Source organism: Diospyros lotus, chromosome 1 (assembly GCF_014633365.1).
Source record: "Diospyros lotus cultivar Yz01 chromosome 1, ASM1463336v1, whole genome shotgun sequence".
Lineage (NCBI taxonomy): Eukaryota > Viridiplantae > Streptophyta > Magnoliopsida > Ericales > Ebenaceae > Diospyros > Diospyros lotus.
This window is the reverse complement of record NC_068338.1, coordinates 14112070-14184158: the sequence shown is the minus strand read 5'-3', so window position 1 is coordinate 14184158 and position 72089 is coordinate 14112070. Positions and strand designations below refer to the sequence as shown.

General features: G+C 38.0%; 2 protein-coding genes across 5 annotated transcripts; both read right to left on the bottom strand.

Annotated features, from left to right (window-relative positions):
- Nucleotides 1-19444: 19444 nt before the first annotated feature.
- Nucleotides 19445-27041, bottom strand: LOC127810476 (probable CoA ligase CCL12). Of its 3 annotated transcripts, none has more exons than XM_052350006.1 (14): nucleotides 26658-27041; nucleotides 26412-26541; nucleotides 26076-26332; nucleotides 25267-25468; nucleotides 24486-24526; nucleotides 23665-23793; nucleotides 23419-23492; nucleotides 23114-23334; nucleotides 22477-22571; nucleotides 22132-22348; nucleotides 21681-21806; nucleotides 20927-20965; nucleotides 20430-20636; nucleotides 19445-19808 (listed from the first exon to the last, which is right to left on the bottom strand). In XM_052350006.1, the coding sequence occupies exons 1-14, from the start codon at nucleotides 26924-26926 to the stop codon at nucleotides 19695-19697; spliced, it is 2121 nt and encodes a 706-aa protein (XP_052205966.1). In that variant the 5' UTR covers nucleotides 26927-27041; the 3' UTR covers nucleotides 19445-19694. The 3 variants fall into 3 exon arrangements, with proteins under 3 accessions (XP_052205966.1, XP_052205959.1, XP_052205951.1); XM_052349999.1 differs by having other exon boundaries at nucleotides 20927-21025; nucleotides 26670-27041; XM_052349991.1 differs by having other exon boundaries at nucleotides 20927-21025; nucleotides 26658-27040.
- Nucleotides 27042-37587: 10546 nt separating this feature from the next.
- Nucleotides 37588-42153, bottom strand: LOC127793570 (constitutive photomorphogenesis protein 10). 2 transcript variants are annotated; one of them, XM_052324334.1, is made up of 4 exons: nucleotides 41785-42153; nucleotides 39955-40028; nucleotides 38577-38681; nucleotides 37588-38010 (listed from the first exon to the last, which is right to left on the bottom strand). In XM_052324334.1, the coding sequence occupies exons 1-4, from the start codon at nucleotides 41969-41971 to the stop codon at nucleotides 37945-37947; spliced, it is 432 nt and encodes a 143-aa protein (XP_052180294.1). In that variant the 5' UTR covers nucleotides 41972-42153; the 3' UTR covers nucleotides 37588-37944. The 2 variants fall into 2 exon arrangements, with proteins under 2 accessions (XP_052180294.1, XP_052180293.1); XM_052324333.1 differs by having other exon boundaries at nucleotides 38534-38681; nucleotides 41785-42151.
- Between the last annotated feature and the right edge of the window lie 29936 nt (nucleotides 42154-72089).

The window sequence follows — 72089 nt, the reverse complement described above, 5'->3', positions numbered from 1 at the left end:
TTCCTTTACCATTGATTGGATCGTAACCTTAGCTTATCAGACTTAGACATGTCCAATTTCTTTTACTAGACAACTACTCAAATTGATTTCACCTTGCTTGTGACGTGCCTTAGTTATCTTTTATCCTTTTCTCTTTATCCAAACTTAGAGCTTTCAGAGGATAAAAAATACTCAAAGTCCATGTTTTCTTAAAATGTATGTTGGCTCAGGCAATCGAATTTATTAGGGGGATCGCTGGCTAAGAACGATTTTGTTATGTCGACTCATAGATTAGGCGCTTCCAAAGTAGCGTTTTTGGAGCAATTAATATATTGTCTCGTGCAAAGTAGCTCTTATAGAAACTGTCTTTGTGTGACCTTTATCGAGAGCTATAGCTAGGTCGCAGTCTGCGATGGCACCAACAATCTGGTTCGGAGCTTGACATGCAGCAACATGGTTGCCAAAGCAAATAATTGCAAAAGGCCAAGATTCAACACTGACTGATACAATAACACCATAATGTTTCTCCATCTCTTCATGTTTTCCACACTAGAAGACTTTATTCCCTTTATTCTTGTGGCGCAAGAGTTCACGAATGGTTACAGCCAATGGAATTGACGACCCCTCATTATTGCTTCCATACTTTGCCTCAGAAGATCTCAATAGCTCTTGCTCCTCCAAAAAATCAAAAGTAACCCCAAGCTTTCCCAAATGGCAATAGAACTTGAATATCAAATGTCGTCTCCACGGCCTTATAGGTGATTTGTTGTGTTTGGGTCCATAATCAACTTTGTTATTATCACCAAATACCATAGAAAAATTCTTTTCAGCATAAACGAGAGTCTGCTCACAGAGTTAAATTACCTTTTCATACCTTTAAAGCATGAGAAAAGCCTTTCCCTTCAAAGGTCCTATATTAGGTCCTCTACAGTGCCTTGGTTACTGATGACCATACACCACAGGCTTTAAGTTGGCTTCTCACTCCTTCTTGGGGTTGTATCTTCGACATACCCCTTTTTTGGTTGATATTTTTCATGTCTACTCGTGTTTTTCAGCTATCTTATGTTTGACTGTATGCTCATAAGGAAGCTATGGGGATGATCCCCAGCCACGTTTCTTAATGCCATAGACCTCCTTTGGGTAATGAGGGTTCTGAGTGGGTGAACGTGACCTCCTTATCGATAATGCAGGTTGAATTTAATTGGCACTTATGCGTCCTGTTACGCCCTACATACATCACAAACTTTCCTTGGTCTTTTACATTTATCGAGCCAGACAGCTGGCGACACCTTAACCAAGACTCTGGTGTGTAAATGGCCACCTAAGGACCTCATTGTAGGGTTGTCAAGGGTGTATGGTAACCCATATGAAACTCCTGATGGCTTTGTTCTGGAGGACCTCACCAACGAGCAAGCCCCCCAGCCCTCCAGGAAGGGTGCGTTGGTTGTTGTTCTTCCTGGTATTTTTCAACTAATTTTTGGCACTTAGTAGACTTGACTGTCTTCACCGTTGATCTTAGCTTCTTGTCAGTTTCCCATAGACGACAACAAATTGTTGTTGCCAAAATACAACAATTGAAATTTGTAATGCGAGAATGCCAGAGCCGAGGCAGACAGCTGGCAGGAGTCTGCTGGTGGAGATAGGCGTTGGGTGGCTTCAGTTCTTGATATCTTGGTCGGGGTTGTAGACGGTCCTCTGAGGGCACTTTTGATAGTAAATTGCTCCATCAGATAGTGGCTTCCCAGACACTTGGGGAGTAACTGTGCTCACAAGAATAAGTTAGAAGGCATGCAAGGATTTCTCTCCCGCGTATGCCTTCCGATGCTTAAGTCAGTACGAGTAAGAAAGAAGTGCAATAAGTAAATAAGCAACACTATCATTGAACACGAGATAGCCATACCTTACCTGGCAAGGAGGGGTCAATCACTATACGATTGCTAGGTATCGGGGATGGACCTGCACATTAGTAGCACTCGAATGGGCTTGAGAGGAATCCCCCTTTGTGAGCCGGTCAACCTAGGGAGCCTTGGAGAGAAGGTGAGCCTCACGGCGAGCTGTCGAAGCAGGTTCTTGGCCTCTAGATGGCCTACCGAGCAAAGTTCCAAGTTGGCAAAGGGTGCCTTTAGACACTGTCCATTAGATCATAAACATGACTTGTAATGTTTAACATGCGCATTGTAAATCACTTGTGTATGAGAAAATGATTAGGCACAATGGAGAATAAGATAGCACATGGGGGTTCACTAGGAACTTGGTCAAACTAGTGGTAGGCATGGGCTTACCAAGGCTTATTAAGTGATGTTGTCCCTCTTGCCATAACGTAGACCCACATGTTATATATATATGTATATATTATATGTTAAATGCATAGGGATAACCAACTCGTGGAAAGGCGGAAATAGAGCTCGCGGATAGAAGCCTCTCAGCAAGAGGTCTCTTCGAGAGGCCTTGCCAAGAGGAAGACCACTGAGAGAGAGAGAACAACAGAGAGAGAGGGATTGCTGAGAGGGAAGGAACGCTACCGACAGAAGTTATAGTGGTGACCGGCATTCTGCAATTACCGAGAGGATATGAGTCTTTCGAGAGATCTTCAGCCTTTTCGAGAGAGGTTATCGCGGGAGCGTTCACTGCCGGGAGCTGCTACCCCTTTCCGAGAGGAGCCCATTTCTAGGAGAGCCATAACCGAGAGAGAGGTGATCCTCTCCGAGAGGGAAGAAGCCTCTCCGAGAGAGGAAAGTCTCTTTCAGAGAGGGAAAAAGGTAGGGAACTCTAGAAGTTGCTTCCACCTTAACCTTTCTCTTACTAGGCTATTTATATGGGAGAGCCTTGCCAATTCTCCCTTTGGTAACACTTAGTCGCTGGGTTTTTGCTGAGAAGATGAGAGAAGACCTTTCAGCCAGAGGTCTTCCTGAGGGACCTAGCCGAGAGAGTTGCTACCACAGCCAATAGGGATTGTCGAGAGAAAGAGATGGGTTTCTGCGAGAAGCTGCCACCGAAAGATACTCCCCACGGAGAAAAAGAAAATAGAGAAAGAAAATGATAGGAACCGCCAATCGTGCAGCCTTCGATGCTGCCCGATTTTAATCCATAGAGTCGCAAACACGATCTCTTCCGAGTCGGTACACACGATCAACCCTTCCACGGACGCCTCGAGAAGTGCTAGCAACCCTAGGCGCCTTTGCCTTTTGAGAGACCCGAAATTTGTTATCTTTTGCCAGCTTCTTAAGCAACATATAAATAGAGTTAAAAACCCTAATCGTGCCTTGGAAAAACCCTAAACACTTTAGGCCCAACCCTTAATCACATTGGGCCGAATCTTTCTTTTAAATTGTGGAATGGTCTCTACCTATGTGTGTGACCCCCTAGGTTCACCATTAGACTAGATATAGGGACAATTCTATTGGGCTATATTAAGGCCCAACTTATTAGATTAATTAAACTCATGAGCTTTTTAATTAACACATCTCATGGGTTTCTTAATTAAACTCTTTAATTAATAGTTTTAGAATTAATCAAATTAATTCTAAAACCCTACATATCATGGTTAATGTCTAGCAACATGCCATGAATGCCTAGCCAACGATGAAAAAACACGGATCTTTTCAATTGCAATTATCGTGCAGTCTTTTATCAATCTATGTCCCGATTGAATTTAGGATATGGTATTATAACGAAACCCTAATCATTCAATAACTATGTATCTATTCCAGATTTATGACTTGATAGGTGAAATCAAAACACCTTTTGATTTCTACCTCACATTGGCCAAGGATTTCCTCAATCATGAAATCATCGGAATACATAGGACATCATCTCATCTTGACGATAAGTGATGAATCCTATTTCAACATTCACAAGCCTTCATATGTGATAAGGTCACGCCCAGTGATAGTTTGTGAATGACTCCATTAGAATCCAAAAAGCACCAAAGTGTAACCAGTTAAATATAAGACTACCATGATGTCTCAAGTTTAAGGATCAATCTGCACTATTACAACATAGGAATTCCAATTCGATATTAAATAATAACCATTAGGAATTTTGTAGCGGGTCAGTTCAGTGTACTTATTCTTATAATAAGCACCCACATATATGCACTAATGTCCTCACACCAATGTCCATGAAACAAGACATTCTTCTGATTGAGCATGGATCATATATGCTAGTTTATCCAAGTTATTAGTATCCAATCCTAATAACTCTATGACTAGAAACATTTAAGATCAAGACTTGTAAGGAATATGTTTCATGATTGTCATCTCTATACACGACCATATTCTATGAGCTTATTTGATCTATGGACTTTGTTAAGTATGGATTGTAATAAATAATGACGACAACCATCAATGACAAATAAAAAACATAATGCCTTACAATAATAATTGATTGAAAATAAAGAATCCCAATGTAAAGTATGATCAATTACATAAAACATAATTAGCTTGTGAGGCATAACTCTAACAGAAAGATCCCCCCATGGACAACTTTACCCTCTCAATCCATGAGTATTTACCTCAACGCCACCCTTGCCACTATAAACCTTATTCAATATCCCTTGATGGACAAACTTACTCTCCAAGGAAATATATGGCCTAACAACGCAAAACCTCGATGTCTAGCATGGAAAGAGGTGACCAGAATGGTACCTTACTACATACTAGGTGTGGATTGACTAAGATCACCACCTCTTAAGGTGAATTTAGTCTCAATACAAAAACTATTTATATACTCCTTCCCTTCATCGTATAACAAGTAAGTATTTATTTGTATTCATTTGATGAATATGCATGTTGATTAAATACCCAAGCTATGTATGACGTGTATATTATATTCTATTGTGTGTATCTGATACATGGTAAAAATTTTATTTTTGCTGGTACCACCATATTATTGATTCCTTTCATACTTAAGATATCTCTTGAGATCCTAGAGCAACGTACTAACATATCAAACATATTGACAAATAAGAAACAAGATTAAACACAAATATATTAAGATCATTAGCACAACCTTAACATGAAGGACAATTTAAATTCTACAAATCAAAACTCAAGTACCATCACTTGAGTATATGACTATTTACTCAAAAATCTTGATATCTAACACTTAACATCAGATATGCATTATAGAATGCATTAGTCTTAAACTTTGAGTAATGCTGCCACATATATCACTTAACATATCATGAGTTTCCTCAAATACTCATGCATTATCTTTAGGATGACCCTAAAGAAAAGAATAACAATAAAGCATGTGGCTAAAATAAGTTTAACACATATGAGATTATTAATAGATAAATTATATCAAAAGATAAACCTATCAAGGTTCTTTGACCTTATATATTCTTGAGGCAACCTCAATATATAATCTATCAAAATAGGCTTACCATATCCTTAACCAATATACTAACACAAAACATATTAATATGCCTATGAGAACATAACATAAGAGAATATTAAAGTTTTTAACATAAAACAGTCATCATCAAAACATTCATAACATAAAACTCAACAGAACCTATTAAGGCTCCTCGATTATCATGCACTATAGTCATTCCACCGACTAACATTCCAATCGAGTTAGAGGCATGGACTGATTAAACTCACAGGACTCGGTAGTTGTGTCTGATCTATTAAGGTGTGATCGAGGTAGCGTGTCGGATCCAATCTGACATTGGAACTCTTTCCAATCTCATTTTTACCTTGGCCAGGGGATTTCCAATCACCACCAACATAGATAACACAAGACGTATACCTCCATCCAATGGAGGTTAATGGATCCCACCAGCAAACATTCATCTCCATACACCACTAGAAGGAGACCACACAAAGAGCATCCCCACCTCTGACACTAGATGGTTCCGCTTAATGAAAAATCCCTGACATCAGTGCATAAGACACTATGCCGCCTCTAGTCTAAGGACCAAATACACAATCGAGAGCCAGCAACATATCATTAATCTTCAACCCATGTAATTTGTCACAGGCATCACATTCAATGGATGTTTTACCAATACCCACCCATATGTCTATTATATGCATCCCATGCAATGTGGTGTGTGACTCACCACCCCATTCCCATTAGCATCCCATGCTAACAATGGTAGTAGCCCATATGTCGATCCACTGATTGATGAATCATATTTCCCTTCTGATAAATTTAAGGATCGGGAATACCTTTAAGAAATCTTAAACTAGAGATTCACGTCACACAGTTTCAACACCTTGAGAGTCGGAACTCTACTAGGAAATCTAGAGACTCGTTCATAAAGGCGAGATGGAGAGAAATGAATAAAGATACGACCTTTATTAATATCATGAATACATCAACAATGTCATTCACTTACATCTCATGAAGTGTAAATCTAGCATTTAGGGCACTATCACTAACACATGATTGGGTAAAGTGCACTCCACTCGATCATAACCTAGTGGAGTGCATGCCACTCGGTCATGGTCCTCTTGTGTTTGCTTTGGTGGCTTCTGGTTTGGAAAAATCTTCTTCAAAGATGAGTTTATTGGGCATTTGAGCAAATAGGGCCATGAATGATGGGGTAGAGTGCACTCTACTTGGTTATGACAAAGTGGAGTGCATGACAATTTCAAAGAGAGAAACTGTTCTTCACAATTTTCTAAAACCCTTCACAGACTACATATACACAGAAATTTATATCTATACATGGTAAACCTAGCTAATTATGGACAATATAATATACAATTAAGATCCCTCAATATTAGGAGAGATATTCTCTTAATTAGCTATAAATCAGGGTTGACTGAATAAGTCTTGTCCTTGATTGCTGCCAGGATCTTCTCCTTCTGATATCCCCGCTCAAATTGATGATAGTTGTCAACTAGCATCAATTTGCTCACAAGATATGAATGGCGTGCATAAGACATAGGCTTGGTAAAAAGATCAGCAATTTGCCCATGAGATGAAATATGGACAAGACTAAGAATTTTATCCTGAACTAGTTCTTTGATATAATGGAAATCAACCTTGATGTGTTTAGTTCGTTCATGATGGATCGGGTTTGTGGCAATACTAATAGCACTAGTATTATCTCCAAAAAGAGTAATTGGTTGAGTGTAGGGAACACCAAGTTCCATGAGAAGTCGTTGGAGGCATACAACAGAGGATATAGAGCGATACTCAACCTCTATGGATCATTTAGATACCCGTTCCTACTTCTTACATTTCCAAGAGATGGGAGAAGCACCCAAGAAGACACACCACCCTATGGTAGAGCACCAAGTATCAACACACCTAGCATAATCCACATCAACAAATGTTGTGACATTAAGAGATGTATTAGAAGGAAAGTATAGCCCACGATCACAAGTACCTTTCAGATAGCGAAGAACATGATGAAGAGCTTAGAGATGATGCCGCCTAGGATCATAAACAAATTGACTTACAACTTGGACAATAAAGGAGATATCAGGACGCATAATAATGAGATAAATGAGACTGCCCACCAAGCGTTTGTATAAAGTAGCATCTGAGATAGGTGCACCAGCATCTCGTTGTAACTTCAGATTTTGCTCCATTGGAGTAGAAAAAAATTTATTATCAGTTAGATTGGCCAGCTTGAGTAAGTCCTCAATGTACTTACGCTGAGTGAGAAGTATACCATTAGAAGAGTAGGATACTTCTAATCCAAGAAAATAAGTAAGAGTACCAAGATCTTTCATACGAAATGAGTCTGTAAGGAATTGCTTGAATGTTATAATTCCTTCGTGATCGTTACCTGTAATGATCATATCATCCGTATAAAGAACAAAAATAACAATGCCACCATGAGAAGAATGAATGAAAAGTGAGTGATCATTAGAACTCTGTTGAAATCCCACTGAACAAACGGTAGATTGAAAATTTTCAAACCATGCTTGAGGTGCCTGTTTAAGGCCATAAAGGGATCTGCGAAGTTTACAAACCATATTATGATTAGTAAGTGAATAACTAGGTGGGCACTCCATATAAACTGTTTCCTTCAAGTTTCCATGAAGGAAAGCATTTTTCACATCTAATTGATATAAGGGCCATTGCTTGCATGATGCTATAGCAATAAGGGTACGAATAGTGGTCATCTTGGCAACTGGAGCAAATGTTTCATTGTAATCAATCCCATATTCTTACTTATATCCTTGTGCGACCAAGCAGGCTTTATAGCGATCTAAAGTACCATCAGGTTTAACCTTAATAGTATAGACCCATTTACTCCCTATCACAAAAGTATCAGGTGGTCGGGGAACTAAATCCCAAGTATGATTCTCCTTCAATGCATCAAGTTCATCATCCATGGGTTTTCGCCAACATGCTTGTTCCATTGCTTGGTTATAGGTAGAAGGAATCTTGATAGAGTTAAGATTAGTAAAGAGGGAATACTGAATAGGGGGTTTTCCAAAGTTAATGCGGGTGGATCAATTTAATGGTGGCGGATTTGGTGTCGGCGCATCAATCAAAGGGGTGGAGACATGGCCTTCAAGACCGTGACCAAAAGGAGACATGGGAGATGTTGCAGCATTAGCTTTGATTTGAGAATCAAAAAAATCATCCAAAAAGGAAATGGAGGAACTACATATTGTTGAATTAGGAGATGAGATATAATAATACACATTCTCAAAGAAAGTGACATGACGAGACACACGTAATCTTTATGTTGTGGATCATAACAAACATAGCCTTTTGTTTATCGCTATAACCAACAAAAACACATTTGGCAGCCTTTGTAGTTAATTTGTTTTGTTCATGTGGAGGGAGCAAGATGAAACAAACACATCCAAAAACATGAACATGAACGTAATTTGGTGACTTGTTATAAAGATAATAATATGGGGATTTATCACCAAGTACTAGAGTAGGTTGCCGATTAATAAGATAGACAGCCATATGAACTGCTTCTACCCAAAATTGAGGGGGAACACGAGATTCGAGTAGAAGAGTTCGACCAATTTCCAAAACATGTTAATTTTTTCGTTCGACTACCCCATTCTGTTCTGGAGTGTGGGGACATGATTGTTGAGCTAAAATTCCTTTTTCATGGAAGAATTGTATGAGATTTGAAGCACAAAATTCTCCTCCGGAATCTGAACAAAAAATTTTGATTGTTGTTCCAAATTGTGTCTCAATCATAGTAATAAACATTTTTGCTATGTTTGCTAGTTCAGACTTAACTCGTAAGAAATATATCCATGTAAAACGTGTAAATTGATCAATGAACAAAGAAAAATATTTATAACCAAGTCTAGACAAAACAGGCTAGGGGCCCCACATATCACAATGTATTAGATGAAAAGGAGCAGCAACTGTTGTAGTAGTGGAAGTGAAAGGCAACTTAGTAGATTTTCCAAGAGCACAACTTTGACAATTTTTACGAAAAACAAACTTAACATTAAGTTTATCTGGAAGACAATTAGACTTAAACATGTATTCTAACCTACTAGCATGTGGGTGACCTAGATGACGATGCCATAGATCCCATGTATTATTAGCATGCAGATCGGATGAAGATGGAGAAACAGTAAAACACAGTGGATATTTCTTTTCATGATCCAAATCAAGATGAAACAAACGCCCATGTTTATGCCCCTTCATGATCACTCGCCCCGTTTGAAGGTCCTGTACATCACAACCAAGAGATTTATCAGTTAAGCATACAGTACTTGTACTATCCCAAAAATTTTGGACACGATAATAATTATTAAATTTTGGTATTTGGGATCCGTAATGAATATTTGAGGATTTAAGCTAATCAAATAATAATAAAAATAATGCTAATAAAAGAGATAATAATAATAATAATAATAATAATAATAATAATAATAATAATAATAATAATAATAATAATAATAATAATAATAAATGTGTAACTTATGTTAACTTAACTTAACTTAATGCATTAATATATAAATACATATATATAGATATATTGCTAATGGTAATAGAGATAATAATAATTATTATAATAATAATAATAAAAGAATAAACCAAATTAATTTAAGTCAAATTAAAATAATTAAAATGTTTAAATTTGTGTGGCTGTACGCGGGTGCTTGGAGGCCAAGTTTGGCACAGTGGCCTTATTTCTTTGAAGCTAAAATAGATGAGAGAGAGAGTGAGAGCTGGTGAGAGAGTTGGGAAAAATGGGAGGGGGCTTGGCCGAGTGAAGAGAGAAGTTGTGGGAGAGAGAGGAAGGGAAAGGGAGAGAGATGGAGAGATCGAGAGAGTGAGAGAGACGAGATGCCACGACTGCCATGGAAGTTGGCCAAGTGAAGCTCGGCCATGGTAGCCGAGCGAAGCCGTGCGGTGGCGGTTGTAGGAGGTGGAGTAGCAGCGACATAAGAATGGCTTGGGAGCTGTTAGTGGCGGTGCGTGCGATGCTAAGGTCGATGGTAGCCAGAAGCAAGCAAAGCCGCGGCCATGGCCTCGAGCTTGCAGTTGAGCGAGGAAAGCCAGCAGCTACTGCCGTGTGCTGGAGTTGGTGCGGGCGGCCATGGCCAACGCTGGTGTAGGGCGGAGCATGCGGCAAGAGGCGGCGACGGCTAGCAGAGCGAGGCGGCGACGGCTAACGGAGCGAGGCGGCGGTGGCTGGGCGCTAGTGCGCGCGCTATGGAGAAGAAGCAGGAACAGTGGGCGCGGGAAAGAAGAAGAGAAGAAAGGAAGGAGAAGGAAAGAAAGAAAAGAAAAGAAAGAAAAAGAAAATAAGAAAAAAAAAAAGAAGAAGGAAAAAGATAGGAAAAATAAAGGAATTTTGGGATTTTCGGCATGGAAAGTGATCAGGTACGTGGGTAAAAACTAGTAGAAGCATTGTATGATTAAATTAGTAGAAGCGTTATATGATTGAATTATAAATTTTATGCGATCAAATTTAATTAATTTAAGCTATGGTCCTATTAAACGCAGCAAAACGTTTTATTTTGCATCAAGAGCTCAAGAGAGGCTGAAAGCAATCGTTTACAGGCAAGCTCCTAACCCTCTCATCGCGTTATTTATTTCCCGTGAAAGTTTTTGAGGTATTTTGTATTTTAAGACCTCCCTCACCGTGACTCGGTTCCACGCATTAATAATAATAATCGACGTGGTAACCATCCTATGACTTTTATTTTATTAATGAGTTTATTGTTAATGGAACGAGCTTTATGGTGTCTTGATATCTTTCTTTCCGACCGTTACGGAGCTTTGTATCGCTCCGCTTCCCTTGAAAATGATGCCGGACCCACTAGGGTTAGGTTCTTAGAAGAGTCAGTATGATTTATGGGGATATGTTAAAGAGTTTAATTGGAAAAGTAAATAGTTCATTTTCATGTTTATAAGAGATGAGAAAGAGAACGGTATTATGATGTTCATGAGATTATGTACATTAAGAGTTATGGAGAAATGTTGTGTAATGTTAAGTTTAGAAAATATAAAGCTAATAGTGCCAGTAAGTGTGTCTAAGGGTATGGGGCACAAAGCCACTGACTGTCAACCGTGGGTCGTGGCAGTTGATGGCTGGATGTATGGGCGCCAGTCATCGGTTGTTACGATAAGCGCTAGACAGCCAGAAGAGCTGGTACTCCAGATTCCCGCCTTGGTTTGTGCATATCATGATGTGTGTGCCACAAGGGGTTGGGTTGCATTCACGTGGGGACATGCTTTGTGTGTGATGAGATATGTGAACATTTGCATGACCCGGTTGGTCTAAGAGCCAACTTGGGTATCCTATGTGAGCATATGCATTTAGAGCATGCTGCATGTGTGTATTCCTATGTGGGCGTAACAGGGCCTGATGCTTGGTTTATGGGGGCCTTGTTATCACGTTTATGCTACAAAAGCCATTGCATTTCTTATGTGTTGCACTGTATGGTTCTATTGTTACTATTTTCTGGGCGGGAGTACCGTGCCAGGTGTTGGGAGTACCGACTCGGGTGAGCTTCGGCTCGACTTAGATATTAGCTCGGGATTGGCTCGAGGGAAGACCAAGATCACGGAAGTATATGATTATGTGATATATGACAGGAAGAACATATGAGGGTATGATGGGTATCAAGAAGAGCATGTAACAAGTATCAGAAAAAGCTAAATGTTGAATGTCAGGAAAAGCCGACCATGTCAGGAAAAGGTGGGTCCAAGAGAATGATGAAATGGTAGTCTATGTTAGGCTGCAACAGGTTTGTATGCGGGACTTGGGTCCCAATGTGTGGCTTATGTAGGCCCCTAGTTGCTTATGTGCAGTTAACTTTATGTTATGCATGTAGAAGTAAGGCACGTATGGATCATGACATGGTGTGGTTGCTTGGCATGAATTGCATGGAGTGTCATGGAAAGAGTCCTACCTTAAACCTATAGCCTTCCTTTCATGAGCTTGCTGAGTCTCGCGACTCGTGTTTGCTTTCCATCATTCCAGGTAAGAGAAACGCCTGTGATAGCAGGTACATTCAGCGGGGTTTGGGTCCAAGCCATCAAGTCATGGTAGCAAGTGCAGAGCTCTCTCGAAACTAGATCTTAGGTGTCATTGCGCTTGTGTTAAGGTTAATGTTTTATGTTTGAGATATATGTGTATTATGAAAGCCAAATAGGTTCACGGTGATCAGCTATGTATGAACGATTATGAGATGTTATAATAATAATAAAAAAAAGAGATTATGATTTAATAAGGGTTGTGTGTGAGGAGTAATTGTGTTATTGTTCGATATCATTTTAGTAATAACCTTCTCATGGATCCTCTTTGTGCACGAGTAGGCTTCAGGAGGCAGGCCGTTACAGTACCAATTCTCTCAATAGGTAATTTCCTTCCATTGGCAATAGTAATTGATTGATTCAAAGAGCAAGGCTGGAGTTTAGAAAAAGCATGCTATTGTCCAAACATGTGATTAAAAGCGGCAGAATCAAGGTACCAAGGAGTAGATTTAATTCCTTTATCTGATAACCCAATAGCAAAAAAAAAAAAAAAAGGAAATAACACCTGGTATAGTTGATTGCATTGATTCTTGAATCATCTTTTGAATTGCTTGCGATGTAAGAATTGTCTCTTTAGCACCTGTTTGTTCTTGGTCACAATCCATGGTAACAAAGGCTGATTGACTCTGTTTATTCTTCAAAATTCTGCAATCTAAAATAATGTGTCCTAACCTTTTGCAATAATTACATATATTGCGCTTTCGACAATGAGACAACATATGTCCAAGTTCGTTGCAATATCTGCACTGAATACTTTCTCGTCCTCCATGTTTATGTTTTGATTGAAATTTACCACGTGAAGTGATAAATACTGCGTCAACTAAATTGGATTTTGTGTCCAGCTGAGCTTGTGTATTTAACTGTGTTTCTTCACGAGCAAGTTCTCCAAGCACATATTCCATAGTCAAATTACCTCGATTGATTAATGTGGCCCTTGCATTCTCAAATTCAGGTCGAAGATTCATGAGAAATTGCATCACTCTTCCACAATCTCTTTCTTTCTTAACTTCTGCATATGCATCCTTTGAGATGGTACTCGGAGAGATCATATCTTGTCCTGTCCACATCTTCAATATTTCAACATAAAAATTGCGAATATCTCTTGTCACCTTGGCTGATGTTGGCAATTTCATATTCAAGTTCAAACTGCCTTGATTGATTCACTTGGGAATAAATTCCTCCAAGATGTTTCCACATCTCTGCTGCAGTTTTGAAAGATCCGAGGCTTAGCGCAATATCAGGCTCAATGGAATTCAATATCCATGTAACAATCTGAGCATTTTTTGTTCTCCATGTGCATTTATCCGCATCATTACCAGTTTCTTTCTAAGACCCATCAAGAATAGCAGAGAGTCCCTTTCTTTCAACGAAAATCTGAAAGTGAAATTCCCAAAGAGCAGGATTTCTTCCATTGAATTTCAGAAATATGGATTCATACTTGTTGATATCCATAGTATAGATTCAACACAAATAATACGAAAAGAAGAAGTTAAGAATAGCCTGCAACAGATCCTTTTCAAGATAAAAATATAAATTCTCAAAAGAATTTATCAAGATAGAAGCGAAAATCAAAAGTTTATGGCTCTGATACCATGACAATTTCAAAGAGAGAAACTATTCTTCACAATTTTCTAAAACCCTTCACAGACTACATATACACGGAAATTTATATCTATACATGGTAAACCTAGCTAATTATGGACAATATAATATATAATTAAGATCCCTTAATATTAAGAGAGATATTATCTTAATTAGCTATAAATCTGGGTTGACTGAATCAGTCTTGTCTTTGATTGCTGCCAGGATCTTCTCCTTCTGATACTGCATTCCACTCTATAATACTCAAGAAATTAGGATTATTTGAAAGTAAGCATTTTATTAGAAAAACGAAATTTCGGGAAAGATTAGTATCTAAATAGCCCGAAAAATTGACTAAATCGACTATAAGGAATGCCCTGGAACCGAGATGCCTAAGAAAAATGATATGGCTGTGATGAGTATTTCGAGGCATGATTTATGTCATCAAAAGAAATGAGATTGAGAACAGTTTTCGGTACAGCTAAAATGCAGTTGCCAATTAAGCTGCAATATCGAATTGTTATAGACGACTTCCGGGAAGTCAACAGAAACTTGAGGGGGCTTTGATTTTTCATAGGGAACAACCCTTCAGTAGTTTCAGGAAGAAAGGAAGAGGTTTAGGGCCAAAACGAAGATTCGGGCCTAAGTGCAATTTTTTGAAATTACGGAAATGAGGTTGAAATGACATTTTTTTAGAATCTTCGGGGATGCAATGGAAATTATAGAAGTTGTACGTCGCAATAGCACTATTGGGAAGCTCAGGGGCTTCAAGGAAAGGACCAAAAGTTCAAAATGAGAAGAAGTTGGGGTCAAAGTGCAACTTAAATTGCACAAAGAGCAATTTTTCCATGGCCGACCAAGCTTCCTCCACCTCCCATCACCGAATTCGATGGCGAAATACTCGAGAAAAGTAACCTAGGATGCTCTTGGGTCGAGCCTAGGCCAACAATCGGCCTTGTTGTTGGCAAAAATGGCCAAATTTTTAGCCGAAAGTGGCCGAAAAATTGGGCCACAAAAATTGGATTTTGAGGGCTGTCTTCAAGGATTTTGGATCGATATGGGGTAGGTAGAGTCCTCAGGGAGGTTGGATCGACCAACCATGGGCATTCGGAGGCTCGGGGTTGCCTATAAATAAAGATTTTTCGAATAGCCAAAGGAAGAGAAAAATTAAACTCTCAGATCCGAGAGTTTGGGAAAAAATTGAGAGCAGCAGATAAAAGGCTTTTGTTCCCCATATCCAGATGATCATTTATGTGAAATTTGAGCAATTTTCGTTGAGAGATGAAAGAGATATGGAGCTTCGACGGAAAAACGAGCTTCATCAAAAAATCTAGTTGAGCAGTTAAAAAATGACTCCAATCGACCGATTTTAAGCTATTATTCAGTAGAGGGCGAAAAGAGAAAGCCATAGATTCAAGCGAGAGGCAAATCGAAGCTCAAACGAATGAGATATGGCCAAAAAACCAGAACTGGTCGGAATCTCGTTGAAGAAGACGATCGGCGCGTGCAATGCACGCGCTAGCTGGGCCCCACGAGTGGGCGCGCGTGAGGGTGTGTGAGGGCTCCAAAAATTCTGAAAAAAAATTGCTAAATTCCTCTAAAATCAAGATCTAGAGGCCTGTGCAAAAATATTTAGATTTGGCATTCCCGGTGTCTTGATTTTTTCACCAAACAGCCTCATTTTGTGTGCAAATGAGTCATCGAGGTAAGTTCAGTAATTTTCCTTTGAAGTTCATAGGATATTGTGAATTTTTGTGGAAAAATATTTGAGTAAATAGTTAAATAGGTATTTATTTGGATTTTTAGAAAGAAAAATGGAAGAAAATAAAGGGAAAATGAAAGAAATTGGAATATTGAGATAATTAATGATTAAATATGATTTTATGATTTATGTGCTCGAGGAAAAGTGATTGGTGCAACTTTCGAGAGTTGGCACGAAAGTCGAGGCCGGGCACGCATATCGAGGCAATGCGCATTTTTTGAGGTAGTCCGACCTTCGTGCTAAGGTGAGTGGTTTTGTCCTGAGAACCTATATATGACATGTTTGCTTCGTTATGCATGATATTTATTGAACTTATGATCATTTTGTCATATTGCATGGAAAGTCATGATTGTTGCATGGCACGATATTATTGGCATATTGATACTCGTGCATGGGATTGGGATGTCACCCCAATAGTGTAGTCGAAATTTTCCAAAGGCAAATGATGGAACAACGTTAGGATTATCCTGAAAGTAGGTCAAGATTCTGCCTAGGGTTTCGTGTCGGGCTGGTGGGACAGGAAAGTTACACTAGGGTATATGATTGTTTATGTTATTGCATCATATATTCATGTATCATGTTTCTAAACCCTCACTAGAAGATTTATCTTCTAATTGAGTTATGCCTCTGAAAGATTCAAACGTTCCAGTTAGGATTTGTAGCTATGACAAGGAGATGATTGATGACATGGCCGATGGGTTCAGTGAGTTGTTCCGGTATATGCTCATTCATGTGGATTCAGGATACGTCTTTAGCCATGGTTAGAAGATTATACTATATTGAAGATCATGTATAATTATGTATTTAAGTATTTAATGATATTGTTATAAAGTGAATTAATTATGTACCATATCAGGTTTCGATTTTTAAGCTTCCGCATTTATGATAATTACCTGTCTTAATTTATTGATTCTTATTTAGTATGTTGAGAAGGTAAAACAGAATTGTCGGGAAATAGTTTATATTAAAGAAAAAAATATTCCCGAAATTCCTAAGTTATTTAATGCTCAGAAAAAGCGAGGCGTTACACACTCAATCATGGTCAAGTGGAGGTCTTTCCACTCAACCTTGTGGTTCTTTTGGCATTCTTTTCTCTTGTGCTTGCCTTGATAGTTTATTGCTTGGCGAAATCCTCTTCAAAATGAACTTTTTGGTCACTTTGAGTTGATAAGACCAATCATGATCGAGTGGCCTTGCCCCCACTCGATCATGATCAGGTGGACTTGCTTCTATTCAATCATGGTTAGGTTTTTGACTTACCTTTGTCTTCTTTTAGCTTGCTTAGCCCATTTGGCTAACTTACTGCTTGGTTTTGATGGTTTTGGCTTACAAGGCACTTGCTCATTTGCAGGCCACCTGATCATTTGTAACTTTGCTACTTGGATACTTGTTCATTTGCAACTATGCCACTCAGATTTTCATGGACCTTTCCTGATTACTAGGCATAATAGTATCAAAATCATTTAGACGGGTTTTATTCTTGAAAGGTACTCAAGAGACTAATCAACTAAGAGTTAATCTTAATAAAGTATTAAATCATTTTAGTTGAAGTATCATCTGTGTCAGTCAAGTATCTCTTCTTAACTATTTCTGTACTCAAAAAGTTAATCAACTAACAAATATTCTTAATCGAGTATTATTTTTTTTAGTCAAGGGACATGATCATTTAATCAAATAACATTTTTGGATTGACAGCTATTCAAAAAGGTTAATCAACTAAAAGTTGTTCTTAATCGAGTATTATTATTTTTAGTCGAGTAACTACTTGTGTATCTAAAAAGCTTAATAGAGTAAGATTACTCAGTAATCGAGTAATGTATTACTTAATCAACTAAATATTAAAATCACTCCAGAAATCTCTTATCTCGCTCAATAAACCCTAAATAGTCTCAGAAATTTAAAAAATATAGCTATTGGAACATAAATCAAGGTGTTGTAACTACTTTTAATGTCGTCTAAACAAATGTAAGACATCTTTCTCTTAAATATATGATTGATTTAATTGAGACTATACATTACTCAGCATATATGTATGTTGTACAAAAAGAATGTACTTTATATATATGTATATATGTGTGTGTGTGTGTGTAAAAAAAACTTATTTGACCATAAAGCTTTTTGAAAGAGCTGTGGGTGATTGTAGGGGCCTTCAAGATCAAATTTAAAATTCAAGCAACTATAAATACAAAAAAAGGGACGCACGAAATAAGAGTTACTGACCAATTTTGATGAAAAGGTTCTCTTACGGAGAATGAAAAGAAGAGAGAGAAAAAAAAGAAGCTGATCAAAGCCTTCATCTTTGTGATTTCTTTTACATTCAAGTTTTAATATTTAGAGATTGAAGAGCCTTTTCTAATTTTTATCATTCATACTCTCTTTGTATTCTTTAAATCCCTCTTGATCTTTCTTTCATATTTCTTTGTGAGTTGTTATCTTGTGAGATTCTGCCCTTAATTATCTTTTTCTTAAATTATTGTAAGGGTTAGCGCCTTATTCTTATAAAAGACTTGGAAAAGATTGTAGCTGAACCTAACAAAAACTATTATAATAGAGAATAGTGCTCACCTCTTTAAATAAGCACTGAATATTAGATTTTCAAAAAAATTTGGTGGGTAGCCAAGGTAGTGGAGTAGGTCATATTATGTTGAATCACTTTAAATTTTGTGTGCATTGTCTCTTTGTATTTCTTTTACATTTGATTTTCATACTTTGAACACTTTCAGTTTATATTTCTAGCATTGATTTCAAAGTCATAAAATGACTTAAAATAGTTTTTGTACAAAATCTATATTAAACAGTAAAAGTCTTGAAACACCCAAGTCACCCCCTCTTGTGTGTTCGCTCCTACATTTCTCAATAAAGCCCAATCTAAGAAGTAGATGAACATTGAAGCATACTCCAAGCAAGATAAAGATAAAGATCTATCAATTTAGCATTACAAGTACAATTTTATCATAAGAGAATTTCAAAGATTTATCAACTAAGCATTTAACTCGAGGCAATCCATAACATTTAGGGACTAGATAAATCTAATCTAGTATGAAGATTTAAGGGATTGGCATCCCAAGCCCCCTTGATGCATGTGTCTGTACCTCCATAATCCTAGGTCAAGTTAATCAATATCTATCTAACAATTTCAATTCAACTCAATCCCAAACTTGCAAAACATGGAGAAATCAGCTAATCCTCTACGATATGGGCATGACCAAATATCCTTATCACTATCCTCACTCAAATGATATAAAAAAAAAAAAAAAAATCTCAAGGGGTGAGCCAAAGGTAGAAAAAGTCATTGTGGTTCTCATAACTCTCATTTTTTTGTTGAATCTCCCACTGGGGTAAACATCAGAGTGGCAATATTCTAACCGAGCCCCTGAGCAATTTTCTTGTTTTCTCTACACAAGCAATTCAATTCCATCTCAACAATGCAAGTGATTAGCTCACATAAATTCAATTGGTGGTCGATTCTTGCGTCATGCAATTTGAACAATAATTAATTTAAAATAACATGTACCTGATAGCATGCAAATCATTGCAAGTTGTGGTGAAGTAAATTTGAACTACATTGCAGCATTATAAGCTGAATCCAGAGAAAGACAACCTATAAATCTATACATCTGCCAATAATTGTTTGATCTGCAAGGTACAATAAAAGAACTGTGCATATTATCTCACAGAAACTATGCAAGAAATGGATTAAGTAGTCATTTCATTAGTTGCATTGCTTGAGAAAGTAACTGTTCACTTACACTTCTCATAAAACCATTCCACATAAAATCACTATCAACTGATAAATAATACCATTTCACACTGAATTTGTCCTCAGAAGGAAATCTAATTACCATTTTGTTCTTATTCATCCATCTCAGAAACTAAATGCATGAGCTTTACATGTTCAAAATTTCCATACCAAGAACTACTGATGTTGCCATTAAATTTTACTTTGAACATGAAGCTCGCGCTTTAGTTGGTCCCTTAGAACTCTCCTGAGTAACTTATTCGAAGCAGTTCGAGGAAATTCAGGCACAATCTTTACAAGGCTCACCTGTGAACGAGTAAAGTAGATGGCAAGTCATAAATTTACGTTCAGATATGTATCAACAACAGGTTTGTATGCAGATAGACAAGTTCTCTGCCAGTAAGTACAAAATATTTTGGATTATAAGTCTTGTGACTCCTAGTGATTCACCATAAATGTTAGCCAAATGTATTACTCAAGAATTGGCCCAAATAACAATACATAAACCTTATTGCATTTATATTTGCATTTCCACATTTTTTTTACATATAAATTTTGAGTGGCCCAATATTGCATCAGATAAAAAAGAAAAAGGGTAAAGAAAGGAGAGGAGAAATATGCAGAACACATCTTAGGCTAAAATAAATTTCCTCTCGGATATGATTGAATCCTTGTCTAGATAGTCAAGCATTTCTACATTTCCAGAGCAAGACAAATTGAGAAGTTCTTTCACCTCTTCTAAATATTCTGAAGATGTATGTTCTTAAAATTTCACTTTGGAAAAGGAAATAAGGACTGAAGAGCAGCAGGCAAACAGTTACTGTTACTTCCCTTGCCCCAATTATATCCTGATTTCGGACACTGAAAGAAAATAAGAAAAGGCAACGCATAGGAAGTAGCACGTTCAGGAGATTAAGAGGCAGAAACCTTAAACAGCGGGTTCAGGTTGCTCTGAATAGCTTTTAAGAAAAGCATCTTTAGCCTGCCCAAATCAGTGTTAAATCCTTTCTTCAATACCACGAATATCGCTAGCTGCTCTGGACCACCACTTGCTGGTGCAGTGCTGACTGCAGCAGTTTCCAAGATGCTTTCATCAACTTGGTTACACACACGCTCAATTTCAACTGAGCTCGTCTGCAAATCAAGGAGACAGCCAGTTATTTCTTGGTTTCAGAAATCAATCCAATCAAAGAAAAACTGAGATCGCAATCAAGAATGAATTCAAGCCCATAAAAAGGTCATTAACATGCAAATTACTTATTTGCAGAAGATAGACTCCATGAAAACTCTGTTGACCAATGCCTTCAATTTCTTTGCATTGTTAATGGGAAAAATTCACAACAAATGAGCAGGCCATCTGCCTCTCACACAGCATCAGCATGATTCAGAACCATTCAAGAGAGGGAAAGATAGGTGAGCGGTACCTTTATGCCACCAAGATTCATGGTGTCATCAGCCCTTCCCTGTACAATGAAATAGCCTCCAGTCATTCTTTTGATGACATCACCATGCTTCCTTAGTTGCTGTGAGGTAGTACTCAAGTTAGAAAGACTACTAACATAGTCACTTTTTTTTCTCCGGATTATGGCATTTTATCAGCACCTAATTGTTCTCCACTGCTTACATATAGACAACAGTACAATGGTAATCAAAACAAACAATTACAATATATTGATTTTATCATAAGCCATTTCTAACTGGATTGTGATTTCTCGATGGGTTTAACTTGAAAAACAATACACCAAAGTAATAAGAAATGAATGAAAAAGGCGTCAACAGATCATGCAGCCGAGTTAAATGACAACATTAAAATGATTTTTCTAGATCTAGAAAAACAAAATCTCCTTCCAACAGAGAGCCCCTATCAGGCATCCAAAAATGTAACAGCCCCACCTATCCAGAGCCTGCAAGAATATCGTCAATCTGGTGATGGGTTATCTACTGAACCGTATATGCACCCCAATTTTGTAGTGGGATGTAGATTTTTTTTTGGATAAACTAGTGAGGCTGTAGATTTGGTCAATCCGATTGCGCATAAAAATTTTCTGCATGAATAATCTAATACCGTTTGAATATTAATTTGGGCATATTTATATGATTACAATGCCTGATGTGCATTCATCTTGACTCGTACTTTTAACTAAGAATACATGGCAAGGCACATCCACATCAACGTACCATTCCTTTGTATATGGGCATTCCTCGGAAGTAAACTTTTTCGTGATCAGCATTGAGCAATCTATCAGTAGCCCCCATGTATAGAGGAAACAAACCCACTTCACCCACACAAGCTTGATCATTCGGCTGTCCCAATTTTGAAGAAAGAAAAAAAGAAATAAATCAAACAATGCACATCTAAGAATCCCCAAATAGATAATAGGGTTTGATGTTGTCTTGATGGTTAAGATTTTATAAGTCATTCTATCCTAACAATGCAACTAGTAACTATCAAAATTTTCAGTCAGCAGGAAAAGCTGCTGGGATTTTCTATGAAAAGGCATAATGAGTTAAGTAGAAATCCTGACAGCAATCCTCCCGCTAATGATATGATTTAGTGACAGAATTCTGTTGGAAAAAATTGTGAAAAAGTAACAATTTAGTCAGAAAAAATGCAAGAAAACATTCTTACATAAGGAACTCCATGTTCATCAAGGATGACAAAACTTGTTGTCATTGATGGAGAGCTAAATGCCCCAAAAGCTTGTGGTTGCAGAAGACTTCCTTGGATGTAGGATGATGCAAGCTCAGTACCCCCACAACATTCGACAATCGGTTTGTAGAAAGCCCTCGAAGAAAGCCAAAGGTCATCATCTACATTAGAGGCTTCCCCAGTAGACGCAAATGCCCTGCACATACCCAAATTTTTTTTTTCTTTAGAAAATTTATATAACCATAATTATACAGATACCCAATTTTTTTTTTCTTTAGAAAATTGATATAACCATAACAATGTGTAATTTCAATGCGAAGATACCTAATATTTGTCCAGTTCAGGCCTTCCATACAGTTTGTAGTCTTCCAAGCCTTCACTAAGCTAGGGACTGTGCCCAAAATAGTAACACCTGCATCCTAAATATATTTAACAAAGAAAAAGGCGGCATTTGTGGAGCAAGTGTCAATTCCTTGAATGCAAAACAGACTGGAATTATAAAGTTTGGCGCCTAGGGAAAAGATAAATGAGCATAAAAAATTTCACCTAAAAAGGAAAACAGAATGCGGAAACATACTATGTTGCCTACTAAAAGAAGCATAAAACATGTGTTCCTTCTCATGTTCAGTTGTATGAACAAACAAAATTCTGAAGGCACTTGTTTTCTGTAACTATTATTCAACAACTGGAGGGAATAAAACATCCCAAGAAAAGACATTAGAGTGAAAAACTCGCAGCTTTAATTCAAAAGAGAAATCAGTCCCCTTCTCTTGCAGATGCATAGCTTCATGTGATGCCATGTCAAATGAATGAAATACAGGAGCTTCAACACATGCCAGGGGTTGGGGTTGATTATGATGTTCTCTCATATTGAGATGAGGCAACTGAATGGAGTAAAACAGTAAAGAGACTGTTACATTTATAGACGAGCACAAAAGAAAAATGCATGTCTAGGAATCACCTGAACAAATTTTCCAAAAGCATGGTCAAGTGGAGATCCATTATATAGAGCAAGCGTTGCCCCTGTCAGAAAGCAAGAATATAGCAAAATTGGCCCCATCACCCATCCTAAATTTGTGGGCCAGCAGACGACATCCCCATGTTGGACATCAACATGTGCCCAAGAATCAGCAGCACATCGAATCGGGGAGAGTTGTGTCCATGGAATGGCTTTTGGATCCCCTGATGAAGAAGAAATAGAATGACTGCTTAAAAAATGCCACAATTAAACTGCTAACAAACAAGTGGTCAGACCAATGAATTTACCAGTGGTTCCAGATGAGAATAGTATATTAGTTGTTGAGTCTATTGGTAGATAAACTGGATAATAGTAATTTGGTCTGCAAAAATGGAAAATACTTTTAAAAAAATTTGTATGAACAAATTGCACAAGAAAGTACATGGTAAACACAAAGAAGATTGGTACTAGTGGCCATTGCATTGTAGACCCTTTTAAGTGTGAAAACAAAAAATATGAGTACATTTCTACCTCAGAACAAAAGCTCGCATTACCTAGAAAGATGAACAACACTGGAAAGGAAATCTTTCCACGATATGTCCTGATTCCTTAATTGAACATCCACGTCTGTTCGAGATGCAGGAACTACAATAGCTTTTACTGGAAGGGCTTCTATGATTCGACTGCCAGGGAAAAGATAAACCAGCCAAAATTATTCGACAAGGACAAGGGGATTGTCTTCTGGAATATAGTATGTATCAGGATTTCTCAAACTAATACACACATCTTCAGGATGCCATCAGGATATTATCAGATTTACTGCACTAAGTGATGCAAGGAAATCTCCCAGCAATAAAATTGCTGTTTTGCAGTTTAAAGGGAAAATGAGCATTCCATTCAAGTGAAATTTCAGCCTTAAAATAATGAGGAGAAACTTCTTCATTTTTTCCGGTTACCTATGAACCTATATCTGTTCAGTGAATGGAATTGGAGCTTTGAAGATGCACCAAGCACTCCTTTCACTCAAATTTCTTTTCTCAATATGTAAGAGACCAATTTGCATGTCCATCACAGACTTCACCTCAGTTTGGTCTGCATGGGATGGAAGGAGTTATGACAAAAGCCAACAGGCAATGGTTCTCAAAAATTTCCCCTCATCCCTGAGCTACTGGGAAGATCTTAATAACATTTAAGCAGCATTGTCTATGCTACACATCATGATAGTTATATTAAAGTTTACTCTTATGTCAGCATATGTAGCATGTGTCACTTGCATAGTTGGCATTTGAAATAAAAAAAGGCTTAAACATGGATATGAAATTAATGGTAGATATTGTGAGCATTTTTAAGCACATTGTTAAAGTAAAACTATTACCTATATAATTGATATTTTCGACCTCCTCGTGCTATAAAATCCTGAATTCACAAGGAAGAAAGAATTAGTGCCAAAATAAAGTATCACATTCAAAATTAAAGTCCATAGTTTCAAATTTCTATAAGCTATAATCATGGAATAAGCCCAATAGCAACGGTTAATTTTTTCTTTTGGGACTTGTACAAAATGATGAAATTCTGTGTAGATCTTTACCAGATGTATGTAAAAACAACAAACATATAATACACTCACGTTGAAGTTAGGATCTAATGAGATGATTCAAATAATGATCATTGCTTCAAATTTTTGCACCAAAATAATATGCATGGAAATTATACAAGCAAATATGGGAGAATCATGTTCTCTTTCCAGATGGTTAGCACAATAAGGAGACATCCATAGCAGAGGCAGAGTCTTCAAAGACTGTTGTATCGGAGTATTAATGTTATTATATTGGCAAGAGCAAATTGTGTACGGGGATTTTAAGTGTTTTAAGTTTTGAATTCCTATACGTGGTCCATTGACAACCATGTATTTCAAATATTAACAAGAAAGCAATAGAGATACTACATCAATTTATGCAACTTTCTCACTTTGGAGCATATTGACTTGTTACTGGGTCAACGTTGAATACACAAAACATTAATGGGACGATGTGCCAGACAATCTAGTTACAACATAAGCAAGGGAAAATAAACCATTTAATGTGGCATGGGCCAAACTGCTAGCTTTCCTTTTGCAATACAGTGATTTTCACTATGGTTTTCTAAGATAAAATCACCTGAGTGAAGATAGCCTTTGCTCTTGATACACGCAAACGAGTAGCAATTTCCTTTGCAGCAAAGCTGTCAGCTATTGATACAACAACAAATCCTGCGAGTATAATTGCCAAATATATAACAACTGCAGTGATTGTCATTGGCATCACAATTGCAATTGCATCTCCCTTCGAGAATATGGAATCCAATGCATTTGCCACCAACCTGTAAGCCATTAAGCCATTTGTATGTAAATGCATAACAAAAAGGAGAAAGAAAACTAAAAAGATGTTGGCAGATGGATGATGTCGCTTAAAAGAGCCTGTCCTCTCTATATGTGCCGTGCCAGTACCATATCAGTTCTTGTTTGCCTTTGCCTTTAACACTATTATGTTACTGAAATAGTAAGAAGAGTGTCTATAGACAGAACCTGATGGCTCTAACAACAGAAACTGAAGACTGACACCAAGCGCAGAATAGCACAGCAGCTTAAACTCACATTTAAGGAGAACAGATGCTCTGCATATTACTATTCATTCTACAGCTAAAACCGCTAAATTTTCATCAACTAATGGAACATAATACTGAAGGATTTTGATGAAGACGTCAGTAGATATGCATATGCCACAGTACTCTCTCTGGAATTGCTCTAGTTATATGTAGTTCACACGAAAATTGTCACAGCCTTCATTAATTGATAAAACTACTAAACTTTTTGCTGCTTACTCAGATAATTGGTGACCAACAACAGCAATGGAGCAAGGTACTTCGTGGTGCAACAAAATTTGAAATGTTTAATGATGGAGACCGAAGTAGACAAATGAAACCATACATTACTTGCTCCCGGAGCTCTTGTAATGTGATCTGATTAACATGGGAATCGTTGTCTTCGTCTCTCCATACGATGGCTAAACCATCATCCGGCTTTCTTGGATAGGCGCTGGGCAGTATACAACACTCGGCAATATTCAAAACTGAACCAGGGAGCCATTCTCCCCCATGTTTCGATCTGTCACAAGTATCCAGAATGCATTTTGGGACTCGACGAAATTGAACTGAAAGCTCCTTTAGTACTAATGACCAGTAAACCTGAAACCAATTTAAATGAATAAGGAAGTAACCAACCATACAAATGCATTTGCAAATTAAGAGATAGCTCGATTTTTACGTCAGGATTCTGAACAGTGAAGTTGTGGAAGAGGGTAAAACTGGTAATGGGATCCTTGTATGCATCTCCCAAAAGCTTTGAAGCATGAGATTCCATGAGGCGCCCCAAGTTTGTGCGTTTGGCTTCATCCCTAACCATTTGCCCACAAATATATGACACGATTACCAACTGTACTTACATACATACATATATATGTATTCTTTCTAAGCTATGCTCGGAATGAGCATATTTTCAATGGATAGTTACAGTGAAGGGAACCAGTAGAGAGGGGGCCCATTGTAATGCTCGTAGACCGAGTAGTAGAGGAGCTGGTGGACGGAATGTGGGTGCGAGGGCTTGAGCAACCGCTGGCGAGCTGTGAGCTGCCGCCATAGCTCTGGCTGATTCAATCCACCACTACTGCCACCGGCCGCAGCAATTATTGCTTCCTTGAGTCCTTTCTCCACCGTCTTCGCCTCCTCCACATCTAGCCCAGCTTTCACCAACTCTTCGGCTCCAACTTCCTTAATTCCCATCTCTCTCTCTCTCTCTCTCTCTGCGTTTGTTTCCGCGTGAATACATAATATAGAAGGGACGATGAAGTTAGGTAGCAGAATTGAGGAAGAGAGATTGGAAACGTGACTGGACCATTAGCGACGCTCTTCTTACCTAATTCCTATGAATTCATCTGCTCTTAAATAAAATTTAATTATTTAAAAATTAAAGCAGATTAATTTTGATAATCTCGTATTTATAATTATAAATTTTTATGACAAATTTTCTCCTTATTTAGAACAATTTTTATTTAAGTTCAATTTATTTTTTCATTGGCATTTTTAAACTTTTGTTTTGTAAGAACCTAGAGATGTCAAAAGGGTCGGCCTGGCCCGGCCCGAGTCGGCCCACAGGCTTTTTAAAAGGGCCGGGCCGGGCCAGAGCCCTTTTGCCATTGATAGGGCCCGGCCCGGCCCACGGCCCCCCTACAAAGGGGCCGGGCCAGGCCAGCCCGTGGGCTAGAGGGCCGGGCCGGGCCCTTAGCCCATAGGGCTTAGTGGGCCGAGCCCGATGGGCCCGACCTTTTTCTTCTATTTTTAAAATAATTTTTTTTAAAAATAATACATATAATATATACATATATAAATATTAAAATAATACATATATAAAAATCATTTTTTTTCTTTTAAAAATATTTTTCATCTTAATTATTAAGTTTTAAATATTATTTCATCATTTTATATTTCAAAATTCTATAGCATTATAAATTTTTTTATGAATTGATATGAAAAATAATAAATTGATGGTTATTATTTATATATATTGTGAAATTAAATTTTTTAGTATCCAATATCAATAATTATTAAAGAATAACAAAATAAAAAAAATGAGTAAAGGCCTAAATGATTGGCCCATAAGGGCCTCATGGGCCCGGCCCAACGGGCCACGGGCGGGGTCGGGCCAGGCCCTTAGACGGGCCGGGCCGTGGGCCCAATTTCTTTGGCCCGGCCCGGCCCCTTTTGAACAGTAACGGGCCGGGCCAAAGCCGGACCCCCGGGCCGCCCAGCCCTTTTGACACCTCTATAAGAATCTATAGGCAACTTGCTATTAGAGTCAAAGGTAAATTAAGTTTTTTTTTAAGTAAAGAATAAAGGCAATACACTAAATAAATATATAAAATTTCGAGTTCTAAGAACTTGTTAGTGAGAGTGGGTAGTTTTACTCACATGAATTCTAGGTCAGAGCCCGATTACAAGGTGAAGTAGTGATGTAAATGATTTGTGGTGGTTTATCAAATTATTTAAAAAGTGTAATATTGTGTTGAATAATTTGAAAATATATAATATTTTTGAAAAATTTGCTCCTTTACTTAGTATCTTTTGTGTTGTCCAAAAACTCTTTCAAGAGAAAGTGAATTAGATTTTGGAAAATTTTAATTTTATTAATAAAAAAATCTTTTGGTGACAAAGGTGTTGAGATATTGTAAAAATAATGAACACACTGGTGAATTTAAAAATTTTGCTATGGAGAATCTTTATGCTAAAACTGTTACGGCTTTCTAAAGTTTTGAAATCTGATGAAGGTTGTTTGCCAGTATTAATCTCGATGAAAAGTTTGAGAATTTTTAAAAGAAAAACTTAATGCGAGTGAATGTGCAACACAGTTTTAACTTTTTAGACCTTTGAAAACAATTGTTGTGGGTATAGAAATAAATGTGAACCAAATATGACAATGTTAATGCAATCAACAACACAAGAAATTAAAACTTGTTGAATGAAAAAGTGTTGAAATGAAAGACGAAATGAAAAGTGTAGCACACAAATTTTTTTATAATAGTTCGGTTCAACCAATTTACTCCACTACTTTAACTTCTTACTAAGGATTTCAACTAACTCACTAGATAGTTTTTTAAATATGATCAACTATAACCACTATACAACTATTTTTCAAGACTCAATTGAAACCACTACTTTTTCAAAAACTAAGTATAACCACTGTCTTTTCAAAAATCAGGCGAAACCTCTTGCCTTTTAGGAATCAGGTAGAACCACAAGAATCTTAAAAGAAACAAAGATTAAGAGAACAAGAGAATTAAGTTTTATAGTAACAACTCACAATAGAAAAATAATACTTCTCTCAAACAATAGAGATTTAAGAATAAAAAGTTAATCTCTCTCTTTTGTTAGAATGTGTAAGTTATGGCACCACACACCCAATATGGGGGGTGAATTGGGTGTTTTTAAAAATTTGATTAAGCTTGCAAAAATTTTAGCCTATTAGTGAGGTTTTAGTGCAAAACAATGATAATTGTGAGTGATGTTTAAAAAGATCAATGAAACGAAAGATAAGTGAGAAAATGGCACATGCAATTTATAGTGGTTCAACTCAAACGGTTTAATCCACTATCTTAACTCCTCACTAAGTATTTTAAACGATCACTAAAATCTTCTACTTGATCCCAAGTAGGCCCTCTAGTATCACAATTAGGATTACAACCTTCTACTTAACAAAGTAGGCCCTTTAGCAACCTTACTAGATAATATATAATGAATTTTTACACAAGAGAAGATTTAAGAGATAAAATCTCCCAGTTATAATGTTTCTCAAAAAATTAAACACAAAGGCTTAAGCAAATGATACAATTGATATACAAAGCCTTTTTGAGAGAATTTAAAATCACTAGAGCACTTTAATAAGATTGTAAAACTTGAAGTTTGCAATGGTTTCTCTAACCTTTCAAATGCACCATCAGGCTGGTATTTATAGATTTCTCACGGCCTTTGAATTTAATAGCCGTTGGTCACAATAAATGATCTATAAAATTAGTCATTAAAGACATATGCAATGAAAACGGTCAGCAGGATTAAGAAACGGTCAACCGGTTAGAGCAAACCCTAAAAGAATGGTCGACAGACATAACAAAAATGGACGACTAGGTTGAAGATGGTTGACTGGATTTGATGCAATAGTAATCGACCGAGTTTGGCCGAGAGCATGCATTAGGGCGATCAACTGCCTAGGGCAACTGGTCAATAGTGTTGAAATAGTTAGCTTAAGAATGAGGTGAATTAAGCCTTTTTCACCTTTTTTAAAACTTTACAAAAAAATAGAAGTAAAGTAAAAATGTATTATAAATGATTTAGAGTGGTTCAGCTTTAAAGCCTAATTCACTACCTTGGTTTGTCACCAAGTATTTTGGCAAACACAATTTTTACCTTTGTACCTTTTAAGGAAGCTCAGCTACTTAACATTTACAAGATGGCTTTCAATACTTGGTTTAGCAACAACCAATGCCTTTTACAAGTTCAAACTTAACATTTACAAGTTTCACAAATAATGTGACAAGAATTTCTTAAGAGAAAAATACAAATGTTACAATAAAAACATAAATTTCTCTTGAAAGAGAGTTACAAAATATGGAATACAAATTACTCTCTCTTAGAAAAAAATCATAAGGATTTGATCGAGAATGCTTGCAAGAAGGTAAGCTCAGAGTGCTTGTGCATGTTTTGGTGGAAATTTTCTTCAGGCTCCTTCTCTTATGTATAGGTTGCCTGTCTTGAATGCCGCTGCTGACTTTGCATTAAACAAATGGAATGTTTGTTTGTGTCACAAATGCCACTCTTTGTCTCTACAAACCTTAAACAAATTGTTAAAAATTTATAAAGTATGCACAAATTGTTTGAACATCATTTAATGGACTGAAAAGTAGAGATTGGTTTCATTAAATGTAGTGTAATGGCTATATTTTTCAAAATCTGACAGGTATTACTTGAGTATAAACTAACATTACTCAACTAAATTTGATCTTTACTCGATTATATGTATTATGTAATCGATTACTTTTTATACTTACTCGAGTATGAAAATACCATTACTCAATTATTTTTAAGCCATAGAAAAATGTATTATATACTAGATTACAAAGTAAAGTTACTCGATTAAACGTGATCCTTACTTGAGTATGAAGGGAAACCCCAACTCTTGGTGTATCGATGCAAGGGTTTTATTGTTTTTAAAACTTTTTCAAAAATATAAATAAGAACGCAATGGAAATAAGTTCAAGACCACCTTGCAAGACTTGGTTTCCCATGACCATATGCAATACAAAATTAAACCATGCCATATATACCTTACTATGGTTTGTAGTCCGGTGTAAAGGTTGGAATCTTCTCCAAGATAGCAACAGTTGCACACCAACAGCTTCCAAACAGTTAACCGGTTAGACCGAATCATCTCTCGAAAGCATGAGGGGCCTAGTTAGTCCATACTCTAAGTAAGGAATGAATCCTACAACTTAGTTTATGTGCTAGCCAAACTAAGTGTAGTAGATGAAAGATAAATAGATTCCAAAAACTAATAGACCTTCTATTAGGTTGGACTTGCTACACTAGTAATAATGGAATCAAGAGAAAAATTGGGAGTAATGGTTAAGAAAATTCCAACAAGAATGAGAAGTATAAGAGCTTATGGCCAAATGATTTCTCGTACATTCATTTCTCTCCATGATCACCTATTTATATAGGAGGAGATGGTCATATTATTTTCAATATAATATATTGCATATATTATATATAATGAAAGTGCATTTTTCTTTTGAATATAATATATCATATATATTATTTGAAGTGATCATTCCATTCCAATAATATATCATATATAATTTGAAATGCTCTTTCCATTTTTAATAAAATATATTATATATTATATAAAATGGAAGTGTATTTTTCTTTTCAATAATATATCATATATATTATTTCAAGTGCTCTTTCTATTTCAATAAAATATATTATATATTATATATAATGGAAGTGCATATTTCTTTTCAATAATATATCATATATATTATATATATATAATAAAAATGCTATTTTCCTTTTCCATATAATATATCATATATATTATATATTGGGAGTGCTCTTATTTTTCTATATAATATATCATATATATTACATAGAATGGAAATTCTCTTTTAATTTCCATATATTTAATTTAAATTAATTCTCTCAATATAATATAATATATGCATAACTATTATACATAAAATATTATATAAGAATTAATTATCCAATAAGAACCACTATCATTATTAATATCCCGGTAAAAATCATTAACCCTTAATGAATATTATAACTTTCATCACTTAATTAATCACTACACTTGGATATGCGTGTGATCTTCTAGATTCACCACTAAGTAGCAATCGAGACACGTCAAACTCTTTGACGCCAACCAACCACTTTAGTCTACAATGAGGATCTCTCCATTTTCCCGATGTAACTCGAAAGACCCTGAGTGACAACTAGCATTATGTCAGGGCGATCCTACCAGTAATGAAGTCATACTTCTTGAAAACCTATTTGGGCTTCCGATTCCTGTGTACTATAATCCTTCCATCAATTAACAACTTGATCGAGTAAGAGTCATGGATTGATCAAACTCACTAACTCGATAGCTATGCCAAGATCTAGTGTGGTGTGATTAGGATGACACATCGAAATACCTTTTGACATTAGAAACACCTTTTCAACCATGTGTACCCTGGCTAGGGATTTATATAACCATAACCACCATTGATCGCATAGGATGTTCACCTCACGCCGGAGGTCAACGGATCCCATTAGCAATCACCTATCTCCATACGCCACTGCACAGGAATCACGCAGTGCATCTCCCACCCGGTAACCGAATGGTATTTAGTAATGGCAAATTCCTGACATCAACATACAAGACAATTATGTTGCTTCTGGTTTAAGGACCAATAACACGATCGAAGCCTGTGATAGATCATAGATCCTCCAAGCCATGTGATCTATCACATGCGTCACATTTAGTAAACGTTCCACTAACACCTACCCACATGAATACTATATCCATCTCATGGATTATGACATGCAACTCACCATTCTTTATCATTAGTATCTCATACTAATCAAAGGTAGTATCTCATGTGTTAGTCCGTACTCGACTAATCATGGTTCTCATCTGAGAAGTCTAAGGACTGCGAATAACCATTAAGACATCCTTATTACAAAGGTCAATTGTCACATATTCTTAACACTTAAGAATAAGACATTCAACAGGAAATCTAAGGACTTATTCATATTAATGATTGGAGAGCTATGAATGAAGATATGACCTTAAATATGAAAATATATTTTATTATATATTACAAGTATTACATCATTAGTCCCATAAATATAAATGCCAGATGCCATCTAAATCTAGCATTAGGGCATTAACACTAACAGAGTACACATATTATTACTCAATTAAATGTTAAATCCAGAGATTTATCCTATTTTCAGCCTATGTTTACTCAATTATAAAAGATATCTACTTGAGTATAAAAAGAACATTACTCTATTACAAAATACTTCACTCGAGTAAAAAGATGCCTATCAATTTTAACTCAAGATTACTAGATTACAAAGCAGATTCACTCGAGTACAACTAATTATTACTCGATTAAAAAAATTCCTTACTTGATTAATTTGAAGATGATAGAAAATTGTATTACACACCCGAGTACAAGGGTTAGTTAGTCAAGTACTTTTCATCTTCACTCGATTATTCTTATATTTTTAATCAATTATTTTCAAAACACACTAAGGATTACTCGATTACGAAATTAACATACTCAATTATCTTATACTTGAAAGCTTTGTTGATCCCTCACATACTCGATTATTTTGAATATATTACTCAATTAAAATTTTGATAAACTCAAGAATTTTTCCATTTGTTTTAGTCATCATCATTGAACCAAATTTACCAAATTTATTTCTCATTGAATCAAAATAGAAATTTCTCAAAATATCAACATTTACCTACAAAGAATCACCTTTAGATCAACTTCTTTTACATATGATGTAAAACCTTTCCTATTTTTACTTAAACGACCCTTTTGCCCCAAAATATCAACAATTGACTATCTACTTTTATTTGTAGCCACTATCAAACCGAAGATCAAATTCTTCAAATTTTCATCTTTTCTGTTTTCCTTATGGTTGCAGATTTCTAGAAAAACATTAATAAAAAGGTTGGTTCTTATTAAAAAGCTCACAAATGTTGTCCCCCTCTCCATTCTCTCTAATATCTTGTTTTTGAATTAAGAGCTATAAATTTGTTGATCCTAATGATGACAAATATATCCCAAGAGGGGGGTGAATTGAGATTCGTATAAATTTTTCAATAATTAAAATAATGGTTGATGACAGAATGCTATGTTTTGAAATATAGGATATATGTTTCGAAATAAATATTTTTGTTAAGTAGGTTTCGAAATGTACTATATATATTTCGAAATATACCTCATTGTTTTGCTAGTTTCGAAATATAGATTGTAAATCTTTTGGTTTGTATTTCAAAATAATGATCTTTGACAAAGATAATTTACATAAGTAAGAGTATACCAAAGAAGTTTGAGATCAAATATATGTTTATGTTTAAGCTCAAGGAAACTTATTTTAGTCTTTGAAAATAATTCTTTTGAAAGCATGACCAATAGGCAATAATGATAAACAAAAACGAAAGAACAATTGCACACAAGATATATAGTGGTTCGGCACCCTGCCTAGTCCACTACTTTCAAGCTTACCTACTTGAAAGATTTTTCAATCTCAATCACTTTTACTAGTGATCAATCACAACAGGAGTTTTACTACGGTTCACCCTAAAACCTTATACAATGAGTTTTAGGCTAAACTCAAATCTTTCATCACAATGAGTTTTAGGCTAAACTCAAACCTTACAACATTAACAAGATAAATAAAAATTATCTTTACAACTCAATGAAATTTATAGCAATGAAATGCCTTACCAATGGCTGCACAAACCTCTTAGCTTGAGGTGAGGAGAGCTGAACAGATGAGACTCGTTGTTTGCACTTGCTTCTCCTTTCACACTTGCAATGCACAAGAATATGATTTGTAAAAGATCTTCTTTGAAAGCTTGAATAAACATTTTGATCTCCACTTGTGCTTGTGTATGTGTCTTTAGTGTGTGCTCTCTTATTAGAAACTTGTTCTTGTCTTCAAACACCTGCTATTTATATCAAGGGATAGAAATCTAGCCATTTTATAGCCGTTAGAGACAAGACAGAAAAGTAGATTTCGAAACATTGCATACAGGTTTCAAAACATCACAATTTTACACTTAAGTTTCGAAATATATTTCTCATTTTTTGAAACATACAACCTTTCCAGCTAAACTTGCACTTAGAGACAATATTGAGTGGGAGACAAAGTCTTATGCTTACTATGATTAATTAAAAACACTCACATTCAAATTCAAATTTGAATCTCATAGCATGGAGAATGCATTAATCAAATGATTGAAAAATATTTTGATAAAGATAAAAGTGCAGCACACAGACATCTCGGTTTTGAATGATCTGCTGTTAGAGGTTTCAAAACATGATATATAGGTTTCGAAACATAGTCCAAAACCTGAAACAAATGCATTACATGGATGTTTCGAAATAACATATACACTTTAGAAAACATGAAAATCTTTTCAAAGCGATTTCAAAACATGCATAGAAACATGAAAGAGTTTCAAAAGGATTTGCTTGACAGTACAATCCATAGTATGTATACATCACAACTTATTTATATTTTATTTATATTTTACCTTCCATTTATTTTAATATATAAATGTAAATAAGAAAGTACTCCCTATTTGGATTCAATAAAAATATCCAAAAAATCAAAATTCATAATAATAAGAAAATAGAATTTTTGTTTTATTACAAACTCAGGATTTTGCGATTTTACCACCTCCAAAATATATACTTTCTATTTCTTGAAAAATTCGTTAAAAATCATTTTAACACCAATAGATATTAGCTATCGAAATACTGGGAGATAGTTTTCTAAAAAGAAAACATTTTTTTATAAATCTCCCTTATAAGGTGCTAACCTTTAAGACTTAGAAAAAATAAGGTTTTGCAAACCTCGATACTTGGAATTCATTTTCGCAAAGTAATACTTGATATTGAAATTGATATATGTTGAAAACAACAACCTTGACTCATGACTTAGGGATTAAGCTAATAGATATTTTTTATCATCAAAACTAATATACAAAAAGGTGTAACATCAAAATTAACTGATTTGTAACTATTGTTACCAAAATACAACAATAGATTTATAAGGTGGGAAAAAAATAATCTTGACGTTCTTCAACAAGGATAATCAGGAGGTCCAAAATAATCAGAAGACCCAAAATAATCTGGTGGCGTTGAGGGATGATGCCTTGTTGATGTTGGTGAACGGTTGCTTGCTGATGATTGGGAGGTCTCAAATAACCAAGAGATCTCAAAGAATCGAGAGACCTCAAAGAACCAAAAGGCCTCTAAAAATCGAGTGACCTTCAAGAACTAAGTGCCCCTAAGAACCGAGTGTTTTTCTTGAACCAATTGCCCTTCTTGAACAAACCAACTGCCCTTCTTGAACCAACTACCCTCTCTAGAACCTCCTTGAACTGAGTGCCCTCCAAGAACCGAGTGCCCTAGAGAACCTAGAGATCTGTCAAGACCAACAAATGGTGAGGGGCGCGAGAGACTCTTTCTGCGCAAACCCTCCAATGTTTAAGTCGGTCTTTGAGTGCTTGAGCGCAAAAGTAAAATTCCAATATCAAAGTAAGCATACTTAAATGAGGAGGCATGTCTCCTATGTATAGAAAAGTTTAGAGTAATTCTAATTAATTTGAAATTAAGATTATTTATAAATAACATTTATCTTGATTATTTCTAATCTAGTTAGGACTAGAATTGTTATGCATGACGTCTATCGCTTATGGATGACGCTTATTATGAAATTTCTCATAAAGAGTGTTTATCTCAATTATTTTTAAATCGTTGTAAAATTAGATTTCTTTTACCGACAATCAACTATTTTCCCAAAATACTCGACTCGAAACAATCCTTTTAGCACTTGCCTTTACTTGTGTGCTTACACTGCGGCTGCTTGCATTTCAGTTAATTAATTGGTCTCTACAACTTCAATTGTCAATTGATCTCCAAGCTCTGCAAGTTCAATTATTTAATTGTTTAATTACTGCTCCTCCAATTGTTCAATTGCCAAGCGTCAAGTTCCTTACATTATTTAAATTGATTTAATCTTCAAGTGCAAGCTTCATATTTTAATGTCGTTGGCCGAGTGGCCACTCGATTATGGCCGAGTGGTGGCCACTCGGCTTAAGTTAACGCGCTGCGGCGTGCGTCTTCTGCTTCCTCCAATTCCTCCCCCTTAATTCCAATTCTTCACTTGCTGCTTCCCATCTTCTCCCATTCAATCTGTGTAGTTATAATATTATATTATATATGTGCAAGGCTTCACTTCCATTGCCCAGCTTCTTATTTTAATTTCTTGCTTGGCCGAGTGGCCACTCGGTTATGGCCTGGGAATATTTAATCTCCAACTTCATATTGTTTAATTGCTGTGCGGCTTCTTCGTTCTTCATCTTATTACAACATTTCTTCATTTTATTAAAATAATTCTCCAATAGTTCCTTGTAGCTTTCCCAATTAATTTAGTTTTTTTGCTCTTGGTCCGTGTACTTCAGCCCATCTAGACATGCATTCGATTCAGATGTCGGCTCATAAATTTTAAATCGAATCTGTCACTTGGGTTCACTCTATATTCGAACTGTCTGTTGATTGCAGAACATATTAATAAAACCTAAAGAGACACAAAAATCTAGAAATACTTGCATGAATTATTTCAAGATAAAGAACGCGTGTTGTTTAAGTTGGAACATTGGTGCTGCCACCAAGAAGTACCAACTTCCTCCTTGAAGACGACAATGATACAACGACAGAGAAGCAGCAGCAGCATAACAAAAGGCCTACTGAGTATTTGCAAGTCGCAACATAGATGTCATTGATTGTACATGGTGATGGTGGGATCGCTAGGCAAAACAAGGGGATTGCTTTTACAGATGAGACTCCATTTAGCTTGCATAGTAGCATCGTGGTAGATAGATGGGTGAAATCCTAGAGCTGGATGCTGCTGTATCAAATTTTACCTTGCAAATCGCAGTGTCCACTCTGCGGTTATTTCATCATGTTTAGATCTATCTGCCAAGTACAAGTGGGCAATGCCAGCAACCGCTGGATTATCTGCAAGCATCACCACATCCATGGATGGATGTATGGTTATATAAGAAAATATAAATTTAAAAAATGAGATTATTGATAATAAAGTTGGAGTAGATGCAACAAAAATGGTTTGATCATGTAAGACAAATTCCTATTGAGGCTCCTATGAGAAAAATGGATGGAATGGAGCAAGTATTTAAAAAAGAGATAAATGAAAACCAAGAAAAACTTGGTGGAGACACTTAGGTATGATGAGTTATAGAAATGACTAGCAAGCTAGAATTCATATAGCCGACCGCACATAATGGGGTAAAAAAATGATGGGGTATTATTGTCGTAAATTGTCACATATGCCCTAGTCGTCCAGCGAGGAAAACCAAAAGTCCTCGTCTTAAGGAGTGAGCAACAAGAAAATCATACAAGCTTATAAATGAAAATGCATATAAGAACATAGATATTTACTTCTAATAGGCTCCAAAGTGAAAAATGCAAAATAAATAACAAGGTGAAAGGAAAACAGAACCACATTAAGAAGAACGCTTACAGGGGTCAGGGTTTGTGAAAATAGCTCTAATTGCTAGAAGCACCTTTGAGATTGTCAGAGCTGGGCTCCAACCTTCTTTGAAAATATCCAAACTAACATTGCCAGCTGAATCAACGTTGCAGTGATAGATACGAGTTTTGAATACCACCTGCAGCTCTAAACCTAGAATTAAAAAATAAAGAAAGGAACAAGAGATATAGAAAAGAATAACAGTTCCAGTTAATTGGTTATGTATACTACATGACAAATAAAGCCCACCATACTTGTTTCTTTCGGATAGACAAACAACACGAAATCACTAAAAAGTGGCCAAGCTCAATGCAAAAGAAAAGAAGAAAATGAGAACTACAAATATTCAACAACCAAAGATCAGAAAAGCTTTGGAGAAGAAACAAGAATCTCCAAAAACCAAGAAACCAGAGAATTGAGAGCATTTCCATTCACACTACAACCTTCCTTTGTTAGTGCCTAACGCCGCTGTGAGCTGACCCTATTTTGGCCCAATCCGACTTTTGCCCCTTCATGGTGGCAAAATTTAAATAACAAGAAGTTGCATGCAGAGCCTTTTGAGCAAGAGTTATCTTAGAAGAATCCCATAATTTCAAATTCAAGTAAATCATATTAAATCCTTAAAATAAACATATAAGTTGTGACAAAATTAACCAGAAATGATTATAGTTATCACCAAATTGAAATATTAGAAGGATTAGGTACTCATAGACACCATGTTTTGGAATAAACAGTGATTAGGTTTTCAATGATGGTCTTCTTCATGCTCCCCTATAACCGGGAACAGAGAGAAGACACTGTGGATAAAACCCTAGCAGCTCTTACCTTTTTTTTGCTATTCTGTGATCGTGGTATTGAGTCCCCCAGTTGTGAAATAGACATGAATGACTCTAGATAAATTTTCTTTGGGCAATTCTTTTTCTTTCTCTATAATCATTCTCTAATATGCATACCACATTATTTTGTGTCTTTTTTTCACCATGTTTGGATGGACAAACCCAAATCAAGTAATAATTTTGGGTCCTACATGTACCTATTACCTAACTTACCAGATTGCTGTGTTTTAAACCTAGAAATTTGGGGTGAGTTTAGGTGGATGTTGACTCAAATTGGGTCCAATAGCAATCCCTAGTTTAACTTTTAAATGATTTTACAATCTCCTGAGGAAGTAAAGCTATGTAATTCGTTAATAGGCAACTTAGAAAAGGCATATATTTCATCATAATGCCCTCAAAGTTCTCAACCTTAAAGAAAAGTCTGCTTTTGCTGGAACTACATATAACTTAAGGCTCTAAATGCAATGTCATACTAGTTCCAGAACTCTTAACTTAAAAATATCTAATCTTCAAGGATACAGAAGGAAACTGTGACGGTTGGTAATTTGCAGTGGCTTTTGATGCTCTTAAGCTTACCTTGGGAGGTTTGAATGGGTAATCATTCGGAAAAGTTATGTCAAGAAAGAATATGCCTCCTTCATATGGTGTTCCTATATAAAACAGATGGAACTATGTCAGATAGCAACATCATTAATGAGTAATTTAAGGGAACAAAATGAAAACATCTCAAGATATGTACTTAATTGAATTAAGGCCACAATAAAATTGAAAATACCATTTTAGGATATAAATATGTACAATCACATTAAGACGAGCGTAGCGGAGATAAGAATACTAAGATGGATGTGCGGTCATACAAGAAAAGATAAAATTAGAAATAAAGTTATTCGTAATAAGGTAGGAGTAGTGCTAATCGAGGAGAAGATGAGAGAGACTAGACTAAAATGGTTTGGTCATGTGAGAAGAAGACCAAGAGACGCTCCAGTGAGGAGAGTTGATGAAATGGAACAATTAGTCAAAAAAAAAGGTAGAGGCAGATCCAATAAGATTTTGAGAGAGATATTAAAGTTTGATATGAAGTGTATGGGCCTAAATAAAGATATGACAAAAGACAAAAATACATGAAAATCTATAATTCATGTAGCCGACCCCACATAGTGGGATAAAAACTGGATATGTCATAATCACATTAAGCATCCATTTAAGGACAATAGATTCCAACAATAAGAAGGGAAATGACAAAATCAAATAACTAAATAGAACTTCATCAGTGTCAAATCAAAGATTTCTCACTTTAGATCTTTGATGGTAATGTCTAAATCCAAAACTGATAGTTCATGGAGAATATGCAAAATTTAGAATTGAGGCAATAGGAGAGATGAAGATGACACAACCTTGTTGATGCAACTCACAAGAAGAAATGTGCTATGTGTTAACAAGTAGTCTCTCAAGATTTTTTCATTCTACGAAGGGGTATAAATATTACAGCATTCCCTCATTTCAAGAAGCTCCAGAGATTCACAAGTTTGAAGAAAAATATTATAACGCCCTCTCCCTTAGAAGCCCAATCACACAATGTGTAACACTTTCTCTGTTTCTACCTTGTTTCTCTTTCATCTCATGTCCTCTATTCCACACTCTCTTCTCCTCATTTTAACCAGGAAATCAGTATAATTTCGTGAGGGCCTCTTGATATCATAACTACCAATGTGGACAGTGGACAACTAGAGGAAATTTCCCTCATTTACCATCTTTCTCTGGATTCCTATTTTAGACTCTGATCCAATGACATAAAACCCTAAAAAATGTTTCAAACCCCTAAAAGCATGTGTTTGACAGGCAGACTTTATTTAATTTAAAAAATGTGACTCCCATATTATCCCAGTGATGGTTTTTTTTTATTGTAGATTAGGATTCTGCAGCAAAAAAATAAATCAAGAAACTGCAATTTGCACAATATAATCTAATTAATACTGATAGTTAACATAGAAAACAGATGCTATAAAATTTAAATTGAAAACACTGCCATAGAAAAAATGGATCAGAATCCATATAAAGTCCAACTTCTAGCCATTTTTATTTACTTAATAATACTTTTCAAGGTGCACATCGAAGAAGTGCAATAATTTTCCTCAACTGCCCAGACGAAAAACTCATTCACAAATACTTGGGTTTTCTCTTGTAGCTGCATAATAAGCATCAGTAAACAAAACCTACAATACGAAAATGAAAATTGAGTTCTCGGCCACTATAGGCATTGTAAAAGAAAAACCTCGTCTCCTAGAAGCATTTCAAAGTAGCCCCACGAAGTTCTCATAGAATTTTCAAAAATTTTGAGCAGAATCGAATCTAGCAAAGCACAATAGAGCAAACAAATATTAGAATTTACGGGAAACGGAATTTTACCAGGAGGGCCAATGATTGTGGCGATCCAGTGGAAAAGATTGTCGCCTTTGGGGCCAGCAGAACAATCGGAAGGTGGATGAGCGTGGAGGTCGGCCATCTCCTTTTGTATTCTCTTGACCGACGCCGACACCGACGTCGTCGAGGCCCATGATCTCCCTCCTCCACCCGACGTCCCTATGGAGTTCATCGTCACCAACCAACTGCAACTACCGGGATTTTTTGTCCGAGTCCGATATCAGCGGTTCAACTGGGTGAAATCTTAGATTCGGCTCTTGCAGTTACACAAAGATTCGAAATTAGATCATACGGTTGAAGGAGCCAAACGTGGATATGAATGCAAGAGCCAAATGTGGATTTCATCCCATTCTGTTCGTGATATTTAGTCTATTTTTTAATTAAAAATCATTATCTTAAGCTAAATTAAGTTTCCCAAGTTCTTTAAATTTTTTTTTTATAAAGATCACCCTTTTGACTTTTGAAAACTCATATTTTACCTTGTTTTGCTATAAATTACATGTTAATTATTTCAAAACGGTATATTGAATTCACATTTGCAATTTAGGTTATTTTTGCATAAAAACTCCTCTGTACTTTAAAATTGGCTTTCAAAGTTTTTATGATTTAAATCTTATGCACTTACGCCCCTTGTACGAACATAGTTTTAATTAAAACCAAATTAGTTTAAATTAACAACTAATTCTCCTAGTTTCCCTAGTTAATAAATTAAAAATAGAAAAAAAAAAAAAACAAAGAGTAGATTTTGTTATTTGGAAAGTGGCACCTCAAGGGTTGTCGCCTACAACCACTTAGACAGATAAAGAAATAGAAAGAAAAGAGATAAAAGAGAAGAGAAAACTCTCTTGAAAGGGTATAAGAGTGTTGTTGCTGTAATACAATAATAAAAATTTATTTCTTTCTGACAACCTTAGCAAAAGGTTGGTAGGGCCAGGCAAAACAACAAGGTCTGCTCAAAAGAGGTTATCCAAAGAGGGTCCTGCAGAAAGGTGGCTCCAGTAAGGTTTTCGAGTCTTTGATGTCGCGGAAAGGTTTTTTGAGGGAATTGTAGAAAAGTTTTCTGAAGGGGTTTTTGAGAGAGCTTCAAGTCTTTCGATCTATAAGGAAGAAGACAATCAAAAGACATATGGGGATCTCTCATACGCGAGTCCTCTAATATCTAAGTCAAATGCCATGATACTAAAAGGGTTATGAAGATGTAATGTGATACGGATAGTGCTTTCAGAAGTGTAAGGACTCTTCGGAAATGGTGTGCACAAAAGAGGCAAGGAAAGGTCTTTGGATTTCTCAAAAGGATCCTAAAGATGAAAGGTAGGGGGATATTTATACCCCTTGAAGAATTGGGACACATAACAGGCTAGGACACGTGGCACAGATGCATGAAGGCACGTGGCACAACCTTTCGAGTGAGGGAGTTCGGCTACCCTTGGGTTAGGCTTCGGGAATACCAAGCCTTAAGGAAAGCTAGTCCTTGAATGAATTCGGAAGCCTAGTTGGGCCTTCAGGGAAGTTAAGTCCCCGAAGAGTCTTTAGAAGACTACTTAAGCTAGCTACCCTTGGGTTAGGCTTCGAGAATACCAAGCGTTAAGGAAAGCTAGTCCTTGAATGAATTCGGAAGCCTAGTTGGGCCTTCAAGGAAGTTAAGTCCCCGAAGAGTCTTCAGAAGACTACTTAAGTTTTTGGGGAAACTAGTCCTCAAAGGGTCTTCAGAAGACTATCTTGGACTTTGTGGAAACTGGTACCTCAAGGGCCTTTAGAAGGCTGCTCAAGTCTTTGGGGAACAAGGCTCTCAAAGACCTTTCTAAGATAGGGAAATCTTCCGGGCCCAAACTGACTTCTCCAAGGGAACTCTTCTGAATGCCCTCCAGAGGAAACCTCACGAAAGGTATGTTACAACACAAAAAGACAACGTCAAAGACCTTTGTGAAGGAAGAAAATGATATTAGAGCAATAGCAATCGTATGGCATATCAATAGTGACAACAACTTTTGTGAGGGAAAACAAAATGATGGCAAAGCTTAGCATAAACCTAATCCTAACGCTAACCCTAATCTCAACTCATTGTATTCCCAAATTGAAGCCAAATTTGTCATCGCCAAAGAAGGGAAATGTATGCCATGATTCGTCCTTGCATGTCAACAACAAATCTTTTAATTTGAAGCCTGTGATTCATAGCAAACTTTGCCACCATTCTTCTCCATTGCCAAGGTCATTAATGTCATTGTTTTGCCATTGTTCACCTTCATCTATGTGTCTTTCTCTTGCATGCACATAGTGGTTTCCAACAAGAAGCCTTGAAATGTCACTTATAACTTCTTTAAAAAACAACACATGCATACACATTCAAGCATCTTAACATACTCGACAACAACATGCTTATACTCACCCACTAAGATTTTTAGCCACATCACATCATTTTCATGCATATAACTTCATTCGAATTGGAATATATATATATATATCTTGACTTCTTTTAACACCATATAATGAAAGAGAATTAGGTTTCGAAATGCACGGATTATATTTCAAAATCAAAGTTTTTGTTTGAGCAAGTTTTGAAATACACGGATTATGTTTTGAAATCAAAGTTTTTGTTTGAGCAAGTTTCGAAATGCACATATTATGTTTCAAAATCAAAGTTTTTGTTTTTAGCTATTTCAAAATTTTCAATTATTGCTCAATCGACTCCTCAGCTTGAATAGTCGACTAAACACACACGAAATTGAAAATCCATGAACGACAAACACCCAAAACACCCACAGATAAAACCTTAACCCCAAGTTGCCATTCCTTGAATAAAAGATGGGGAAAACAAACCCCATAAAGACCAAAACAAGACTCAATGACACATTTGAAGGAAATCCACAAGATTTGAGAAAAACACAAAATTAATACATTTAACTACAAGTTTTCAAAAACTACCATTGAAGAGATGATAACTATTAGAGTTATGCCCCGCAAGCCAATTATATTTTTATGTAATTGATCATACTTTACATTATGATTCTTTATCTTCAATCAATTATTATTGCAAGGCATTATGTTTTTATTTGTCATTGATGGTTGTTGTCATTATTTATTGCAATCCATACTTGACAAAGTCCATAGATCAAAAAGGCTCATGGAATATAGTCGTGCCTAGAGATGACGATCATGAAACATATTCCTTATAAGCCTTGATCTTAAATGTTCCTAGTCATAGAGTTATTAGGATTGTACACTGATAACTCGGATAGACTAGCACATATGATGCATGCTCAATCAGGAGAATGTCTTGTTTTATGGACATTGGTGTGAGGATATTAGTACATATATGTGGGTACTTATTATAAGAATAAGTACATTGAACTGACCTGCTACAGAATTCCTAATGGTTATTGTTTAATGTCGAATTGGAATTCTTGTGTTGCAATAGTGCAGATTGATCCTTAGACTTGAGATATCATGGTAGTCTTATATTTGACTGGTTACGCTTTGGTGCTTTTTTGGATTCTAATGGAGTCATTGACAAACTATCACTGAGCGTGGCCTTATCACATATGAAGGCTTGTGAATGTCAAAATAGGATTCATCACTTATTGTCAAGATGAGAAGATGTCTTATGTATTCCGATGATTTCATGACTGAGGAAATCCTTGGCCAAGGTGAGGTGGAAATCAAAAGGTGTTTTGATTTCACCTATTAAGTCATAAATCTGGAATGTATAAAATCATACCCTAAATTCAACCGGGACATAGATTGATGAAAGGATTTTACTGCACGGTAATTGCAATTGAAAAGGTTCACATTTTTTCATCGTTGGCTAGGTATTCATGGCATGTTGCTAAATGTTAACCATGATATGTAGGGTTTTAGAATTAATTTGATTAATTCTAAAACTATTAATTAAAGAGTTTAATTAAGAAGCCATGAGATGTGTTAATTACGGAGCCCATTAGTTTAATTAAAAAATTTAGTTAATCTAATAAGTTGGGCCTTGATATAGCCCAATAGAATTGGCCCTACATATAGTCTAATGGTGGATTTAAGGGGTCACATACTTAGATCGAGCCCATTCCATAATTAAAAAGGAGAGTCGGCCCAATATGATTAAGGGTTGGGCCTAAAATGTTTAGGGTTTTTTCTAGGGCGTGATTAGGGTTCTTAAACTCTATTTATATGCCGCTTAAGAAGCTAGAAAAAGATAGGAAAAATTTCGTGTCTCTCAAAAGGCGTCTAGGGTTGCTAGCACAACTGAGGCATTCGTGGAATGATCGATCGTGTGGACCGACTTGGAGGAGATCGCGCTTGTGTCTCTGCGGATTGAAATCGGGTAGAATCGAACCCTACATGGTTGTGGGTCCCTAACAATAACAAGAGCTTTGATTAAATATAAGGATATACTTTGCACTAAAAGATAGGAGAAAAGGAGAATGAAGCTTGTCTTTTGATGAAAAATCCAAAGAGAAGAAGAAGCATTCCAAGTGCTCAAAATCCACCCACCTTGAGAGCTTGGTTCCACCATAATTAATGGAAGAAGAAGGGAAGAAGAATATGATGAAGTATATGAAGAAAGGTTTCCAAGAGAGAAAGCAAGAAAATGGAGAGGAAGAGAAGAAGATTGAAAGAAATGAGAGGCATGGGGGAGAATGGGCTGCATCTCCATTCTCCAACCACCCCCACTCCCAAAAATTCCAATTTTGCCCCACACACATAACACACACACTTAACTTACTCATGCCTTTAATGGTCTTTTGCTTATATTTTCCTTTTCTTTTCTCTTTTCTATATTCATTCTATTTTGAAAATTCCTATTTTACCCTTAACTTTTCCCACACACACATAGCATATAAGCCCTCTCTGGACATTTTGCATTTTCATTGCCTTTACCAATTTTCATATTCATTCATTTTCCACAATATATATATATACATATATAAATACATACATCTCATTAAATAAAACCCATATTTATACATGGCCCAAGCCCATTTAAAAGTCCAATTCATATTAGGCCCATGGAATTATTTTAAACCCACCACTTCCATTGGGCTTTAAACCCTTGGCCCAAACCCACTTTATAACACAATTTATGCTTTAATATTACACATATACATTAATTTACTCACATGCAATGTCCTCAAACATATTATTCCCACTAACTTGCCTCTTAGACCCCATATAAAATATTTTTTACTAGTTAACCTCTTCAACAACCCATAAGTTATTTTCGGCATTCATCAAATAAGGTTCGCATGCAACACACTATATAAAAATATAATTAACATTTATAACCCACTCAATGGGTCATTATAGTTGCACCCCATAGTCCCAAGATGTTTCTCTACTTTCAGCATCCAAAACCTTTAGAATACGAATCCTTAACTCACATCCAACTTTCAAACATGACTCTAACTTTACCCAACATTCTTATGTGTACAGAGACTCATCTCATCCCAACATTGCTCTGATACCAAAACTGTAAGGGCCCATTCCTACAAATCCTACTAGCATAGAAATCCAAGAGAAGGTCCCCATAAAATTAGTACAGATAAAATTCAACATAATATATTACCTAGCTTGCTCACCAACAATAGGAGTCAAAATAAATAATTACATCATCCTTCATCTAAAAATCTCTTTAGGGCTTAATCGCCCATACATTCCCAAAACAAAGGGGAATAAAATTTTAAATACAAAATAAACTATTCTCATCTACCCTCAAAACAAACCCTTAAGGACCTTTTCCGTTGGGACATCTTTGTACACATACTACCTAAGGGTTCTAACTTCTAGCTCCACTGGACTCACCCTCGACTATTGTCTTTCCCTTACGTGGAATGACGTGAAAGCAAGAGTGAGCCACAAGGCTCAGTGATAGCATGCATATTTATGCTATATTTTGGCATTTCACCTCAGTCTTATTACGCCATTTGAAGTAATTTTTGCTAATCTTTCATGGTTTCTATTTTATTATACTTCAAATCGTCCTTACACTATTTTCTATCTTACTTCTATGGATCCAAGCTTGCTTAGCTTTAGGGAATATTGGATGGGCTAGAGAAGCAGCTGGAAAAGACTTGAAGTGGCTCATTTCGGACTTCATAAGGGTAGGCCGGCCTTGGGCAATTGTGGGACTCATCTAAAGGAGCTTGGGCTCACTTTCAAGGAGCAGATTTGGGCTGCTCGATTTTGCTGTTTTGGGCTCACTTATCTCTCTTCCGTTTCTTCTCTTTTTTGTTGGACTAGGCCCAACCCTAGCCTTCCTAGCTCTTCCTTTCTTAGCCATGTATTTAAGGCCTCTTAGCACTTATTTCCAGGGAGAGGGAGAGGAGAAAAAAAGAAGGAGATTCTGGCCGTTTTTCTTGTTGTTAGCATTTTTCTATTTTCTTCATTTTGTCTCCATTTTGTCTCCATTTTGTCTTCCTTGCTGTAATGAAAGGCTAGAGCTATTGTAATTGGTTGTGTATCTTGAACCCGTGTGGAATCTGAGTCCCAGATGAGCTGCAAAAACCTGGTTTGTTTGTTTTAATCTTATTCATTTCCATTTGGTTTAGTTTGAGAAGATTTTCGAATGCATGGAGTTCATGGCAGGTTTGTGTGAATTTGCATGGATTCATTTTCTGTTAAATGCTTAAGAGAACAGAGTGTTGTAGCCGGTTGGTATAACATCTCAGAAATGAATATAATGTGCTTGAATGGTTGTTCTTGCATAGCTCCGGATGGGTTGAATAGAGAGTGAATGGTTGCATTTTATTTATAAGAGATTTCTGTATTCATTTTGTTGTTCCAATCATTCTAATCCTTGGACGGTTGTTGGGGATGCTTTAAGTTTGATATCCGGAGATTAAAACATCTAACAAGCCAAGATTTATAGGTTGGATGAGGAAGATTTCACAGAGGGGACAAATACACAGCTGGTTGCATTTCATTTACTGATTTTCATCTATCCTTGTCTTTCTGTTTTGTTACTTAGTTTTCTGTCAAACCCCCCCCTAAACAAACTGTTGTTTATATTGGTTCTCCTTGTTGGTAGAAGAAAGTGAGGCTCCTTGTGAGAGACGACCTAGGGTGCACTTTGCTACAAACTAGAGAAGAGATACATAGATATCTAATCTGGAGTGGTTCGACAGCCGCCGGCCACTCAGCAAGTATAATATAAAGCAAGTGAAAAGCATTATAAATCAATAGCATGAATAATAGGAAATAAAGTAGAATAGATTACCCATAACAACTACATAAACCATTATCATGATTTGCTACCTCATCATGTCATATCACGACATTTTCCATATCACATTATATATTCAGCATTTTCCACATCATATTATCCATGCCATGCCATGCCTCTTAGAACCATAAAATTTATGTACTCATTCAATTATTCATACATGACCCTTAACCCACACATAACATATCAGATACCAATGCAATAGCAATATCATTTATCATTAACTTGTGAACCATTGTCCACCCATGTACTGGTTTTCCACCAGGCCAGCATTATGAGCCAAAGCTCTTCCTAGTGCTAGGCAAGTGCCTACTGAGTTTATTTTGGATATCTTTTTCCCCCACACGATACATAGCCACTGCGCAAAATAACAGATGAGTAAATATTTATCATGCTACACTTAGGCATTCCAAACATGATCACATACACACGTCTAAGTTCTTAAACAATTCCAACACATGCTCACCCATGGTTTATTAATAAATTCTCCTTATCAAATCTACATAGACAATTTCAATGAATTTCAATAACATCACGTAAAATTGCAAGTCTTGCCCATTTTATGCCCATGGATACATTACCATTCCCAAAGACTATTGAGCTAACTTGCACCATTTAACCTTTAATTGTGTTATGATGATTAACAAAAAGGATATTTTCCACTAAAACCATTTCTCTAGTAATAATAAATGCATAACAATTTTTCAACATCTAGATTAGAAAGTCCACTTTTGGCATGGAAAGTCGACTCTTGGCATGTAAAGTCGACTTTTACATAGCCTTAGTTGACTTGACCGAGAGCTCCGACCTAGTCGAGAGCCAATTTTTGGACAGTCAACTTCTACTTGGAGAAGTCGACTCCCAACATACTAAAGCCAACTCCTAAACTAGGAAAGTTGACTTTTTAAACCCAAAAACACGAGAAATGAAGACGAAATCGAAACAAATGCACACAAGATCAACAAATCTTGCATTGCTTTAATCCTAACCAAGAAAACTTATTCCTTTGAAAAATATAGGGTGGAACAAACCCTATTTGAAGTTCCAAAAGGTCTTAATAAGATCAACTAAGAATTACAATGCTTTCTACATAGACATCTTTCAATAACTCTTTTCTGAAATAGGGAGTTTTTCATGAATAAATCACTAAGATCTCATGACTCAAGGTTTTAGAACTAAGAGAGGAGTTAGAACTTTCCAAATGGAGAAAAGGAGATAGGAACTTTCATTTAAAATGGAGAAGAGGAAGAGAACTTTCTTGAGAGATTCTTGATGACCGAACCGAATAAGCAACCCTTTAAACTACGATCTCCCTTTTCTTAAAGCTATGAAGAATCAAGAAAAAGAAAAAGAAAGAAGAGAATGAGAGAGAGAGAGAGAGAGAGAGAGAGGATGAAAGAAGGCTGGAAGAAGAAGAAGAAGAGAATAATGAAGATGGAGAGGGAGGGGGAGTGGGTAGCACACCAAGCTCACCTGCTGCCTCATTCTTTTCTATTTTCCAAATTTTTCCCCCCACTTTATACACACACACACCCATATAACAATCCTATATATACATTTCTACATTTAATAAAACATGAATACATCTATATGTATATGCATACACACACAACCAATAGCCCAATTCCAATTCAAACCTAATTTTTTTTTTACTTTTCAACCATCTTAGTTTTTGGCTTTTCAACCTTCTTGGTTCTTAACTTTTCCACATAATCTCATTTACCAACTTTGACTTTTCAAACATAATGTTATCTTCATTATTTTTGCCTCTTCCATAACACATAAAATATTTTCAACACATTGCTCAAATAATGACACAATATAACACGTGAAAATATTAATAACACCCTAGAACCACTAATAAGTCGTTACACTGTTGCTCTATAAAGGAAAAAGACATAACTAGATTAGGATTTAAAATCATCCTTATCTGATTGGAAACTAGCATTGCAGTAACCCCCCTTACTACTAGCTCAATTTCTCCTCTATATACCATAAAGGCATCCTTAGTTCTTCTCAAATACTTAAGAATGGTTTTAGCTATCGTCTAGTCACCCTCTCCTAGATCAGCTTTGTAATACCCAAAAAATTCTATAGGACTCAAGAGTTATTTATCTTGGGGAAAAAAAAGAATTTTCAAATAAATGGAGGGTATAAGGGTAATTTATTACTATATGGATGACCGAATCGATTGTAGGGAGTACCTTGGAGCCGAGATGCCAAAGGAAAATGATGTGGCATTAACGAGTATCCCGAGATACGATTTATGGTATCAAAAGAAATTGGATCGGGAATAATTTTTGGTACAGCTAAAATGCAACTGCTATTTAGGCTACAAAATTGAATTATCGTAGGTAGCTTTCAGAAAGTCAATGGAAGCTTAAGGGGCTTTTGATTTTTCATAAGAAACAACCCTTCAGAGGTTTTAGGAAGAAACAAGAGGGTTTAAGGCCAAAATGAAGATTCGGGCCTAAGTGTAATTTTTTAAAATTGCTAAAGGGAGGCCGAAATGATGTTTTTTCGGAATCCTCGAGGGTCAAATGAAAGTTTTAGGACTTAAGGGTCTTAATTGCAATTATGAAAAGTTGAGGGGTTAAGTGAAAAGGGCCAAAAAGGTAAAGGCCAAAAGTTAAGAGGTTAAAGTGCAATAAACCAAAAGATTGGCCAATAGGAAACCGATCAACTACCTTTCCGATCGGCAATGGAAAAAATGGACCACGGGGTTGCACGAGGAATGGTCGAGGGAGCATCTTTTGTAAAGGCAAGAGCTGACAACGGCCACTGGGTTGGCCAAAAAAGCAAGAAAATTGATCGAAAGTTCGGTCAGGTTGTTGCCAGCCTGTAACTTACTTTTGTGGTTGGGTAAGGTCGATTTGAGGTCGATCCATGGTAGGTTTAAGCTCTAAGGCACATGGGTTGGTCGATCTTGGGTGTATGAAAGTTCGAAAATGCCTATAAATAGGGGTTTCGCGATGACTGAAAATAGGGAGAAATGAAGCTTCAAATCGAGGGCTTTATCGAACGAATTGAGAAATGGGAATAAAGGGCTTTTGTTACCCATGAGGTAAGGATTTTTTCTGTGCATTTTGAGGTATTTTGGTTAAGGTTTAATGGTGTTTCAAAGGTTGCCGGAAAGAGGGAGGCTGACCGTCGATCAGAGACTTCAAACTACCAGTTGATGGCCTCCGGTGCTTCGTTCAAGCTCTAAGATGTGCTAAAAGGATCGACTGGTTGAGGAGATCATTGCGGTGGAGTTAGCCTACATCGCTGGTGTGCCGTCGCTAGAGAAGACGACCAGCGCGTAGCAGGCATACGCTGGCCTTCACGCGCCGCTAGTCGCCCTAGAGCGTGGGGCCTTGGAAAAATCTGAAAAAAAATGTTAGAAAATTCAAAAATATAAGTTATGGGGGTTTGTACAAAAAGTTTTGGTATTTGCCATCCTGATGTCTCAATTTTCGCACCAAACAACCTCGTTTTGAGTGAAAATGCAACATTCGGGTAAGTTCAGTAATTTTCTTTTGAAGTTCATTTGGATATTATGAATTGTTGTGGAAAGAGATTTGAGAAAATAGTCTCGAGGGTATTTATTGGGATTTTTAGAAGGCAAAATGGAAGAAAATGAAGAAAAAATGAAAAAAAATGGAATATTTAGATATTTAGTGATTAAATATGCTTTTTATGATTTATGTGCTCGAGAAAAAGTGATTGGTGCAACTTTCGAGAGTTGGCACGAAAATCGAGGTTGGGCACACATTTAGAAATTCGAGTTTATCTCTAAATGTGAGTTGTCCTATCCTAAGTATGGTTTTGTGAGTGGTTTTGTCCCTATAACCCATATACGATATGATTACCTTTCTATGCATGATATTTACGCATGTTATGATCATTTTCGTTATATTGTTCATATACTGCTACATGAAAAGTCATGATGTATGCATGACACGATATTATTGTCATATTGAAACTCGTGCATGGGATTGGGATGTCACCCTAAGAGTGTAGCCGTAATTCCTCAAGGGCAATTGATAGAATAACGTTAGGATTATCTTGCCGGAGGTGCCAAGATTCTGCCTAGAATTTCGTGTCAGGCTTGTGGGCCAGGGAAGTTACACTAGGACAAATGTTTATTCATGTTATTGCATCATGCATCCATATATATGTTTTTGGACCCTCACTAGAAGTTTCATCTTCTAATGGGTTATGCCCCTGGAACATTCAAACGTTCCAGTTAGGATTTGCAGCTATGGAAAGAGGATGATTGATGACGTGGCCGATGGGTTCGGCGAGTTGTTCGGGTATATGCTACTTCGTGAGGATTCAAGACATGTTCTCGGTCATGGTTAGAGGATTGTGCTATATTGATGATCATGTATAATCGTTACGATTTAATGTATTTATGAGGAGTCGTCAATTGTATCTAAGGTGCTAAATTGTTATCTCTTGATGTTAAGTCTCCATGTATTTAAGTGTTTGATGATATGATGGTATAGATTCTTATGATATGATTAAGTGAATTCAATTATATACCATATCGGGTTTTGATTATTGCTTCCGCATTTATGATGATTACCAGCCTTAGTTTATTGATTCTTATTTTGGTATGCTGAGGAGGTAGAACGGGATTGTCGGGAAATGATTTTATGAAAAAAAAAAATATTCCCAAAATTCCTAAGCTATTTAACACTCGAAAAAGTAAGGCATTACAAGCTTGGTATCTGCTCGTAACACTTAAAGCATACGAGACATCTATCCTTGTATATACAGTAGATGCATAAGGAATCTTACTCATTCTATTTCTCTCTTGTTACATTTTAGGACTCGTGTCCTTAGAGAGATTAACACCATGAGACGCAGGCAAGAACCCCTTCTTTACCTTGGTTATACTAAACCTCTTTAGTATCTTATTTATGTACGTACTTTGATTTAGTCTGAGCAACCTTTTAGATCTATCCCTATAGACCTCTATGACAAGTATGTAGGTTACTTCATCAAAGTATTTCATTGAGAAATTTTTGGAGAGCCAATCCTTCACCTTTTGCAAGTTAGGAATGTCATTTCCTATCAAGAGTATATCATCCACATACAATACTAGGAAAACAACGATGCTCCCACTAATCCTCTTGTATACACATGGATCATCCTCACTTTCTAATAAATTAAACTCTTTGATTGTCTCATAAAACCTGATGTTCCAGCTTTTGGAGGCTTACTTAAGTACATAAATAAACTTTTGCAATTTGCATACCTTATTATTGTTTTCCTTGGAAACGAAACCATTTAGTTGTATCATATACACGTCCTCAATTAAGTTTCCATTAAGGAAAGTCATTTTGGCATCCAAATGTTGAATCTCATAGTCATGTTATGCAACAATGGCAAGTAGAATCCTAATGGATTTTAGCATCGCTACAGGTGAAAAGGTTTCATCATAATTGATACCATATCGTTGTTTAAAACCTTTTGCTACCAAATGAGATTTATGGACACTTATGTTTCCATCTTGTTGTAATGAGTAGAAGACTCAAACAAAGCAACACAGATATTCTCAGAATCCAATAAACACTTCCGATAGAAGGCAATCACACAACTTACGCAAATAATAAAAACGCAAGCATAAAGAAAAGAAAAGGAGACACAAACTTTTACCGTGGTTCACCTCGAAATAGGGCTACATCCACGTTGTGCTTCGACAAAAAGAGCTCATTGCACTATTTGGAGAAAATAGATACACCCTCAATACATATAACTCTCACACTCACTGTATATCAATGGTTCACTAACAAAACAACCTCTAAATCATAAAATATAAATTAGAAGCTTACCCTAAGAACCAGAGAATACATAAAAGGATGAATGAACAAGGAGAGTTGAGAAACCCTTGATCACCAAACCCACCTTCTGTCGATTGATCTATCCTCCTCTGTCTTCTTTCTTCTTTTTACATGCTTCCATAATCTCGGGGCACTATAGCAATATATAGTGATTTTGAGCAGCTAAGATTGGATCCAAGAAAGGTAGTATCGATAGCCATGAATTGATCGTAAAACACAATTAATAGAAAAAAGGCCAAAGGACAATCAAATAGCATCGGGCAGAGCAGAGGCCGCTGATGGTTGTTAAGTGGCCATCCATCAAGTGCCCAATTGGGCTATTGAGGTTGCCAACTTTACCCTCCATCAAATGACATCATTTGATGCTTCACCACACACAATAATCTCCACTTTGAAGCATCAAGTGAAGGGTGAACCCATTCCCCAGATATAATGCAACATGCTATAATTCCCATCATCATAGCTCATGTCGGTTGTTAGATCAACTAACTTCAACGTGTAGCAAGCCCAAGTAGTGCTTGAACTTGGTTACAGTTAGAGCCTTTGTCCTTATATCAACTGGATTATCCTCAGTTGATACCTTCTTGATATTTACAGTTTCAGTTATCACCAATTCTCGAACAAAGTGATACTTGACATCCACATGCTTAATCCTTTCATGATACACAAGATTTTTATAGAGGTGAATAGCACTTTGATTTTCTGAGAATACCACCACTTTTCTTTGGAGCAAATTGATTTCATTTAGGAGGCCTTGTTGCCATATGGCTTCTATAAAGGCATCTGTGATAGCCATGTACTCTATCTCAGTGGAAGACAATGCAACCAGAGGCTACAATTGTGATTTCCAATTAATGCAATTTCCTCCCAACGTAAAAAAGAAAGTTGTAGTGGATTTTTTGGAATCTCTATTGTTAGATATAAGCCCTTAAGACCAGTTCTAGTAACACAATAGGGGTTGATCTTATAATTCTTTAAACTCTATTTAATGACAAGTTTTATGTTTAATTTAAATTGCAATATGGTTTGAATTAAACATACAAATATCCTTTAGTATAATAAGGAGTGGATACCATTCTTAATTGTTAAGAATAATCGAGACGGATAATCCACAATAGGTTATACTATAAATATGTTACTGGCCATAGAGTTCCTAACCCGGATAATTAGCAACTCGTAAAGGCCGGCATATTGTCTTCCTCCTTGTTCGGTATAAGATACCGAAAGATAAGATTGGTGGGTCTCATACCACTCTGTATGAGATATAGAAGGAAAATGAGTGGGTGCTCGTTATAGGAACGAGTTCACTGAACGAGACTGTCAATATTGAATCACATGGGTTTTATCTCAGGGTCAATGATTCAATATTAACTACGGATTTGCATTAGTCCTTAGACCTGAGATGACATGGATATTTGCGTGTTGGTGGATTGGGATATCAACGATATTATATGGTTGTCCTAATCAGGGATAACCGTACGTATCTATGTGCCTAGTTCAGTGACACACGAGGTATGTATGCATCAAATATGGAATCCATCAGCTCGAGATATACGAGGAGGATATCTTATGCAATCCAGTGGTCACTTGACGATAAATCCTTGGCCAAGGTAATATGACAATGGAATTTAGATTCCATAGAGGTTGTGTCATATTAGTCAAGTGTGATTATTGGATTTGGTCATATGACGAGATCGAGAGATTTGACTTGCTGACCGTGATTTTATATCTCATTGGGATATATGATGATAGGGGGACTGTATTGTAGGGCACTGTAGTATAAAATTCACATTACTCGCTTTACATTAAATTGGGTAATTATGACATATTCCTAGATTCACTTATGATTTATGAGAATTAATAATTAACTAATTCTCGTTGCCAATTTAATTGTGAACCCAGAAAGTCTCACCCAATAGAAATCATTTTAAAAAGGAAAAAGGGCAAATTTAGTAATTATGGAATTACTAAATTATAACTGTAATTATTTATTAGATAAATAAGGATAATTAAATAATTAATATAATTATTTATTTAATTATCAAGTTGGATTGAGCTTTTTGCACCTAAAGCTTGGTACAATAGCACTTAGGGTTTTAGGGTTTTGTCTATAAATATGACATTAAACCCAGAATCCAAGAGATCAATTAATTGAATCAAAAACGAAAATTTTAGAGAAAATTTTCGTGTGTCTTTTTCTCTCAAGTCTCTTGAAGTCTTAGCCGTTTCTGGTGGATCGACTTGGCATCTCACGCGTGGAAGATATCAGGCAGGTTATCAACTATGAAATTAGATTTCGTTTCAAGGTAATTTTCGTTTTGTGTCTTCGATTTAATCGTAAGATTTAAAAAACGTGATACCAAATAAAATCAAATTTTGTTTCTATTGCGTATGATCCGATCATATTTTTTAACATCTATCCCTTGTAAAATCTGAATCTATAAATCCTACAAGATCAAGTGTATCATATCTTCTTTTATAACATAAGCCAATATTAACAGAACCATTAATGTACCTTGACAAGTATTTCAAGGCATCTCAATGTGGTTTCCCAAGGTTTGATATAAATCTACTTAGCAAGGATATTGAATAAGCAAGGTCAGGCTTGGTACTAATCATTGAATACATAATGGTTCCAATTCCATTTGCATATGGTATATTTTCCATTGTAATGATTTTAGAATTAGAAGTGGGGCATTGTGACTTTAATAAGAGAAAATATCAACCTAAGGGAACTGTTATAGGTTTACATTTATTCATACCAAATCTTTGTACTGCCTTTAACAAGTAATCATGTTGATGTATTTTTAAACTAAAATTGCTTCTATCCCTTTCTATTTTCATTCCTAAAATTTTCTTAGCATGCCCTAAGTCCTTCATGTCAAATTTCGTATTTAACATAGATTTTAATTCACTGATTTTTTACTTAGATTTGCTAATTAACAAGATATCATCTATATATAACAACAAATAAATAGGAATTTTTGAGAGTGTAAAATAGAAGCAGTTATCATATTGTCTCCTAACAAATCTAATTCATGTTACAAAATGGTCAAACTTTTTGTACCATTATCCAGGAGATTGTTTTAGGCTGTACAAAGATTTCTTTAATAAACAAACATGTTAAGGTTTAATTAAATCAATGTATCTAGCAGGTTGTACCATATATATTTGTTCATCTAGGTCACCATGAAGTAAGACAATTTTAACATCTAACTGTTCTAGATCAAAATGCATAGCAACAACAAGCATTAAACGAATAGTTTTAAACTTGACTACTGGTAAAAATATTTCATTATAATCTATACCCTCCCTTTGAGTGAAACCCTTAGCTACTAATCTTGCTTTGTATTTAATTGGGTCAGAGGAAGACATACCTTTCTTTAGCTTGTACAACCACTTACACTGAATTAATTTTTGATTCTTTGGTCTGGGAACCAATTCCCATGTTCCATTTACAGCAAGAGAGGCCATTTCCTCATCGATGGCTTGGCTTGCTGCCATCTGTTATTGTCTTGAGAGTTGACAGCCTCTTCATATGTAGAAAGCTCACTGTCCCTCAATTCATTTCGTGCAACTAATGCACAATACACTAAATCTAAATAAGCATACCTAGAGCGTGGTCTTACCACTCTTATGCTCCTATCCTGGGCTAGTTGATAGTCACTAAGATCTTGTTGGGGAGCATTAGCTTGTTCCTCCTCAATCTCAGGGTCATTTGTTTGTTCCTCATGATCAGAATTGTGATTAAAGGTATGATCCGCATGATATGTTTCACCTTCCAAATTGGGTTTAAGTGTAATACCCGGTATTACATGGTATTCAAAATAAATAATTTTTGGAGTATTTTGTCAGGACCTCGGGTGGTCCGGAAAGCCCAAGGGTCAATCTTGATAAATTAAGTTAATAAATGAAATTTGTCGAATTGGCAGCCGGGAGTGCCTCAAGACTTGGATGTCCAGGGAAGAGGACAAGAGATTGATGAGCGTCTTGAGATGAAGCTAATGACGCTGGTGGCGGTCCGATCGGGAATGATTTTCAGAATAAATTCTGTATAAGCCCAAGTGGGTGCCAATACCGAATAGTTAGAGGGGACCTCCTAGAAGCAGAGGGGACCCTAGGGGTGGTTCGATTTTCTGAGTAAGAAAACCCTTAAGTGTTTTCGGGTCAAATTAAGGTCCCGTGCAGGCGCAGGGACGAAATTTGCTTCTTTTTTTTTTTTAAGTAAAAGTCAATTATTAATTTTGGAGAATTAATGTTTTAGTGGCTTGTGGGAAATTAATTAAAATCTTGGGAGGGTCCAAGTGTAATTATAAAATTCCCCAAGTGCAATTATTAAATTCTTAAGTGGAATTAAGATGTTTATTGGGGGTTAATGTGTATATATATATAAGTGTATGTATAGGCGTGGGCACCAAGTTTGCTACAGTGCCCATTCTCTCAAATTGAAATCAAATTTGCAGAGACAGAGGAGAACGGGAGCAGAGGGGAGTGAGATTGAGATAGAATGAGAGAGGGAGCTCGAAGCCAAGCTTGAAAGAGATCGGGAGAGAGAAGCGAGACCGAGCGAAGGAGGAAGCTGGCCGCTCATAGGCGGCCTGAAGCAAGCAGCCTTCGGCCATGGCTGCTGCTTTAAGCAGCCACGATAGTGGCTATGGCCAAGTGAAGCGGCAGCAACGGCTACAGCCTGAAGCATCGGTGGATCAATGGTGGCACACGGCGGAGCTGTAGTGGCAGTAGCAGGAGGCGACGGTGGAAGCGATTGAAGCAGCTACGGTGGCTGGTTCCGCCATGGCAGTAGTGTCGAAGCAGCAATTAGCAACTGAGGTGGCTGAAGAGGCGGTCCAGCGAGCGGCGATGGCTTGCGGCGATGCATGGAGCGGCCAGTGGGTCGCGACTAGCAGCGGTAGGAGGCTGTTTGGTCGGCCATGATGGCTGGGCCGAGCTTCGGAAGACGGCAATGGCGGCCTCGACAGTTGCAGCGTGCGGGCGGGGGTTGTGATGGTGGCTGCGGTGGAGGCCGCCCTACGCAGCTGAGCTAGGGCGGTTGCTGGCTTCGTGACTAGCGGCTGGTGGAGCAAACGACAGTGGCAGGCGACTCGGGCAAGCACTGTGCGCGCGTGGGGGATGATGAAGAAGACAATGAACAGTAGCCGCGCGCGCAGGAGAGAAGTGGAGAAGAAGAGAGGGGAAAAGAAAAAAATAATAATAAAATAAAATAAAATCTGGAAATAAAGGAGAAAAATAAGGGAAAATCCCGAAAATTTCCAGAAAAATTGGGAAAAGTCTGGAAATTAGTTTGAGACACGAGGAGCGTGTCAGAAGCTTGAAATCGGGATTTTAGGTGCGAGGTGGTGGCTCAGGAGACATCATCGGAGTAGGCATTTTTGGATTTCTCCTCCAGAATAGTTAAGGTTCGACCAGGAAGGCGATAATCCTAGAAGAGCTCGGAGTTCGGGCTGGCGTTCTCGCCGAGGCAGGGATGAGGCTTCGAGCCAGGTAAGGGACGGCCCCATGTGGAGGTGGCCTTGCAAGTTGGTAGATATGCTTGATAATATTTTTATGTTGCACTGGCATGTAGTGGTTATATCTTGTGTGATGCAAGAACTAGTGGACCTATGGCCATATGGAGGACTAGTGTGGTAAGGGCTGATAGGTTGATGCCTCAAACCTTAGTGGGTTGTGAGGATAAGTGGGCCTAGCCTCATTTGCATGCATTTGGCATACATAAACATGATTATATTCATATTTACATGCATTGCACCCTTACTGAGTCTTTATGACTCATGAGGTTTTACCTCATGTGTAGATGATGCAAGTCTGGATGCAAGCAGGGATGGCGCCGGGAGGCCGTTGTGGTAACTAGCTGAGTTGCCCGAGTTATGTATTTTTAATATTGCTTGTATGTAGCCAGGGGGCGTGGTGTATGTATACCCTTGTGAGTAAATGTCTGTGTTATTGAGCTTAAATGTATTTAATTATGTAATCATCATAGTGTGATAAATGATTGTGAGATTGCTTGTTGAATGTGGCATAGTCGGTAAAGCCAAGCTTCGGACCGAGTCAAGATCAGCAAGGTATGTTCTCATAAATCCCCAATACTCAGCGAAGTGTTTGTATGCTAGCCTTGTGCCTGGGTCACCTCTGGCTTGCTATGGGGTGAGCTGAAGAGAGGTGAAGCTCACTCGGGTTTCGGGTCTTGGTCCGCTGGATTTTTCTTATTTGAGTTGGGACCGATTCCTGAGTGGAGCGAAGGGAAGGACGAAGCCTAGTTCCCACCTAGGGCGTTTCCTGTTGAAACATAGTCCAACCCTTCAGTTGTGGTTGTCGGGTGAGTAATCCGGTCGATTATTTACTGGTGGCGCCCGTAAGTGGGAGCGGGTCGTTACAGTTGGTATCAGAGCATGGCTAGCTATATAAGTGAGGAAGGCTAGCGTGCTTGGGTGTTAAGTATGGTCGGTTAAGTGATTGATGTGAGCGATTGCCAGAGTAGCGAGTCGATGATGTTTGGTATGAATTCGGATATAAGTTGAAATGTCGTAACTGCTGAGTTGGGGTCGAGAACAATTGATTTGAAATTTTGAGATTTCAATGTAAGGGTTGGTCTGATAACCTTGAAAGTTGGACATGTGGACCAAGGACCCTAAGGGATTGGGTCAAGTTATTGAGGTCTGCAATGGTATGTTTGGATATTCCTGTCCTAGGGATGAGAAAAGACCCTGGATTGAGATGATATACCTGTGAGAGGTATACGGGTTGAGCAAAGAAGAACCGAAAAACCAAGTGTGGGTGTTGGTGTCAAGAAACCCTGAATATTGGAATTCGGGTGTATGATGTAGTGTTTTAAGGATGGGAATTCCTTGAGATTGAAGTAGTGGGGCTTGTGTGGGGACATGAAGCCAAAGCATGACTAGTCCGGGAGGGGATTAGTAGAGCGTCCCTGTGTTAGGGATTTGCCGAGCATGTTTGAGGGAATAGTGTTGTCCTTTGGAAGTGGTGCAACAAGGCTTGTGCGCTTGAGATAGAGCGAGCTATAGTGGGAGTTAGCTTAAGACTCAAGGAAATGAGTCGTCAGCGAGCTATGTGGTAAGCCTCGGGAAGGGGATAAGGCTAATTGCAGTGAAACTCTGAGGGGAGTCGGGATGCTAGATGTATGATGCGATGTGATCGTATTGTTATGATGAACCCAGATGGGATGTGCTTAGGGTATAAGTGGACCCTAGTTGGTTTCATGATGAGACGAGGTCTACCCTTGGGAGTGATAGGCGTGTGGCAAGTGGATCCTAGTGGGTGTTTGCATGAGATGGAAATCCCAAGTGAGTCGAGCTGGAATCCAGGGGAATCCAGATCTGGGATTAAGGAGTTGGGCATGCGTTGATATGCGTGTGAGAGCCTTTGGGTTAGAAGTCCTAGTTGTGTAGGGCCAAGTGACCGTTCATGTGATTGATGGATGAGGGGCCAATCAAAACTCTCGTTATGACGCTTAGGGTCTGGTGGGACGCCTAAGGTCTGGAGATGAGAGGTGAATAGACCCTCATTGTGATGCTAGGGGTCGGGATGGCGCCTAAGGTCACGAGACCCTTGATGGGAGACGCAGAGGTCACCCAATGAAGGGTATGAGCGGTGTGTGGCCCGAGGGCGATGAGTTTGTGGCAACAGGACATCCATAGGCTATGCGCACAATGGAAATGCCAACTTCAGATGCCAAGTAGGCAGGGGCATGGCGAGTAAATTGGAGGCCCCAAATTTAAATTCCAAGTCATGGGAGCCTGAGAGAGGCCTGTTGGAAAGCCAAGTTGGGCATCGTGACTAAATGCACTGTGGGTGTGCAAGGAGAGACGAGAGGTCTCGATTTACCTGGAGGGTAATGGTAGGTGCTTTATGGTTATGGGTGCCGGAGATTGAGGTATGATCTCGTGGGGTAAGATCATGAGGCCTCAAGAGGAAAAGTGGTTTGAGAGTCTCTTAAACGATAAGAGATGTAGAGTCCTGAGGAGCGGGGCTCATGGTACGAGCTTGAGGTTGTTAAGGCAAGGATAACCAAGTGAGATGGCTTGGGCGAGATGGTGGCGGAACCATCGTAGCTTGGGGGGCTTTAAATAGCTTTGATGTTATGGGTGCAAGGCTCGGTGTGACGGATCTGATGCTATGGACCGTGTGACAGAGGACTAATGAGTTGGCTCGCGTTGAGGGCAAGTGGCCCATGGGCCTGAGCAATTTAGTGAACTGCAGGTGACGATCAGATGTTGAAAACCTAGAGCAGCACCTTATGAGAGTTAGTCAGGTGAGATCGATAGTCTCCTGCAAGGGATAGGACATCTAGAGTAGTCCTAGGGAGAAATCGTGGAACGCAAAAACGTTCTGATGGTTTAGTTGCTGAGTAGGAAGCTTGGTAGGGCGAAGCTACGAGTGCGAAGCAAATCAGTGATGGGCCTGAGCCATGCTGTTGGAAACTGTTGTTGGGCCAGTGTATGGGAGCAACACGGTAATGATGATTAGGTGTTGGCTCTCCAAAGCACAGGGCAACACGATGGGGAACCAGTGTTGGGCCAGTGTATGGGAGTGACCCGATAATGATGACCAGGTGTTGGCTCACCTAAAGCATAGGGCAACACAGTGATTATGCAGATGGTCAGGGGCTAAAGATTTGTGAAATGCGGTAGGGTGACGAAAGTTATGACCAGTTCCACAACTCAGTTGCTAGTAATAAGAGCGGTTAGGGCATTGCACCCGAGTCAGGGGTTAAGCCTTTTATTTCGATAAGTACTGTCGAAGTGGTTTGGCTAATGTTTGTGTGTTGTAGCACTTCGAGATGTTTGAGAAAGAAACCCGGGGAAAAGAAACGGGTCTAGCGTGGGAATAACGCTACAGTTGATGCCTACGGTTGACGGGTCTAATGCTAAGGACCATTGGATATAGACGGTTAGTTCACGGGAGGGACTGCAGCCCTCTATGTGGAGTAACCTGTCTGCGGTGGAGACAATTAAACGTGAAGACCTGGGGTATGCTGTAGGTTATGTCTGGGCCAGACCTAAATTTCCGTGAGGGTTGAAAAAATCATCATAGTGCCTTTTGTTGTCTTGGCAGCAGTAAGAAGGTTCATGAATAGATTGAGTGATATCTTGTGGTGTGAAAACAAGACGCGTGGCGATGCTCCCTGTTAAAGGATGCTAACGCAGTTGTGGTTGAATTTGATCGAAGTTGATCGAATAAATTGAGATGATGGACCCTGTGTGACCTTGCGGTGATACAAGAAGATGGGTCAATTTGTGGAGTCGGTAAATGACTCCAGGATGTTACGTAAGTGCCGTGGAGGGCGAGACTTACGAGTTAGAAGCCAACCATGAAATGTGAATGTTGAAAGGTGCAAAAGTTTCAAGTATGGGGATCTCTAATTCTGTAATGTGAATTGTGGCAGGCTGAACGTGTGGTAGAGGCACGGTTTGAAATTCGTGAAGGCTTGCAATTGCACGGTCTAATATTAGTCCCGATGTGTCGATGCGAAAATGAGGAAGTATCCTCATGTGGCACTGGATGGGTTTCTAGTTGTTGACACAGGATTAGTTTCTAGGTGATAGCACCTGATGGCAATGGTGAGAGCATGAGGCTCTAGGACTGTGAAGTAAAGCCTTGTTGGGTGCCGTGTATGCCTCTAGTATACGCCTCTAGTATAAAGGTTCAGCGGGTCCTGGTGGTTAGACCAGGCGAATTTTGAGAAAGAGATCCAAGGGGATGAAAAATGGTTGGTCAAGGCAAAGTTGTGCCGCTTGAAGGAGTGCCACTCCGTAACGAGAGTTATAAATGGTGGAGTTGAAATGTGTCCTGGGTAGAACGTGAGAGGTTCTCCCGAGAAAGGTCGAGCATAGGGCAACAACATTAAATGGACCTCCTAAGGCACTACCACTCCAACAGGATGCATCACCCGGGGAAAGCCAGCGTGATGGCAAGTGCCTAAGTAGGAATGTGAGTCCTATGGCATCTAGTGGAAGTGTGAGCTCCACAAGAGTAGCAGGGGTGATTTCCAGTGGGTGGAGTTAAATCAAAAAAATCATAGTCGATGAATGCAAGAGTAGTGCCTGGAGAAAAGTTGTGTTGGTTATGAGCCAGGCGATCCGGTTAAAGCTAATCGAGTTGATTAGATGGAAGGTGAAGGTGAATTCAAGATGTCACCAATGGGTGACGAGAGCTCGAAGGAAGAGCTTAGGGGACGAGATTGGTTCCTAGGAATGGTGTTTAGGTGATGAAATCACCTGATAGCTGTGAGTGCTACACAGTTAGAAGGATGCCTTGGAGTGTGGGCAATTGATTAGATCTAGTCACGTGGTTAAAGGTTCATGGGTGTGAAGAAAGCAACTAGTGGAGCCGATTGGTGACCGGCCGGGGGTAGCCGATGGCGACCGAAGACGCCGACCGATGATAGCGGCAGCAGCAGTGCAGTGGCTGGCCAGGGTCGTGGGGCGTTGAGAGAGTAGTCGATCAGTGGCATAGGTGGCTCCTGAATTGTGGTTGCGGCTGGATGTGGCGCTAAGCGATGGCAAGAGATCGTCTTAGCTAATGATGATGGCGTTAAGGCTAATGTGGTCGCTCACTGAGTGATGTGAACTGGTTGTAGCAAAAGTTATAAGAAACCTGGGAGAAGCCAGAGTCTCTCAAGGAATTAGCTAGCTGCTATAAGAATAGCAAAGTGATTTGAGGAAGGCGGCCTAAGAGTGGGGTCGTGCCGGTTGCGTTGAGCAGTGAAATTCATGGAGCAGCGAGTCTTTTGAGATGGCATGGTAGTGTCATCATCGCTGTTAGGGGAAAAGATGTCAGGAAGGTCAAGGATAACCTTTCAGCATGGTGTAAATTAGGTGGCTAATGCTAAGTGAGTATGAACCTAATTTAAGTGGGTCGAAAAGTTTCATGCCTCAAGAGTAAGAGGCCTTGTTGAGAAATGTGAGATTTAAAAGGTCCCAATGAAATTGAAGCTGGGCGACTAAATTTGGCTAGAAGACCGCTACAAGAGTGGGGGTGTAACCAGGTTAGCTTATTGTGGTGCGGACCAAAGGCATGAGTCATCCTACAGGTGCGATGCAGTAAGTGATTGTGCAGATGGTAATAAGCCAATCACTTGTGCCACGCACCGTGGGTGATGACGAGGGCTGATTAATGGTTCCGCGACCTTAAGCGCAATGGTAGGATCCTTGACTCGCGGTAGGGTTTAATAGCCAAGGTAAGGCCTAGCATGGGGCATGATTGTGAAAGCAGTAATGGGGTGAAAAATTAAAAAGGAGTTGCTCAGTGAAGAGTTCTCTGGTATGGGTATGAGGCCCCAACTAGCGTGCAATATCGGCCAGAAATGAAGGCCAGAGGAGCCTATGTGCTTATGCAAGGAACTCCTGGTGTGGAGAAGGTTGTGGCCAAGCATGATTTAGCTCGAGGTGAGATTGTAATAGTGCATGCATCGCCAAGCTCGAGTTGGACTCGGGTAATGCACGTATGGTTGAAATGTGAAATTACCTGACATGGTGTTAGGTATATTAATTTTGCGTAATCGTATCGATAAATGAGGGTCGGCTGGTCAAGGTAGTAGACCATGTATGAAATGGTCGAAATTGGCAGGGTAGGCCAAATGGTTACTTCCCAAGTAGTGCTAACATAGTAAGTTGATTGGTAACGAGAAGTTGCCATGAGGATCTACTCAAGCTATGCATGCGTGTGATTAATGGCGATATGCCATGGTGGAATGGGTGTCTGAGTGTCTAGTGGGCACTAGAAGAGACATTGCGGCTGATGATCAGTGCTAAGACGTTGCTGGTTGGACCAGCGTAAAATCGTGGCCATGTGTGATTGGCAGTGGGAAACGTTGTCGTGTGTGATCAGCGTAAAATCGTGGTAGACTGATCAGTGATGCAATGTCAGAGAGAGTTTGTTGATTGATGGGAAAAGGGAAGTAAACCTGCAAAGCGATGCTTCGAGGTAGAGAAAATCCATCCGAAGATGGATATCGTTGTAGTAAACACGACCAACGACCAGTGGCGCGATTTGGCTGAAGGCCAAGACGGTGTTCAGTTGTGATGTCCTCGAGAGACGGAGGACCAAATGCTTAAGTGAAGCCTTGAGGTGTATAAGTCAAGGTAAATGCTGAGAAATGGTTCGGCTACGCGATTCTCGAGCAGGGGATTTGGAGAGTAGCTTGAGAATGTAATTGTCTTGGGCAAGAGATTAAGGTAAAGTGAATTTCGAGGACGAAATTCTTTAAGGAGGGTGGAATGTTATACCCGGCATTACATGGTATTCAAAATAAAAAAATTTTGGAGTATTTTGTCAGGACCTCGGGTGGTCCAGAAAGCCCAAGGGTCAATCTTGATAAATTAAGTTAATAAATGAAATTTGTCGAATTGGCAGCCGGGAGTACCTCAGGACTTGGATGTCCAGGGAAGAGGACAAGAGATTGATGAGCGTCTCGAGATGAAGCTAATGACGCTGGTGGCGGTCCGATCGGGAATGATTTTCGGAATAAATTCTGTATAAGCCCGAGTGGGTGCCAATACCGAATAGTCAGAGGGGACCTCCTGGAAGCTGAGGGGACCCTAGGGGTGGTTCGATTTTCTGAGTAAGACAACCTTTAAGTGTTTTCGGGTCAAATTAAGGTCCCGTGCAGGCACAGGGACGAAATTTGCTTTTTTTTTTTTGAGTAAAAGTCAATTATTAATTTTGGAGAATTAATGTTTTAGTGGCTTGTGGGAAATTAATTAAAATCTTGGGAGGGTCCAAGTGTAATTATAAAATTCCCCAAGTGCAATTATTAAATTCTTAAGTGGAATTAAGATGTTTATTGGGGGTTAATGTGTATATATATATAAGTGTATGTATAGGCGTGGGCACCAAGTTTGCTACAGTGCCCATTCTCTCAAATTGAAATCAAATTTGCAGAGACAGAGGAGAACGGGAGCAGAGGGGAGTGAGATTGAGATAGAATGAGAGAGGGAGCTCGGAGCCAAGCTCGAAAGAGATCGGGAGAGAGAAGCGAGACCGAGCGAAGGAGGAAGCTGGCCGCTCGTAGGCGGCCTGAAGCAAGCAGCCTTCGGCCATGGCTGCTGCTTTAAGCAGCCGCGATGGTGGCTATGGCCGAGTGAAGCGGCAGCAACGGCTACGGCCTGAAGCATCGATGGATCAATAGTGGCGCACGGCGGAGCTGTAGTGGCAGTAGCAGGAGGCGACGGTGGAAGCGATTGAAGCAACTACGGTGGCTGGTTCCGCCATGGCAGTAGCGTCGAAGCAGTAATCAGCAACTGAGGTGGCTGAAGAGGCGGTCCAGCGAGCGACGATGGCTTGCGGCGATGCATGGAGCGGCCAGTGGGTCACGACTAGCAGCGGCAGGAGGCCGTTTGGCCGGCCATGATGGCTGGGCCGAGCTTCGGAAGACGGCAATGGCGGCTTCGGCAGTTGCAGCGTGCGCGCGGGGGTTGTGATGGTGGCTGCGGTGGAGGCCGCCCTACGCGGCTGAGCTGGGGAGGTTGCTGGCTTCGTGACTAGCGGCTGTTGGAGCAAACAGCAGTGGCGGGCGACTCGGGCAAGCGCTGTGCGCGCGTGTGGGATGCTGAAGAAGACAGTGAACAGTAGCCGCGCGCGCAGGAGAGAAGTGGAGAAGAAGAGAGGGGAAAAGAAAAAAAAATAAAATAAAATAAAAGAAAATCTGGAAATAAAGGAGAAAAATAAGGGAAAATCCCGAAAATTTCCAGAAAAATTGGAAAAAGTCTGGAAATTGGTTTGAGACACAAGGAGCGTGTCAGAAGCTTGAAATCGGGATTTTAGGTGCGAGGTGGTGGCTCAGGAGACATCATCGGAGTAGGCATTTTTGGATTTCTCCTCTAGAATAGTTGAGGTTCGACCGGGAAGGCGATAATCCTAGAAGAGCTCGGAGTTCGGGCTGGCGTTCTCGCCGAGGCAGGGATGAGGCTTCGAGCCAGGTAAGGGACGACCCCATGTGGAGGTGGCCTTGCAAGTTGGTAGATATGCTTGATAATATTTTTATGTTGCACTAGCATGTAGTGGTTATATCTTGTGTGATGCAAGAACTAGTGGACCTGTGGCCATATGGAGGACTAGTGTGGCAGGGGCTAATAGGTTGATGCCTCAAACCTTAGTGGGTTGTGAGGATAAGTGGGCCTAGCCTCATTTGCATGCATTTGGCATACATAAACATGATTATATTCATATTTACATGCATTGCACCCTTACTGAGTCTTTATGACTCATGAGGTTTTACCTCATGTGTAGATGATGCAAGTCTGGATGCAAGCAGGGATGGCGCCGGGAGGCCGTTGTGGCAATTAGCTGAGTTGCCCGAGTTATGTATTTTTAATATTGCTTGTATGTAGCCAGGGGGCGTGGTGTATGTATACCCTTATGAGTAAATGTCTGTGTTATTGAGCTTAAATGTATTTAATTGTGTAATCATCATAGTGTGATAAATGATTGTGAGATTGCTTGTTGAATGTGGCATAGTCGGTAAAGCCAAGCTTCGGACCGAGTCAAGATCAGCAAGGTATGTTCTCATAAATCCCCAATACTCAGCGAAGTGTTTGTATGCTAGCCTTGTGCCTGGGTCACCTCTGGCTTGCTATGGGGTGAGCTAAAGAGAGGTGAAGCTCACTCGGGTTTCGGGTCTTGGTCCGCTGGATTTTTCTTATTTGAGTTGGGACCGATTCCTGAGTGGAGCGAAGGGAAGGACGAAGCCTAGTTCCCACCTAGGGCGTTTCCTGTTGAAACATAGTCCAACCCTTCAGTTGTGGTTGTCGGGTGAGTAATCCGGTCGATTATTTACCGGTGGCTCCCGTAAGTGGGAGCAGGTCGTTACATTAAGTGTGGCTAGAGCAATTGGAAGGTCATTACCTCCACCTGGTTGCTCCATCTCAATCTGAGTATCACCTAAAATAACATGATCATCTAAGTTTCTGCCTTCATTAGGTTCTATTGTGTTTGTTAACTTACAAGGGAATTTGGCTTCATTGAATATGACATCTCTACTAATGATTATCTTAACTCCACCTGAATGTCTATCCCATAACCTATATCCCTTAGTACCTTCTTGATAACCAACAAACACACATTTTTTGGATCTGGATTCTAATTTACATTCAGATTGGTGAGCATACGTCTCACAACCAAAAACTCTTAAGTAATTGAAATTTACTTTCTTACCAGTCCATATTTCTTCAGGGCATTTAAAATTCAAAACTATTGAAGGGCGTCTATTGACTAAGTGAGAAGCAGTGGAAAGAGCCTCTCCCCAAAAGGATTTAAGCGTACCTTAGGTAAATATAAGGTACCTTACATTTTTAAGCAGGGTTCTGTTCATTCTTTCAGCCACCCCATTTTGTTAGGGTGTGTTTCTTAGTGTCTTATGCCTAAGTATGCCCTGTGAATTACAAAATGCATCAAATTCCCTACTGTAGAAGTTTAATCCATTGTCTGTCCTTAATACTTTAATCTTCTTGTCAGTTTGGTTTTCTGCTAAAGTCTTCCAAGTTTTAAATCTTTCTAATGTTTGATCCTTAGTTTTTAGTGAGAACACCCAAACTTTTCTAGTGTAATCATCTACAATGGAAAGGAAATACCTGTTACCACCATGGGAGGGAACCTGGGAAGGCCCCCACAACTTAGAATATGGGTATTCTAGGCATACCTTCTCCAGGTGAGTTCCTTAATGGAAACTCAACCTGTGTTGCTTGCCCATGGATCACAAAAATCCAATGATCTTGCAGACATTGGTCCAAGATAGCCTTGGGTTTTTAGTGCCTGTAGACCTTTCAGGCTCATGTGACCAAGTCTCAAGTGCCATAAATCTGTCTTATCAGAATTAACAGTGCAAATAGAATGCATATTAACATAAGGATGATAGCAGCCATTTAAAATATACAAGCCATTTTTCTTAGTACCAGACAAGATTAGATCACCACCCTTAAGTACATGAATGAAACCATTTTCTGCTTTATATGAAAAACCTAACTCATCAAGTGTGCCAAGAGAGATCAAGTTTCTTTTAAAATCGAGTACATATCTTACATCGGTTAAAATCCTTGTTTTGTTATCATGTAATTTTAAAGATATGTCACCGATACCTTGGACACTACATGAGTGGTTATTACCCATATAAATTGTTCCAGTTTCTTCATGGTTAAAATTTTGAAACCATTCACTGTTAAGACACATATGAAAAGAACAACCTGAATCCATTACCCATTCATTTTCAGTAGATGAACTAGAGACAGTAAGCACTTCAGCTAAACAATTAGAACTACATGCATTCACATTTACATTTCCCTCTTGTTTTTGTTTCCTAATAAAATCATAGCAATATTTTTTAACGTGTCCCTTTTTCCTACAGTGGTAGCATTTCCACTTAGTTTGTTTTTGCTTTCCCTTCTTATCTTTCTTCTTTCCTTTAGACCCTAGTCCATTAGATTGATCAGCATTACCTATGAGACTTCTTTTTATCATTTTTAGCTTTCACAAACAGATTATTTCCCGACTTCTTTGAAGAACTAAGTTCAAGTTCTCTAGCCTTAATACTTGAGATTACAAGATCCAAACTAGGAACTATGCCTATATATTGTAAAGCATGTTTAACAACATCATAGTCATCAGGCAAGGAATTCAATAATATCATAGCCTCACTGATATCCCCCGGTGCTTGGTCAGTATCTCTTAATAATAAAGCTAATCTAGTAAATTCATCAATATTTTCATCCATTGATTTAGAGGTATCCATCTTAAAATTAAACAACATGCCTTTTAGATATATAAGATTAGGTGTAGTCATAATAACGTATAGAGAATCAAGCTTATTCCAGAGATCAATAGGGTTAGTGTAACGCCCTATATTTTCAATCCACAAGGTGGCTATGTTTAACATTTACAACACTTGGGCATTATTGGAAATCCTATATCAATGGAAGCAAGGATTGAACCTGAGAGCTTAAATAGTTAGGATTTCCATGAGTCATAAAAGATGCATACATATACTTAGGTAACTTCCAAGTATCTTAGCAGCTGTTTACAATAGATCGCCTTCTAACATAGTTTCAATGTCACGAACACATATATACCCATACACGAAGCAAAAGTAAAACGAATCCAAACACAACCCTTAAATTTCAAAGATGTACCCACCCCAAACAATAGTTATTCCCTAACTACAGCATAGTCTTCTCACGACTAAAGAAATAAGTACAACGCACACATACATACAACTCCGAACATAG

Bases quoted from the DNA above. Each gene is read 5' to 3' on its own strand.
- LOC127810476 (XM_052349991.1), bottom strand. From the start codon at position 26,926: ATGGGAATTAAGGAAGTTGGAGCCGAAGAGTTGGTGAAAGCTGGGCTA. The intron at 24,527-25,266 runs GTGATTTTATCT...TTGTGAATTCAG, and splicing joins CAAAGGCTATCTTCACTCAG to GATTTTATAGCACGAGGAGG. The intron at 21,807-22,131 runs GTAAGAATGTTT...AAATTGGGACAG, and splicing joins ATGAACATGGAGTTCCTTAT to CCGAATGATCAAGCTTGTGT.
- LOC127793570 (XM_052324333.1), bottom strand. From the start codon at position 41,971: ATGAACTCCATAGGGACGTCGGGTGGAGGAGGGAGATCATGGGCCTCG. The intron at 38,682-39,954 runs GTAAGCTTAAGA...TTAGAGCTGCAG, and splicing joins ACCCATTCAAACCTCCCAAG to GTGGTATTCAAAACTCGTAT. The intron at 38,011-38,533 runs GTAAGCGTTCTT...TGATGCTTGCAG, and splicing joins TTTCACAAACCCTGACCCCT to ATAATCCAGCGGTTGCTGGC.